Below are 72,089 nucleotides of genomic sequence, written 5' to 3'. Positions count from 1 at the left end.
CGTGACGTTTAATTTGATTTTTATTTTAATTAATGGAATATATAGCTTCGCTTTTATTAAAGATCTAGTTTATCTTACAACATATTTAATTTTAGTCTGGGTATATATATGGGCCAACTTAGTTGTTGCAGCCCAACGGACATAACAAGGCCTGTTACATCCTGATAAAAGGGTATGATTTTAATTTATGTTAGAATTAGATGATTGACAATTAACTAGATTTATAAGGCTAAAGGGTATGGGGAGCATGAGTTGGGTCATTAATGCCACATAGGATCATTAATGGATTGTTACACCATCCCCTTCCTTCATCCACCATGGTTGGCATGGATTAAACCATGACAACCATGAGCCTACTTTCCTTTTTCAATGATTCATTTTCCTTTTCTACAAAATAAATTAAAATAGGAAGATAGTGGTTTGGGTTATGACCACACCCTTAGGGTAATGGTTTTGAATGATGGATGAGAAGTGAATGACATGGTGCCGATGTGGAGGATCATGGTGACCATGAGGGTCATGACCACACCCTATAGCCTAAGACGAAGACAACATTGTTGACAAGCTTTAAACTCGTTTTTAATTCGAATAATTGATTATATTGAATATTTAAAAAAATTACCTTTGAGTAGTTATAGACAATGTTTTAAAATCCGGTTTTCATATCGTACCAAATTGAACTCAGAAATAGTTTAACAGTGTATCGGGCAGTTCAACCGGTACTATCTGCCAGTTTCAGCAGATTTTTAATCATTGGTTATAGATAGATATGAAACTAAAATTAGCTTTTACAAACTTTTTTTTATTAATTTATTAATTTATGTAAGATTCAGTGACATTTTATAAGCAAAAGTGTTTTAATTTCATAACCCTTTTTAGAAAGAAACAAAAAACATTTACAAATTTGATAAATTTATTGAGCGCTACAGATTTGTCCACCTTTAAAAAAAAGAGAATATTATATTGTTTCTACTGACTATATCCAGATCGTTGATACTTTGACATTATTCAGAGTCTGTGATAATTGATAGAATTGAACCCCATTAAAACTTGAGTAGCGGACTTAAATCACATTAAACCGAATAATAAAATATTAAAACCATAATCATGAATAATGAAGTCACAATCTAATTAATCTTTATTAAGAAAAATAATAATCGTATATGATGAGATGCGTAAAATGTAATAAACTGAAAAGGAGACAGCTTTATATTCAAACACAGGATTCTCATGCATCAAATATCATCATTTTACTTTACTAAATAAACATCATGACTCATTATGTCACCTGTATAACAAAAAGGATAGTGTTTGGTACACTTTTATGGTTGCATATATATATGAATATATATTACGCAAAGTTGCATATTATTGATTTAAAATTTCATGTTTGAATCCACAATTTCAGAAAGCGGGAAGATCTTTTTTCAGAAATATTTTGTCTCTTGAGAACATTTACAGAGGAATATGATGATTATGTTTCAATTACAGATTTTTTGTATAGTTTTTAACCATAATAATATTCTTTGTAATGATGACATGAATACAAGAAAATGAAAGTTAAAAAGATCAAGCTTACAAATCAATTTTTTCAGCCAAAAACTATGGGAGTCAATTTTTTTCTTATATGTCAACTTATTTTGTTAACCACAAAATTTTAGCCTTTTTTTTTAATATATAACTAAAATATTCATTAAAACAGAGACGATTATAAACTAATGGCAGGTAGACGGGCAACAAGTTGTGCCGCTACCCTTTCTGAATAGCAAACCTTACCCTGCTAAACACAAAATTCTGCCCCTTAACATGTGCGGTGTTACTGCTTACCACCTGCTGAACCCGCTTGAGGAACCGCACCGCGTCAGGGGCGAGAGCACCAAAGGTATCGAAAGCGAACGGGACGAACACGTGCTGATTCTCGATGCAAGCTTTTTCGTGCTTATCTACTTTGTCCGCCCCCGCCTTGGTTATCTTCTGGCCCGCCACAAACCGTGGTCCCTAAGCCCAACGAGGGGGGACACACGTGTCAAATCGACGCACGCGTGTTTCCCTCCTTCCCATCCAAAAACAAGAATGTCAGCAGGCTATAGGGTAGACCTCCCTTCTAATGGTTCAGTCAAGAAGTTCACCGGGGTTTCCTTTACAGATACCGTTACTGGAATCAACAAGATTATGTCATCTACTACAACAGCTCTTTCAATAAATAAATTTAGATATTTTACTTTCGATTGAACCCTAGTGAGAGATCCATGATCATATGTTTTATCATAAATCGTCGTATGTTCAATCTTCCGCTGCAAAATAAAATTTCAAAACGAACATACCGATCCCAATAATATATCCTATTGTGTGTAGCAGTTCTAGAATACTTTCCTCATTAGGAAGATAAGGAAAATCTACAAGCTAGTATAGGTAAGTGCAAGGTATGTATGTCTAAAGGTTTATGCTGATATGGAAATATGAATTGTACTACGAAGTAGAGCTTCACTGATTTTCTCATACTCATCACGAAACTGAGTGTTTTTTCAGAAAATTCGTTTAGGCTGAGTGATTAGGGCATAATGTAGGCAATTAGAAATTGGACCATTTGATTATATAAAATGCCAAAAAACAATACTCTCAAAGTTGCCACACAATTGCACTTTTTAATTGTTATTCCATCCGTAGTCATAAAGCCCCTTTGTGGGCGTTATGCGACACGTGTCGTGCCACGTCACACAGAGGCTTTATGGGCGTTATATCACTAGAGCCCGTAGTCATAAATCCCCTACCCATCATTACCTAATTATTAATTTTCAATTTTATTAATTAATTATAAAAACCCTTAATTACTTTTGATTGGTCAAAGTTTGAAAACCAAACATCAATAGCGTCGCGATGGTGATGGCGCTGCCATCTCTTTTTTGCCGGATAAAGCCCCTCGTCGCGGTGTTGAGGGAGCCATTGGGCGCTATGGGCGGCTTTTTGGGGCATATAACGCCCCACTACAGGGGACCTTATAGCACCCCTGATATAAAACTTTGGATTTTTGTGAAATGGAAAACAATGGTATAAGTTTGAGTTCTTGGAATGGGATCAAATACAAACACTTAAGTTTGTAAGAACCATAAGAACCAATACATAATTGACAAGTGTCCATCAATAAAAAATTAGTTTAGGGGTAATTTAGACTTTTTGACCATATTTATTTATAACTAATTAAAAATAATTACAAAAAATATAATCAGCACAACACTATATAATTAGCACAACATCATTAATCGTTCTTCATTATCAGCACATCGTACTCGAATCGTTCTCCATTATCAACATAAACGACATTAGCACAACATCTTCAATCGTTCTCCATTATCAGCACACCAGATGTGCTGATTATATCTACTTTTGGTGTTTGTTGGTATTATTTTGTAATTAACACATAATCAGCACCTTATTAGCACAAATATAAAACACCTTTTGTTAACTTTTTTTAAAAAACACTTTTATAAATACAAAAAGGTATAGCAATATGGTACTCATATTAAAGATAAAAAAATACTTGATTTTATGGTATATATTTTTTAAAAAAATAATGAAGTATATAAAAGTTATTTTAGTTTAAAAAACCTTGGTGGAATTTGTATTTAATAGAAAATGGTCAAATGACTAGCAATTTTACAAAATTACCCCTAATTTGTTAGTAGTAATTTTTAATTATAAAAGTTTTATTTATAATCAATATCAACCCTTGATTTAAATTAACAACGGTTCAGATCTGTTCTTACGGTTCTTATAATTAGCACTGTTTGTACAGGATCTCAACCCTTGAGTTCTTAAATACACTTGAAGAGTGAAACCAGATTTAATTCTGAATTAAAAATCAGTAAAAAAATCTCCATCATGAATTTAGTTATGTGGCACCCTTTTCTACGTGGATTTAATTCTGAATTAAAAATCAATAAACAATATTCTCTCTGTACTCTCTCTCTCTCTCTCGTTCTCTCTCTATATATATATATATATATACACAGACATTGTATAAATACAAACACATACCCATCTCTCTCCCAACACCCTCCCAAACTTATTCTTGTCCTCTGTCTCCAATTCGAACGACAATACCATCCCGGTCCCTTCTAATGCGTAAACTGTCACACCGATTCTGTAAAAAAGCACCGAAAACTCATCGAACGCTTTTAAAACCGGTCTACCATTCAAATATATCATCATTTCCTCCACCATAACAATCCCCGTACCCCCAATATCCACCACATTAACAAATATACTTAAAGGGGCTAAATGTGTCAATGTTGGAATTGAATTTAACCCTAACTGAAACAGAAAACATGCCCAAATGTAAAAACTTTTCGTTGATAACCCTAAAATTGTAGAATTAGGGTTAGGGTTTGGACTTATTGGATTCAAATTGAAGATGTTGACCAACGTATTGGGCACAAATATGAGATAACTAATACAAAACTCAGTCTATGACAACATCATGACATCAACAGACGATCTACCAACAGGACCGGTGACAACAAACCCTAGGTCACCGAACGAGTTGATTTTGGAGAAACCATTGATGGATTCGAGTTTGCGTCTGGTATAAACGAGGAGCATCATGCATTGGCAGGTGAAAAAGGCGACGACGAAGACGGTTAGGGTTCCAGTGAGGTGGTGGCAGTGGTTTTCAACGGTGGCTACAAGTGGGTGGTGGCGGTGGTGTATGTTGGTGGTGGAGAGAGATGGTATGTGTGTTTGTATTTATACAGATGTGTGTATGTGTGTGTATAGAGTGAGAGAGAAAGAACGAGAGAGGAGGTAAAGAGAGAATATTGTTTATTGATTTTTAATTCAGAACTAAATCCACGTAGGAAAAGGTGCCGCATAATTATATCAAAGTAGGAAAAAGGTTGACACATAGGCAAAAAACCTAACTGAGTTAGTGCTCAGTTAACAGTGTGGTGCCAGAACACACTAAATATTAAGTTGGGGGTGTCGGGCGACAAAATGTTAGTTGGGGGTGATAAAATCCAATGACCCTTTTTTTAAAATTCTCGGTATTTCTCAAATTTTATCTACACATTTATTTAAAACTATGGACCCGAACCAACAATCCCTTATGTGATTCTTAAATGAGGACAACCCAAACTCGAAAGAAAACCAGTTTCGAAACTTTAGGAACCCACTAATACAAGGATACCCCATCTAACCATTTTCGAATCTTGGCTTCACACAACTTTAAAATTGTGGGTGCTTTGGTTTTCAAAATCCTACATTCACTCAAGTTCAACAATCTTGGTTTCAAGCATTCTTCACTACCGATATAATCAAGAAGCATAATTGTTAATAAATCTTCTTCCCCGCAGCTTAAAACTGCTAGAAAAAAGAAGTGCAAAATAATTGCCTCATCGCCAAATGAACATATGAAGAGACAAAAATAGTCCGAAGCCGATGAGGTTTTGCTTGCTAAAGATTGGATTTATGTATCTCAATATCCAAATCGAGAACATTCAAAAGTATAATTCTTTTAGAAGGAGGTGGAGGAACAATCAAAACTTACGATCGTGAATCTAGCACGTAGGGAACATTTGATAGGCTACCTACGAGGCTGCATGGGCAGATACATAAGGGGAAGCAAGAGAGGTAGTTACTTACGAGGCTACAAGAGAGGCAGTTACTTATGAGGTTGCAAGTATAGGGTGGTGACTTACGGGGCAACCAATAGTTGTACAAAATATGATAGAAGTGATGATGATAGCTCATTGGTGAGTGTCACCTAAATGCTAAAGATAAAGGTTAAATTTTAATATATGTAATGTAAACATTTATTAAATAAATGTTTTGCTGGAATCATTAATTATTTTATTTAAATGAAAACTCACTCGATGTAACTGACTTTTAGTATGCACATCAACTTAAAGTTTTGATAATGGAGGGCTTTCGGTGATGGGAGTGGCCCTTGAGAGACTCTGGGGCGAGAGACTCGCATCCTATACTCTCTTGTTGTGTTTTCGTTTTGAGGCATTTTGACTATAGTTGTATTTGACTTGAATGTTTGGATTATATGGATTTATGTTTGCGTCAGTTTTAAGTTACTAGTTTAAGAACTGTTTGCTAAAGAGTAAATCCAATTGAGGAGACCCCCGGGTTTGGGGCATTTCAGATAGAAATTATAAAATAAGTGTCTGTGAAGGATTAATGTGGATTAGTATAAATTTAATGCAACAACTCACTTAACTTGTTTTTATGTGTTTTTAACCCTTATGGGTGGAGATAGTCTAAGATTAAAAGGTAAACAAAAAAAGTTAGTTTTATATTCTGAGTTAGGATGCTTGTTAAAAGATCTATATCATATGGAAATGGTGTTTCCATTGATGTCACAAGTTGTAAAAAGATGTTGCACCAAAAAAATTTGAAGGAACATTATTCTTTAAGAAAACCAACCAACTTAAACTTTGTTTAAATCTTTGTTATAAGAAAAAAAACTAATATATCAAAATGTTTTTGTATTTTTCATTAAACATGATTAAAAGCAGATAATATTTGTGCAATTTTATATTTTAAAATAGCTAAAAAAAATTAAAATTATTAGCATACGACATATCTCCAAAGATGAGTGTCAAATGGTATGAAAGATCAACAATATAATGTAAAGAATCAACAAAAAACAAAAAGAAGCTACAAAACTTGGAGAAAACTTTTATTAACCAAAATCAAAATAATTTCCCCCCAGAAACCTTTCGATCTTACAGCTTGTAAGATCAATAATGAACAGAAGTTCAATACAATCAACTGATAACAATCAGTTGATGAACATACAAAAGAAACCAGAATCACGCAGGATTCAATCAACGCAACAAACTCCAACGACTGAGAGAACAAAATGTAAGATACGATCAACAACAAATAACTTATCTGATCGCCAACAAAACGATACGGAGACAAGTGCAAGAAAGGATGAACAGCATAATAAAACCCTAGAAGTCTTCTAGTCTTCTGGAACGAACTGGAAGCTGTTATCTCTATTTCCATACTCTCTAACCTAACAAACAAGCTGCATCACTTCTTTTATATTGGCATAACTCTAATTCCCTTAAGCCCAGCCTTGTGTGTGAGCCCAAACTTTCAGCCCAAACGCTCCAAAGCCAACCCCATACAATAAAACAAAAACAAATATTAGTAAATATTAATGTGTTTGACATTGAATTGAAGATATATACCGTATATTTTCAACATTCCCCCTCAATTTAATAGGCAAACATAACCAAGAAGTCACGAGTTTTGCAGCAATTGAAAATAAGCAACTTTATTATCACAAGATACAAAAAAAACTTCAACCCTTTTTAACAAATTTAGAACCCAAAACAAACAAAAAAATGAGACAATAAAATCACAATTTCAATAGCACGTACAATCTTGGAATTGAACAACCCAAACCAATAATTCGAGCAAATCTTCATTTTTATTTAGATAAAATCACAAGTTTTCATGAAAACCTAAAATTACAAGTTTAGTAAAGGCAGAAGGTAAAACCAAAGAATTTAGGACAAAACAAACATTTTAAATCAATATTTTGATACGCCTCCAAGTTTTCCTTTTACCAAGACAAAGGATCTACAATTTCACAAGATATAACATATCTACAGAGAAATAAACCAAGAGGATAGGAATTCTATAGGCAAAATCCCAAATCAAACAATCTAAGTAATCAGACGAACATCAAGATCAGACAAGCGAGCTCTCGAATTAATAAAACAAATGCAAACAGACAAATAAAAGAACTTTCTATAACAGAAAGTAAACACATCAGATAACACAACACAATATGATTAACAAAGAATCAAAAGATTATATAACCATTTATCAATTCATATAAAACTGATCAAATAATGACTCACATAATCTAAGAAACTATCAGAAGTCAGAACAAAGTTAAAAAAACCTTCACGATTCAAAATCAGATCTGGTATGAACTAGAATAACATGATTCTACAACAATTCAAAACTGATATAACAAAGATCCTCATACGACAAGAGTTATATCAACCTGTAACATCCAATTGAATAATGGACTTTAAATTCACATCCAAAAGAATCAAATACTCAAACGACATATACCAGACTTAAGACACAGCCAAACACGTCAGACTAAACACAAAACCATACGATTTGCAATCAGAAAAATATGACTCACACGAGAAAACATATTAGACTATCAAATATTCAAGAACAACCTTGACAATACAAGTGGTTAGAAACACTCAAACCATAATCCATATGGTTCGACTAACCATACAATAAGACATATACGGATCATAGCCGAAATACATTTATACACTGTTCAAGACAAAAGTGAATGATCACTTGATTCTAAGACAAGGAAAACTATCTCTTACACAAGAGAAAAACACACAATTAACACATAAAAACACACCAGAGAGCACTCATATTTTGACCAGATAAAAAAAACAAGATTATTCAATGGTAGCAAAAATACAAGAACTAACGAAATAATAAGAACCACATGATTCTCAGATAATATCACAAACACATGTGCCAAAAAAAAACCAAAAAACAACCCAAGTAAACAAATCAGAACCTATCTTATAAAACAACAAAAAATCACCAGCTTTGTAACACTTTTAACATCACGGCATATTCGATAAACAAATAGCCACACAACTTTCGGACTCCAAAACTATGAACAATGTCTGGACAAAAACAGGATCCATGTCATACAACTTGTAAAGAACATAAAGACTAATTTGATTAAATCAAAAACTTTTACAACTTTACAAGAACACGAATCACACAAAACGAACCACACGTTTCAATTAAATCTAATAAAAAGAATCACACGACTCGTCATCAGATTACAACCTTACATGTACAGCAACACCAACACTAGATAAACACAAAAATTACATTTTTGCGACCAAAGACAAAACATATCTCACACAAGAGAACATACACGGCTGCTAGAATATCAAGAATATCTTGAAAATACAACTAGTTAAAACAAGTTAACCACACGGTTCAACTAACTAGAAAACAGAGTTTCAGACAAACATAATAATTTTTGGCCAAACAACACAATCCTACAGCAATATCATCAAGACATTAGGATTAAACAGAAGACAAACCAAAAATTACCATACGCATAGACTTATAAAATACACACATTCTTTACACCAAAGCAAAGTGAACATATACCAACAGTTGACATGAACAAAACAAGAAAAAACCCTAAAATACACAAAAAATGACTTAGGGAAGACAAATACAGACAAAGATGGTGAATTTTCATCATTGATCAGACGAGAGGATTCTAAAAAATAAAAAACCTCAAAACAAAAAAAAACCTGTGAGATCAACCAACTCATTAACAAGGATGATGGCATGACAAAAAAAAAAACAAATGCAAGATTAAATCTTACAAGTAAAACATTACAACCTCATGCAAAAGAAAACAAAACAAATGTCTAAAAAGACAAACCAAGACCCGATTTTTAGAAAAATCTTGAATTATAGTCACTTTGAAAGCATAAAGTGAACCAAGTAACAACCTTAGTGAACTCTTAAGAAAATTAACAGCCATAAAACCAATCCCAAGAATAGTTACTAACTAAGTAAAAAACATGATCAATATGAACTCACAAACGCTCACTACAGATAGAGCTTGGTACAAAACAAGGAGAATTGAACAGTCAATAATGCCTTTGAACACAACAAATATATACATAAGGATTAAATGGAAACCTATGTACAGAAAACAACCACAGCCAAAACTACTTCTCATTTTATATATAAATCACATGATATACTATCAAGAAAAACACATCTCATACAAGGGAAAATATACAAGTTTGTAAGACATTTTTGGCAATATAAGTGGTTACAAACAATTGAACCACACAGTTCGAGTAACCACACAACAAGATTATAAACCATAAGGCACACTGACCGCACCCGAAAGATGTTTTAACAGTGTTTATCACATAATTCAAAACAAATCTATTAAAAAACGAGAATCACGTGCTCTGTGCCAAAAACATACAATACACAAACTATACAATTTTCTCAAACAATTAAACACAAAACAATCTTCTAATTAATAATACAATATCACCACAATGGAAAACATAAAGACGCATATATGTAATGAGACCACACATCAACATCTCAATCAACAATTTCTCGAGTTAGTATCATGAAAATGCAAGAACACCAGAGCCATGATAGACATGCAAACTCAAGGATACAAAAAAAAAAAAAAAACCCTTAAAAAACATGCCTAAAGGGAGAAATAGCCGTCATAGTAAAATTCATCATTTTGGATAAAAAAAATAGCATGTGAGGCAAAACTAAGAACAAGCCATTAGGACCCCTCAAATGTTGAGATATTAAACAGATTTAAGACAAAGATAATCACATAATATGAATTAACAAGATAATCAACTGAAAACTCTGTGCAGTTTATCCATGTTTTTCAAAGAAACCAGCCTGTAGAATGTACTTGACTACTTGCTACGGTTGTGAAAGGTTAGAACAATTATAGTGATACGCTAAGCAGATAATCAGGACAAATTACCTTAATTGTAGAGCAGCGGAAAGGATCGACATTGAGTACCAATGAAAGCCACAAATTTTACGTAAAGCTCAAGAATAATGCCAAATTTTATTTATAGAAAACCCAAACCAACACAAAATGTTTAACTCAGAAAAATCACTATAACAATCAGTTCATAAACGAATACACATATAAGACTAATACAAAAAAGAAGCCTAGTCTCTCATAGATAGACAAGACGAAGAAGACTGTTGGACCGTTCTATGACCCGAAAAAGTCAGTTAAGGCAGTTCATCTTTGCGTACAAAGGCGGATCAGTGTAAACAAAGTAACAACAGCTTTTCCTTTCAATTTCCTTCTCTACTAATGCTTTCTGAGTAGATTTTGACAGAGTTTCGACACCTAGCACATGACCTGATTTCGCTCCAATGGTTACAAATGAAATTACAAGTCAAGTATTTATAGGCTGCTGATTTCGCTCCTATGGTGACCATATAAGCGAAATCACCAGGTTACCATGAGCGAAACCTCCACATCTGAACCTATGAGCGAAACCTCCTCTAATGTACATATGAGCGAAATCTTCATCAACTGATTTCGCTTTTAATGACACATATGTCATTATGAGCGAAATTAACATTCTAAAAACCCTAGTTTCTGATTTTCGACTCCGTACAACCTATCTAGACCTAAGACTCAATACAAACTTAGTCAACAGACATTCAGTGCACCAACAGACTCCCCCTTGGATGTTGACTAAGTCTTCGGCTCCGAGTCTTCAGTCTTGGTCTTTTCTCCAACTCTGTCTTTTCATCGTAAAAACACTATCTTCACAGGTTCAGAATCACTTCCTAGCTCCATCTTCAGACTCCCCTTTGACTGTTGATCCAGACTCCCCCTTTCACAGACTTCCCCTATCAATATGCTAGAATCTGAGGTCTTAATCTGGTTCAAGCTTTGACAATAAGCTCCTGTGGGAATGATGAAGTCCAAAACCTGCACATCCTCTACCTCAACATAAGTTTCACAAATTTATAACACTTAGATTTAAGAAACTTACTGGTAGAAACCATTCATTCATCAATCTGTATAGTTACATCAAGTTCAAATGAATGACCTTGATTAACTAAGCATACAATCTTACAAAACATTTGTATATAACATTCAAAGTTTTCAACATATTCTCCCAACCCAAGGTAGTTCATCATGTTTAGCACTCAGAATTTTGAATATCAGCTCTTCAACATCAGTTGTCGAAAATCTTTTTGTATTTTCAAAAATTTATGCTAAAACACTCCAAAAATCTTTTTGGATTTTTGTTTTTGAATGAAATATAGTAAAGAAATATATACAAACAATATTTTTGTGAGTTTGTGTAAGAGGATCATATCAGTTTATGAGACAAATCACTAGCACCGTTAAGCTTTAATCATTTTAAGTTCTAAACGATTCACATAGATTGACGATATAGTTGTCCTTTTAAACTCAATCTAAAAACTTTCGAAATGCTTACTGATACGTTTAGGTATATTAATTTTGCACTAAATTCTTATGGACCCCACGATCTCAGCATATCCCCTCATCATGCAAAACACTAACTCAAGTAATGCCTTTAAACTTTCATCAACTGTAATATGTGCGAAAATAAAGCAGAATGTTTAAACATTAACAATCAAGTTGATACTTCCGTATACGCAGAGAAAGTCCAATGTTTAAACAAAAAAAGAAAATAAAAACAAGTTGAAGTTGTTTAGGCTTTAACCACCAGGTCGATACTCCCGTATACGCAGAGGTGATCCAAAGCTTAAACGAAACACGAAGAAAAATAAAGCAGAACGTTTAGGCAATAAGATCCAAGTCGATACTCACGTATACGCAGAGGATGTCCAATGCTTAAACAAAATAAAGAAATAAAACAAGTTTAAATCTTTGCAAAATAAAATGCACAATCACAGCGACTTTTTCAGCAAGTTGTGAAAGTTCACAAACTGACCAGTTTTTATGGTCTTTTAGCATTTAGCGATTATTGAGTAGGTACACAATCACAAAGGACAAACTAAGTACTATGCTTTCAACCATGTTTCCCACTAGAACTAGGCTTTTTTATTTAGTTTGTATCGTTATCGCAAATCTACTAGTCTAGCTGAGTCTATCGTCATATCATTAGTGAGATCGTTTATCACAATCGTTTATCACATTTGACATTTCATATCTTTAGTATGCTGTGATAGTCCACTGATTTACTATCATTTCCTCTTATTCACAACAAAACTCATTTTTTATTTTTCAATGTTTTTTACTTTTTCAAATTTTCAAATTTTTTTATTTTTTTAAAATTTTTCTCCCCCTAAAATCAAAATATATTTCAATTTTGATTTTCTGGGAAAATTTGAAAAAACAAAGCAGTAAACTGTATAAAGTAAAGTGACAACTTGATGAGAATTGCTTCAATTCTCCATCCACTTGGCGTAAACAATCAGAACTCCCCCTGACAACAAACTATTTTCCCATTTAGATTTCAAAACACTTAAGTTTGTTTTAATCAAAATGGTTTTTCCGAAAAATTAGTTTTATATGTCATTTCACAAATTCGGGGTTTCATCACATTGTTTTCCTTTAATCACTTGTCAGAAAGATAAATCAAGTACAACTTAATGTCCTTGATTAGTCTTTTGTAATTCGAAATATCACAGTTACCAACCTGTGAATTTCTCAAGAAAAATGCCGATACCTGTTCCACACTTACCAACCTGGGAACTCCGGCAAGTCAGGTTTTTACTTAAAAAGATCCACCCAAGCCTGACCAGCCTTGGGTTTGACAGTTTTTACCTCAACAGATGGCTCTTCTGGTTTTGACGAACCAGAATCATTGCCTGAATGTGACTTGTCTGACTTTGATGAGCCAGATTCATCGCCAACCTTCATTGGTACCCAATTTTTACTTGATCTAGGTTTTCCAAACTTATTAGCTTGTGAAATGAATAATGTTTCACAGTCTCTTTTATACTCGAAAACCTTGATAATGATTTTGTCTGAAAAATTAACTTTCTTTGATTGTTTATCATGTTGCTTAGTTAATTTTTCTTTCTTTATCTTCTTTTTTGTCCTCAGATTTGCATCTGATGAATTCGTTTTGCTTGCCTTTTTAGTTGAGTAAAGCAATTCATCAGAACTTTTTCTCGGATTACCAGTTGTATCCGAGGACCAAATCCTTTCTAGATACTCTCTCGCCTTCTTCCTTTTCTTCCTCAGTTTGTCTTTCTGCCCTTGTGAAAGATTTACTTTCTTTTCTTCCACTTTCTGTTCTTTGGGCTTGACATTGACTGATTTCTTTTCCATTTTCTGAGATTTAGCCCTTGATCCTTTCTTTGATCTCATTGGGCAATCTCTTGCAATATGGCCTCTGATTTGACATTCATAACACCTTCTCGTTTCAAATCTCTGACTTTGACAGTTAACAGAAATGTTTCCCTGATAACCACATGAGTAACACACTCTGTTATCATACCTCTTCTCACTTTCATATCGTACACCATTTTCATACCACACACTTAGATCATAGCATTGAGTTGCCTTGTGGTAGTCATTTCTTTTCTTGTATCCTTGATTTGGCATTTGAGCACTGTGGTCAGACCTGCACCACTGGTTACCAACTATTTTAGAGTTTTGATTTTTCAATTTTTGTGATTTTTTATTGTGATTGGATGATTGATCTGATGAGCTTTTATTTTCTTTTTGAAAATTTTTCGATTTATTATCTTTTTGTTTCTGTTCCACATTCTTCTTTACAGGTTTTTGCGTTGAGCATTCACCTTTCTCAGTAGAATGTAAAACAGTATTTTTAAACATTTCATTTAATTTCAAAAATGTTTTTCTTTTTTCTTCTTTTTCTTTTTCGTCATCAGATTTGTCATCACAATCTTCAATTTTGACTTTGTCAAAATTTGTGACATTGTCACTTATTGGAACAGAATTGATTGGTTTTGGACATACAAGATCTGGTAATGATGATGAAGTCACAAAGCCTTTCAATTTCTTTTCAAGTTCTTCAATCTTGTTCCTTGAATTCTCAGCTTCTTTTTCAAGCTGAGAGATTCTCTCAAGATGAGAATTGATTGCCTTTTCATTAACACTTTTGTTTTTCTCAAAAATTGATTTTTCATTTTCTAAAATTTTTATTTGATTTTGAAATTCTGTTTCTTTTTCTTTCAAAACTTTGTTTTCCAGCTTTATCCAAGAAACATTTTCATTTTCACTTTTAATTTTTTCAAAATCTTTGTTTTCTAATGTCAAACTCTCAATATTTTTCGAAAGTTTGTCATTTTCAGATTTTAGTTTTTCACAGTTCAAGCGCAACTCCAGAATCTGTTCATCATCAGCTTTCTTCTCAATCTTCAAAGTTTTGTTTTCCAATGTCAAACTCTCCACTTCCTCCAAGAGTTTCACATTGTCTGCTTCTGATTTTTCACATTTCGAGCATTTTTCATTCATCTTTCTAACATCAGCTTCTTTCTTTGTTTCCATCTTGTATATTCCTGCACAGAAAATTTTAACAAAATCAAGAGGATTCATATACTCATCAATATAACAACCCCTCTTAATATCGTATTTCATAACATTTTTTGCTTCAAGACACACAGAGATTCTTTTTCTCATCTCAATGATTACATCCAAATTTATCTTTTCTAATTCTCCTCTTATTTCATCCATTAACTTCCTTTTTCTTGATTCTTCATTACACGTGTGATTTTTAATTGTATTGATAAAACTTCTTGAATCATAGAGTGAGAAATTAGAATCCCGTTTCAGTTTTTGAACAACTTTATCCCATTCCAAAGGTAATGCATCAACAAATTTTGAAATTCTTTCATCATTTGAAACCCATATCCCATGTTTTTCTATCCTGCTTATTAACTCATAAAACCGTTTTTCCAAATTCTCCAATGATTCATTCTTCATACACAAAAAAATTTCAAATCTTTTAACATAAACATTCTTATCACATCTCATCTCATACCAAGATTCACTAGGCCAATTATTTAAATTTTCAAGATTCTTGTTTTCTTGTTCATCAAACATTTTTACCAAGTTTTGTACAATCAAACAAACACTTAGAAAATTTTCTGAAATTTTGAAAAACAGTGATTTCTGAGCGAAATCACCTATGAGCGAAATCAGATGTACACTTGAGTGAAATCAGATGTACACTCGAGCGAAATCAGATGTACACTCGAGCGAAATCAGATGTACACTCGAGCGAAATCATCAACTTGTGTCCCTACGAGCGAAATTAGGAATTTTATGTCCTTATGAGCAAAATTAGGTATACTTTTGAGCGAAATCAAGCACTTATAAGCGAAATCTCTTCGATGTCCTTGAAAGCGAAACTAGGTTTTTAGCTAATTTTCACCATTTTTAGTCCGAATTTTAACCTGATTCTTTCTAGGGTTTGTTATTTGTATGTTTTACACGTTATATTCGAAATTCAGGCCATTTCAACCGTAGGAATCAGTTCAAATCAGAAAAGTATGAGAAGAAGTGAGTAGAAGTAAGAGAATCTGGTAGAATCAAGCTGTAGTAGTATGAACTCCTCGTCCTGAGCTCTGATACCACTTGTTGGACCGTTCTATGACCCGAAAAAGTCAGTTAAGGCAGTTCATCTTTGCGTACAAAGGCGGAATCAGTGTAAACAAAGTAACAACAGCTTTTCCTTTCAATTTCCTTCTCTATTAATGCTTTCTGAGTAGATTTTGACAGAGTTTCGACACCTAGCACATGACCTGATTTCGCTCCAATGGTTACAAATGAAATTACAAGTCAAGTATTTATAGGCTGCTGATTTTGCTCCTATGGTGACCATATAAGCGAAATCACCAGCTTACCATGAGCGAAACCTCCACATCTGACCCTATGAGTGAAACCTCCTCTAATGTACATATGAGCGAAATCTTCATCAACTGAATTCGCTTTTAATGACACATGTGTCATTATGAGCGAAATTAACATTCTAAAAACCCTAATTTCTGATTTTCGACTCCGTACAACCTATCCTGACCTAAGACTCAATACAAACGTAGTCAACAGACATTCAGTGCACCAACAAAGACGATTAATTATGATGAGTACACATTATTCATACCTATACACACAAGATTGACAAAAAAAATCAAAACCAAACAAAGAATTCGTGAAACCCTTATAATTGAATATCTGAGAGAATAACTAGATTTATTCAAGAATATAACTCTTTCAACAATGGATATCACCAAACATACAAATAATAACGCAAACTTATGATTCAGAATATGCACTCAAAACAGATATACACAAAAATCTAGCAATTCACACAAAAACAATATTATGGAATATAGACTTGACTAATAAAAAATTAACACTCACCCATGATGAAGACACCAATACATGTAGGAAAATAGAACAAACTAGAGAGCGAGAATGACTTACAGTGAGTTTTTGAAACATAACGCAAAATAAAAGAGTAAACCTTCACTTAGGGTTTCTCCAATATAAGCTGCTATCCAGACAGCCAGAAATCGTGGTTACAAGACTCTCCAAAGCAACTCTATCGTTTCAAACCAGACATAAGCCCTAATCAACGACCTTTTTTCCTCTCGACCAAAACAAGATCAGCGTACTTGAATCTAAGCAAATAGAAGACGATGAATCAAGAGCCAAGGCTCTGATACCATGTCAAATGGTATGAAAGATCAACAATATAATGTAAAGAATCAACAAAAAACAAAAAGAAGCGACAAAACGTGGAGAAAACTTTTATTAACCAAAATCAAAATAATTTCCCCCCAGAAACCTTTCGATCTTACAGCTTGTAAGATCAATAATGAACAGAAGTTCAATACAATCAACTGATAACAATATCAGTTGATGAACATACAAAAGAAACCAGAATCACGCAGGATTCAATCAACGCAACAAACCCTAACGACTGAGAGAACAAAATGTAAGATACGATCAACAACAAATAACTTATCTGGTCGCCAACAAAACGATACGGAGACAAGTGCAAGAAAGGATGAACAGCAGAATAAAACCCTAGAAGTCTTCTAGTCTTCTGGAACGAACTGGAAGCTGTTATCTCTATTTCCATACTCTCTAACTAACAAACAAGCTGCATCACTTCTTTTATATTGGCATAACTCTAATTCCCTTAAGCCCAACCTTGTGTGTGAGCCCAAACTTTCAGCCCAAACGCTCCAAAGCCAACCCCATACAATAAAACAAAAACAAATATTAGTAAATATTAATGTGTTTGACATTAAATTGAAGATATATACCGTATATTTTCAACAATGAGCTTCAAAGTCTCTCAATTTCAACTTGATCAAAAGTTTCATTTTACATAGATTCATGTTTGACTTATACTTTAATCTTGTTACTTAAAAATATTGTACATTTACAAAGCAAAGGTACTTAAGGGGAGGGGCATGCAGGTTGGATCTTGCGGGTTGTTTGTCACTAAGCATCACCGCTGCCACCCCTTAGGGTTGCACGGGTAGTTTGCCACTAGGCAAACCTTTGTCGCTTAAGGTGTGTGCGAGGAGGTGCAGTCCCTCTCTTTAAGGTGTGTGTTATTGATGGATGAAGTAAAAGGGTGGGGTCCATGGTTCTAGGGTACTCGTGGGTTGGTGCCGCCAGTTTTTTAGTGGTTCTAAGGTACTTGGGATGAAAATAACATGACATTGTATTATTGGTTAGCCCTACGATAGTATCTTAGGACGCCCCTTCCACCTTACCATAACCTTAATAATTCAAACATCCCCAACTCACGTAAGTAGTACTTTTAACCTAGTCTTATTGAGAGCCTTTATAAAAAATATCAACAAGCTGTTTGGTTGGAATGCATTTGTGGGTCATTCTGCCTATTGGCACATTGTCTTGAGAGCCTTTATAAAAAAATATCAACAAGCTGTTTAGTTGGAATGCATTTGTGGGTCATTCTGCCTATTGGCACATTGTCTATAATTAAGTGACATTGTATGTCAATATGCTTTGTTCATGAGTGTCGAAATGGATTATTAGCTATATCGTTTAGAGGATATGTCTGGCAAGGTTGCGAGCCCAATTTTTAGGAGAAGTGACCACTAATACCCAATGATCATGCTTATGGGTTTGGCATGCGTACTATAGTTCTGCTGGTTCGAGTAACGACATCAATGTTCCCAATCAATGTTCGTTGTTCAATAACGAAATGCATGGAACCATCCCGAGATGTCCCTTTTCAGGTTAACGCCCATCAATACAAACGTGACTACTGTCTTGCTGATGGGATTTACCCATCTTGGTTTACTTTTATGAAATCTTTTGTATACCCCATTGTACCGAAAGAAAAAAAATCAAGAAAGTACAAGATTAGGCAAGCAAAGGTATTGAACGAGAGTTTGGTGTGTTAAAATCTAGATGAGGTGTATTTAATCGAACGGTAATGGGCAATGAAGCGCGGTAAAAAAAACATAATTTGATATGCACATGTATCATATAGCACAATATGATTTTAAAGCATGACGAAAATTTATATCACTTGATTACGAGTTGGACCCTCCAAACGATGGAGTCGTTGGTGAAAATATACTTTATGAGTTGCGGGATGAGGATACAAACTTTAAACTTCGATGTGATCTTGTCGAACACATTGCTACCCGCATCAAACTAGAACGCCAATGAGTCGGATGACGATTTAATTAATTAAGTTTCTAGTTGTTTTTTTGGTTATTTTATTTTTTAGTTTCTATTCAATTTATATATTTTGTTTTTTTAATAAATAAAGATGTGTTTTTTTATTTGAATGTTTAGTTTTCGTAGTTCAAATTAGAAAAAAAAAGATAGTGAGTATTTATGGGTTATTGACTCCCTTCAAATTGAGTACTTTTGGGTATAATTGTGTTAGAGTTTCACAATGGATCCATTATATTTATGTAAGTGAGTTAGTTATATTATAAGAAATGGTTATGAGTGAATTTGAGTGTTTGTGAGTGGAGGAAAGAGAAAATATATGGAAATGTTAGTGTTCATATGTAAATATGTGAAAAACATTGTTCACCTCTTATAAATTTTTTAAATATTTTTAAGGTGGTTGTGAGTGGGGGAGAGAGAAAATATAATAATAAAGGTATAAAAATATTATTTAATTGAAAAGAAGAGAGAAAAGGTAGTGATTTTTAACATAATTATATGGATATAGATAAAGTATCCGATGTAAATAAAAAAGTTCTAGAGTAAATTACACTTTGTGTCCTTTATCTATTACACAAATTATGAAACGTGACCTTTAAAAATAATAATTACAGATTATGTCCAAAAACATCATGTTATGTAACATTTTATGTCCTTTTAACATAACCGAGTTAGTTGTCACACCCCAACCGGTGGCGGAATCATCGAGGAATGGCACTGAGCGAAACAGATTGTCTAGAAGTTTCCATAACAATTATTATCACTATTCAATTTATATAATTTGTCCCATACCGTACCTCAAATAGCAAACAAATGATTACAGATAACATCAAGTCAAATATCCTATTCCGACAACTCAGATTTTAAATATAAAAATTGTTCAAATGCTTTTAGAGACTCGATCTGCAAGATCTACAGACTACTATGCTCTAGACGCTTATTCTAAGCTCGCCTTCCTAGCTGATAAGCATCCTAATTGCCTGTCACATACGTTAAAATAAAGTCAATACATAAAATGTAAAGGTGAGCATACAAGTTTGATAATAGCGTAACAGAGTTCGAAATAGTTTACGCATAACCAGCACGTACGCAGAGGAAAACGAAGCATGTTAATTATCGACATGGATCTATCGATACCAATGACTGCGGGTTGACTGACCGAGGTAGTTCGCAATACATGATTACCACCGTAATCCATGCAAGTAATTGTCCTTAACAATCCCCGTGTGAACGGGTGCTGAGTCCAAACTATAGTACTATCGTCGTTAAGGCAGGTAGACAGCATTCCACGTGTAAACATAACAACAAGCATTCATTTAGTCACGTAATACATGCGGTATCGGTTAGCGCTTGAAATAATTGAGTAGTGTGTTCAATTGTGATTTAGAATAAGTAATGTATGTAACACCCAAAAGTGCGAAAGCAAAAAGGGTTCGAGTATACTCACAGTGATTGATGGATTGAAGGGAGCACTTGAGAGTAGGGTTAGCCTGAATAGTTCGATAGCATAACGATAAGCAACGCGTAAAATGGAAACAAATGTTGGAGGGTCGGACAGCCTGGTCGATCGGACGGTAGGTCCGATCGGACGGCTTGATCGTTCGGTTAACTAGTCCGGTCGGTCAGTAGGCCGATCGGATGGACTGGTCGAGTGGATTGTTTCTTCTTTTGAGAAGGATGTGTTTGTGTATGATGGTTTGACCTTTTGAGGTTTTCGTTGTAGTATTTGAAAATATTGATGTATCCTTACCTTTCAGGTCGATCGATCGAACGGACCGTTCGATCGGTCGGCTTAACCGATTGGTTAGGTACTTCAACAACAAGTTCTTATCAGGGTGTCACCTGGTCGGACGGCTCGACCGATCGGGTGGCACTCCAATACATTGAACAAGTTGAAAATCGTTTAAGTGTTGAAGCATAGTATCTCATGATCCGAATAGTAATTCAAATCAGACCGTAGTCCGATCGAACAGCACTTCGTTCAATACTAAACTTCATGAAATTGTTAAGTGTGGGGCCATGTGCTAGCCGATCGGTTGGCCTGGTCGATCGGCTGGCTTGTCCGATCGGCTGGGCTGTCCGTTCGGACAGTCAGCCCGATCGGTCAGCTTCCTGACCTTGTCGACTTGTTCGTCTAACACTTGGCTGTTTTGATTGTTTGACGTTATATCGAGGTACTTGACAACGAGATGAACCATAGAACCCTCGTTCTTACTTGTTCCTCCTGCTCGGACAGGAATCACCGAAATCCGGCCGGTGAATTATTCAGAACGGAGTTTTACATTTAACCCGAGGTCGGTGAACCTCGTGGATAGAATCCGGGTCTTGAGTCGTTCAACCATCGAATCGATTAGCAAGTCGGCACAAGCTTCGTTCCTATCGATTTGAAGGCATTGAGTGTAAAAGAGTTGAAAGAAAGTTGGAAAAACCATCTTTCAATCCTTTTCGCCGAGAAATGTTTAGATCTATGAAAGATCTTTGCTTGTTTATGTGGAAATCGGCTAAATCCAAGTGATTCTTGGTGGATTGAAGCCAAAACATGAAGTTCTTCAAGAACACCATGATGACATCATCCTAGAACACTTGAATCTTGATGATTTCACGGTTAGAAATCAAGATTTGAAAGACAGAAAGGTGTAGGAGTGTGTATAGATCAAGAAAGTACAAGATTTAGGATGAAATCTTACCGGAATCGGAAGGAATCTGAGAAAAGAAGGGGAGCACGAGCTTGTCGGTCAGAGCTTTCCAAAAATGGTAAGCATGACAATGACAGGGGTATTTATAGGCTTCCAAAAGAGGAAAGGGCTGGCCGATCGGTCAGGCACCCCGATTGGACAGCCTGTTTGATCGGACAGCAGTCCGATCGGCTGGGCTTGGCTGTTCGATCGGCTGAGAGCCTGATCGTTCTGCTGCCTGATTCGAGCGTTCAGTGCGACGATTTTCGATATTTCGATTTCGATTGCGATTGATGAGAATACGATAGAGTTTCCTATTCAAATTACTTTTAATCCCAACCACTATATCTAACATACAATCACCTATGTCTCGCGCTGTCTTTTCGCCACCAGTTATCATAATTCGATTTTGATTGAGTTCGATTGAATTTCGAGTTTCGATTGATTACCACACATAACGTAAAGTAAACATGCACAAGTAACACATAAGGCACACATACACGTATACTAACACCAGAATCCGCGTAATTCGAGTCTCGAGTTCGATGATGATTAGATTAGCTCGATTATTGATTAATTGACTTTATCGCATTATTACTTCCTATTATTCACAGTCGTTTAGCGTTTCGCATCGATTTGAACATTCGATTACTTTGATTAATAACACTTACTCCACATAATACAACTAACGTAATCACAAACATAAAATAGACTAACCATGGTCAAAGGAGTCAATCTTGACTTTGACTTTGACATTTGGTAACACGGGGTGTTACAGCCTCCCCTTGTTTAGGGAATTTCGTCTCGAAATTAGGCTGAAAGCTGTACATCACTGTGAATTACGTTTGAGAACATTCTCTCTCTAGACTTTCACTTGAACAACTGCGGGTACTTCGCCTTCATGTCGCTTTCGAGTTCCCAAGTGAACTCTGCGCCTCGTTTGCCTTCCCATCGGACTTTCACAATAGGAATGCGCGAGTGCCTGAGTTGCTTGGTTTGGCGATCCATGATTTCGACAGGCTTCTCCACAAAGTGTAGCGTTTCGTTTATTTGAAGGTCGCCGAGAGGTACAATTAGATCATGCTCTGCTAGGCACTTTCGGAGGTTATTAGGATCGGAGGCTGTCATGATTGTGTTTGTTTGTATAAATTGATTTAATCAAAAGATATGAATGAAGATTTAAGTGCAGCGGAAATGAAAACAAACTTTGTAAACACAATCAAAGAGGAGAAATAGAGTTGATAAACACATGCTTCAAATTGAGTCGAATGATTACAATACAAATCAAAAGATTACAAGCATGCTTACAATACTAAACTTCCCCTCAGCCTGATACCCCAAGGTTGGTTGCACAAGATGAAAGGATTGAATTGAGGAGAAGAACTCACCCAAAATGATCAAATGTAACTATACACAGTACTGCTCCATTCATAGGCAAACCAAACCACTGAGACATCTCAGCTGACGTCACCATGAAAGTGACATCTAACAAACTAACAAACTCTATCTACTGATCTAAACAACTACTGCTTTGCTAACTACTGATGTTACATTACAATACACAAGATAAGTGAAACTGCTGTTGCATCCTTCCACTGCTATGAACCCAGCAGTACTTGTCATGATCAGCAGTGCTTGACTCAAGGCAGTAGATTGGGCAGCAGGGCTTTAGTCTTCATCAGTCTTTGACTTGATCAACAGTTGTAGGTCAGCAGTTGTTGGTAAAGGCAGTACTTTGGAGTATGTCAGATGTTGGAGCCACAGTCAAGGGGAAAGTTTATAGTAAACAGTTGCTTATTGTGAATCCATTGTTGTGATCCGGTTTTGGCTTTCATTATCTGTTCCTCTGGTAGGGTTCAATCCCAACAATCTCCCCCTGGAACAGATAATGCCAAAACCCTTCATTATTCTGGATTTTTATTTCTCATCAAAAGCTCCCTAGCTTGTTTTTAAATTATGCTTCAAATTCCTTGGAACTCAAGTCATCTCATCCCTACACAGTGTAAGTTCAAGGAGATCCTGCAAATCTTCAACACTAAGGCCTAGTGCTTCTTTACTTGATATGTACTTCACTTCACCATTGGATCTGACCAAGGTCAATACGTGGGTCTTTTAATCATACGTCCACTTTAGTACTTTTAATCCTAATGGGTTTCTTGGGAGAGATTTATTTTTTGATGAGTTTGGAGATGTTGGCCTTGTGAAAATTTGCAGACTTTCAGACATTCGTTTGAAGGCCATTTCAAAGACATTGTTTGTTGCAGCTGTGTCTTCTGCAGTCTCTTTTTCTATCTGCTCCTGTCTCTTTTGTTGATCTGGCTCAAAGTCTGATAATTCTGAAGTATTTGGTGATGCAGGCTTAGTTAACACCTTCTTAAAAAGGTTTTGAAGTTTTGCTGAGTTCTCTTCTTTTAGACCCATTTTCATGATGGTTTCTGTGAAGTACTCAGCTTCCTTTTCCTTTACCTCTTCACAAGACAGCTGTTTTCCTTCTTCTTGGTTTGACACAAGAATAGGATTATCTGCTGATTTGAACAGTGTTTTGAGGTTTTCAATCTGTTGTTCAAGCTTCATCATTTGTTCACGCTTCTTTGAAGTGCCTGAGACAGTTATCTTTCTTTTCTTCAGCCTTTCATAGGCTTCATCAGTATGCTGCTTTGACCATTTTGATATGGCATTGGCAGTGTCCACCTTTGCATCCACCAGCTCCTGTTTCTTTCTCTTGTACTCAGATGTTAGGTCAGCTATGAGCTTTTTGTACTTGCTCCAATTTGGAGCAGTCTTCTTCTTTCTAGGATCGTTTTTGATTCTATCAATCCTATCTGCCTCATGCTTTAAAGCAACTATTGGCCATTCTTCAAACTGTTTTTCTTCAGCAGGATAGAATTTTTCTTTCATAATATAAGCAAGATATTCTTTTCTTAATTTATTTCGTTGATCAGCTTTTTCTTTGCTTAATTCCTGTGCAAAATCTTCCATCTGCTTAACTTTTGTGTGCAAGAATTCCAGTTTTTCAGAGACGGCTTCATCACTTTGACCTTCACATTCAATCTTGGCTCTTATCTTAGCCTGCCTTGCTTTGAGCTCAAGATATTCATCTATATCTTCTGGGACTATGAAGCCTATGAGTGAGGGGAATCTTCTGTTTGAAGGATCATCTTCAGTGTAAAATTATCTCATCTCATTTTTCACAGCTTCCAGTTCCATCGGATATTTTGCAGCATTTGGATCATATTTGTCCTCATTTGCCTGAGTAATTTTTCTCTTTCTGGTGTAAAGCTTTGTGGATGAAAGGAATTTTGGTTGTGATGTAGGAATGGTGAGAGCAGTGGTGGATGGTTGACTAACAGTGGTTGAAACAACTGGTGTTCCAACCGTTGTTGTCATTACAACTACTAATATGTCAGCAGATGTTTGCTGCTTTTGAGCAGGGGTTGTAATGGCAGTGGTTTAAGCAAGGGTTGTAATGGCAGTGGTTTGAGTGGTGATGAGTGATTGACTAACAGCAGTTGAAACAACTGGTGTTTCAACCACTGTTGTTATTACAGCAGATGTTGTAACATCTGCTGTCTTCTGCTTTTTGGCAGGAGGTGATGGTGGGGTGGCTGTTTTTGATGGTGAATTTGGTTTTGGTGCTGTAATCACAGATGATGATGATGATGATGATGATGTAGCAGTGGTGTGTGGTGGTGTGTGGTGATGTAGTGTGTGTTGATACTGCAGCTTTAGTTTGGCTGTTCTTTTCTGGCTCAATGTAAATGCCATCATCAATTCCTTTCTTCTTCCATTTGATCTTCTCCCCCTTTTTGGCATTATCTGGGAAGGGTTCATTCATGAAGAGGACAGTGGGAGGAATTTTTCCAGAGGCACTTTGGATATGAGCTTTGATAGCTTTGATGTCTGCCTGAGTATCTTTGAACCTTGATTCCACCATGTTTGTCTGCTTTTGTACATGTATAGCATGCTGCAGATCAGCCTCTGTTTTTGTCTTTCCAGCAGTGGTTGGAACATGTTCCATAGCTCATTTGCAGCAGGTCCAGGTTGTGCAGGTGCTTGAGCTGGAGCAGCAGTGGATTGTGCTTTTTGAGCCTTTAACAGCTGTTGCACCATATCCTTTATTTCAGCAACTGAAGTTTCAAGGTTTTCAACCCTGCCCGTCAATTCCTGATATTTTGAATCATCACCCAAGTTAATGGGATCATCTGAATCCCCACCAGTAGTGGTTGTACCAATGTGTGACTTAGGAACTGAGTCCCAAAAGTCATTCATTGATGCCCCTTGTTCTTGGTACTGGGGACTTCTTTCTTCAGTACTTGATAGCCTTTTGAGGGTACCAGTGGGCAGAACAATCTCACTGGTGGTTCTCACAGGTGCTATTGAAGAAATTGCCTTCAAGGGAGTCTTATGGATGAAACCACTGTCCAAATGTAAACCAGTGGGTTCAACATTTGTAGTGGCTGCTCCACTTGAACTACTGACAGGAATTACTTATAACTCCTGTAGTGTAATCTCCTCAGTTGTTGCTGGGATAGCAGAGATATCAGCATCAGACCCAGTCACTTGTGGGAGTATACTCTCAGTGATAGGTGATTGAGAGGAACTGGTTTGTGTCTGAGTAACATCAACTGCATGCAACAAGGGTATTATGGATGGTGGTAATGTGGGGGGTGAAGGTAAGGGAGTTGAAAGAGACATGTCCTTGGGATCAGGACTGTGGAAGATGGATCCGAGTGGGTCCAGAGCTTGATATTGTGGGGTCCTTGTGTTTACAACCTGATCCTTTTGTGAGGATGCAGGAGGAGTTTGAGGCAAGGGTGGAGATTTTTCATCCAACTGCTGTGAGGAAGTAGCAGCAGTGGTTATTGGTGACATTTGTGTTGTCACTGACAGTTGCTCTGGGATCTCATCTTCCAGATGTGCCTTTGTTTTGGGTTTGAGGGGCTTTCTGGATGTTTTCTTTTTGGTCTTTTTAGTGGTGGCAGGTGTGGGTTTCAAAACAGTGGGTGTGATGCTTTGATCACCAGGAGCAGTGGGCTCAGCAGCCGATACCTGAGGAGCAGTTTCATCTGCTAAATTCTGCTCAGGTACCTCTGCTTTTGTTTTTATAGGTGCCAACATTCTAGAGAATGTTTCAGGTGTTAAACAATTTATTTTGAAGTGAGCACCTTGTTTGGGCAATTCTGCATCTTCTTTTTCAAATTTTTGTTCAAAGTAATAGCTTAAAAACCTTGGAAAGAGCAGAAATGCTTTGCTATCAACATTTTTTACTAAATCATCAAAAATCTCCTGGGAATAATTAAAATTTTCATTATTTAAAATTGCATATCCCAGGCATTGAATTTTTGATGGTATTTCATTAAAAGAAGTTGTTTTATTAGAAACACACATCAACAGAGTGTGAAATAAAAACCTTGGTGCAGAAGGGAAGAAACCGTTTTGTAAGGTATCCCTTTTTGGTTGCTCTGCATAACCCCTATTCATGAAATCCCTTTTCAACTGGGTTTTAGAAAAAGAGGTTTTACCTTTCAGATAATTGAGTTTGAAGACTTCTGAAATGGATTGTGGAGAGATTTGAATCTTTTTACCCTGTATCGAGGAGTTGATGGCTGTGACAGTGTCTCCTTGTTTTTCAAGGGTAGCATTGTTCCAGAACTCTCTCTGGGTTTGTAGATAAATGGGAGCGTCTGCTGTTAACAAAGTTTTATACTTTGATGCAGATAAGGTGTCAATAATGGAGTCGAAAGTGTTTTCGGTTGTAGGTTTTGTGAGTATACCCAAATAGTTGTGAGGGGATTTGTAGCGAATTTCAGTGGGTTCAACGGCCATTTGAGTGGCGTCTGTGGGAGTAGAGGAAGAAGACGATTTTGATTTTGATTTCGATTTTGATTTCGTCATTTTTGATGAGAAGATCGAAGAATGTTTTGGGAGTTATGAGTGAGAAACTGCTTTGTGAAGAGAATGTTTGGAATTCAATTCGACAGTGAAACCCTGTTTGGGGTTTTGATCAGGGTTTTATTTAGGAAAAAGTAAATACTGACGTGGCAGCAGTTATAATGATCTGACGACTAAAAACTGACCACGTGCCAACCCCTGATGGAAGAGTAAATAATGGAGGACAGTTGTTTTGGGAGCCACTGATGGATCAACCATCAGTAGTTACAATGGTAATAAATGGATCAGTGGGTGATTTTAACTATCAGTTGATAGCACATCAGTGGATAGAACACTAATGTTATACAACAGTGCTTATCAAGAAATTAAAGGAGCAGGGGTTGACTTTCAGCAGTGGACAGACTTTTAGAGAACAGATGTTTGAGACACAACAGTAGTTAAGGGAAAACAGTGGTAGAAAACAAAATGAAGACCACTAGTATAACAACTGTTAGTGCAGCAGTGTTTTAACTTTTGACAAATAATTTTAGCATCTGCTTGTTCAGATGTGGGGATTGATTTTGTCTTGTGTAAGCTCAATATCATGTCCAACATCTGTTATTCTGCAGGAATGCTATACTTAGCTACATTTTAGATGTAGATTATCAAGTTTAATTTGTCAGCAGTTTTTCTAGGAAATTACATTCTAGGTTTACCACATGTACATTATTCCTGACAGTGGTTTAGCATCCCAGATGATGAAATCTTCTTTACTAAGGCTACACATTTTGTGTCTAATTATTTGAACTAGAACATGTGTATCTTAGTAGTTTGAAATCGATTTGCAATCAATTTTTGACAAACTTGAACATAATATGACCATAACATGTGCACCACTTCCTTTTGATCAATTTTAAGAAAAGTAATTTCACACAAGAATAAGGAAATTACATCCTGACCGGAGAGAAAACTTTTACTATAAAAAATGAGTAAAAGTACAAAATATATTATTTAAAAAAAATGAATAATATATCCGGTTTTATTTAAGAAAAACACCTTTCTAAAAATAAAGGTTATTTTGAAAACAACATCAAAAGGATCTGGTGACTTCCAAAAGGCTTATGATCACATCATTATGACCACTGATTAGGATCATTTTCTTGTTAATTGATTGCAAATTCATCTTTTAAAGTCAATCACTGGAGATACCATTGTTACCTGAACTTTTCATGAATTAATGAATGTACACAGTTGCATAATGACCATTGTTTTCCCAACTTTTGACTCATAGGTGTTTTATGTTTATACTCTTTTCTTTTGACTTCAGAAGTTTTGAGATAAACACACTTTTGAGTTTTATTCATTTTCTTCTTCCCTTTTTACCCTTCCCATTCATAAGTACAAAAATACTTACTGGGAGATTTTATTTTGGAAATACTTAATCCTGAATCATTTTGCAGTAATGTTTTGAGAGATCTGGCCGCATATGAACATGTTTTATTACCAAATCTCACATTACTTATGATTTGGACAGTTTTGACCCCTGATTTTCTTAATGTGTTTTGACAGGTTTGATTTAGTCCTTTTGAGGATTCTCAACCTGCCTTCTAACACATAAGATTTTATGACTAAAGTTTTATTTTCCTCTTTCTAAGCTAGCAAAACACTAATGTTTATATGAACATAGGTTTTGTTAATCTGAGGTTCATACTTTAGCATAAAACATGATAAAGTCATCACAAATTCCATAACAACAATTGAAATCAATTTTGAATGAAGATGGCCATACCATATTTTCAGATCTGAAAACTATGGGTGATTTGTGCATGACATCACTTGTTGTTTGAAATATGTGAATCTTATGACATCTTGGTTGTTTTACAGAGTATCTGATTCATCATTTTGAACATGATTTCTCGTTGCTCTGTTTTTCAATTAAATACAATCAACCTTAGCATCAATGAATTTTGAGCTGAACTGTTATGTCAAATTGATTGTTAGATCGAATTTGACTGCCCGGGCTCTGATACCAATTGTTAGGATCGGAGGCTGTCATGATTGTGTTTGTTTGTATAAATTGATTTAATCAAAAGATATGAATGAAGATTTAAGTGCAGCGGAAATGAAAACAAACTTTGTAAACACAATCAAAGAGGAGAAATAGAGTTGATAAACACATGCTTCAAATTGAGTCGAATGATTACAATACAAATCAAAAGATTACAAGCATGCTTACAATACTAAACTCCCCCTCAGCTGATACCCCAAGGTTGGTTGAACAAGATGAAAGGATTGAATTAAGGAGAAGAACTCTCCCAAAACGATCAAATGTAACAGTACACAGTACTGCTCCATTTATAGGCAAACCAAACCACTGAGACATCTCAGCTGACGTCACCATGAAAGTGACATCTAACAAACTAACAAACTCTATCTACTGATCTAAACAACTACTGCTTTGCTAACTACTGATGTTACATTACAATACACAAGATAAGTAAAACTGCTGTTGCATCCTTCCACTGCTGTGAACCCAGCAGTACTTGTCATGATCAGCAGTGCTTGACTCAAGGCAGTAGATTGGGCAGCAGGGCTTTAGTCTTCAACAGTCTTTGACTTGATCAGCAGTTGTAGGTCAGCAGTTGTTGGTAAAGGCAGTACTTTGGAGTGTGTCAGATGTTGGAGCCACAGTCAAGGGGAAAGTTTATAGTAAACAGCTGCTTATTGTGAATTCATTGATCCGGTTTTGGCTTTTATTATCTGTTCCTCTGGTAGGGTTCAATCCCAACAGAGGTTTAACACATGGAAAGTCGGGTGGACGTTACTGAGTTCCTCCGGTAGTTCTAGTCTGTAGGCGACTTTTCTGATCCTTTCCAGAATCTTAAAAGGTCCAACATATCGAGGCGCTAGTTTCCCTTTCTTGCCGAATCTGACCACACCCTTCCAAGGTGATACCTTTAGGAGTACGTAGTCGCCAACGTCAAATTCCAGAGGCTTGTGTCTTCTATCGGTGTAACTTTTCTGTCTATCCTGGGCTTTCGACAAGTTGTCTCGAATCTGGAGGACCTTGTCAGTCGTTTCTTGTAATAGCTCAGGACCGGTTAATTGCGAGTGACCGATCTCGTGCCATACAATAGGCGATCGACATCTCCTTCCATATAGGGCCTCGAATGTTGCCATCTGGATGCTGGTATGATAACTGTTATTGTACAAGAATTCGACTAACAGCAGGTATTTGTTCCAATTACCACCGAAGTCTATGACACACGCACGGAGCATGTCTTCAATAGTACGAATCGTTCTTTCAGTCTGTCCATCGGTTTGAGGATGGAATGCGGTACTTAGGTTAAGCGACGTACCGAGTGCTGCTTGAAACGTTTCCCACAATCGCGACGTAAACCGATCATCACGATCAGAGATGATGTCACGAGGCGTACCATGATTACAAATGATCTCGTCAGTGTAGATTCGGGCTAATCGTTCCACCTTGTAGTCTTCTCGTATTGGCAAAAAGTGGGCTGATTTGGTCAAGCGATCAACGACAACCCAAATGCTGTCGTGACCTGATGACGTGGGTGGAAGCTTGGTTATGAAATCCATAGCTATACTCTCCCACTTCCATATAGGGATTGGCGGTTGTTCGAGTAAGCCAGAGGGCGTTTGATGTTCAGCCTTGACCCTTGCACAAGTCAGGCGTCTTCCGACATAGAGAGCGATATCCCTTTTCATACCCGCCCACCAGTACTTGTAACGAAGATCTTGGTACATTTTATCGGCACTGGGATGAATAGAATACCGAGATTTGTGGGCTTCATCCATTAAAATCTTTCGTAATTCGGTCCGCTTAGGGATCCAAATTCGGTCCAGAAAATAGAAGATCCCATTCGATTTGCTTACAAGCTGAGCTCCATCGTGATAGATTCTCTCCTTCTTCAAGGTGCGTTCATTAAACAAGCATGTTGGGCTTCGCGGATGAGGGTTTTGAGATCGTGTTGGGCTTGGGTATTACGAATACTGTGCAAATAACTCCGACTGCTGAGCGCGTCGGCAACGACATTTGCCTTGCCTGGGTGATAACGAATCTCGCAGTCGTAATCGTTGAGGAGTTCTACCCATCGGCGTTGACGCATATTGAGTTCTCTCTGATTAAAGATGTGTTGTAAACTCCTGTGATCGGTGAAGATCATACACTTGGTACCATACAGATAGTGTCGCCATATCTTTAATGCAAAGACAACCGCGCCTAGCTCGAGATCATGGGTTGTGTAGTTCTTCTCGTGGATTTTGAGCTGTCGAGAAGCGTAAGCTATAACCTTGTCTCGTTGCATGAGGACATAACCAAGGCCAAGGTTGGAAGCATCACAGTAGACAATGAAATCGTCGTTCCCATCGGGCAATGAGAGAACAGGAGAATTGCAAAGCTTATGCTTGAGGGTTTGGAAAGCAGACTCTTGTTCGGTTCCCCAAACAAAAGACCTGTCTTTATGCGTAAGTACGGTAAGCGACACAGCGATCTTAGAGAATCCTTCGATAAATCGTCGATAATAGCCCACTAATCCGAGAAAAGAACGGACCTCAGACGGGTTCTTTGGCGTGATCCAACTCTTAACTGCTTCAATCTTCGCAGGGTCGACATGGATACCTTGACTATTCACGATGTGACCCAGAAACTGAACCTCTTCTAACCAGAATTCGCACTTGGAGAACTTGGCATATAGTTGGTTCCCCTGGAGTAACTCGAGAACCAAACGTAGATGTTGCGCGTGTTCGACTTTCGATTTGGAATAAATCAAGACATCGTCGATGAATACGATGACGAAACGGTCAAGATAAGGCTTACACATGCGATTCATCAGATCCATAAAAACTGCGGGTGCGTTGGTTAAACCAAAAGGCATAACAACAAACGCATAGTGGCTGTAGCGAGTGCGAAAAGCGGTTTTGGATATATCTTCTTCCTGAATACGCAGTTGATGATAACCTGAGCGTAGATCGATCTTCGAGAAACACGTAGCACCTTGCAGCTGGTCAAACAAATCGTCGATGTGAGGTAGGGGGTATCGGTTCTTGATGGTCAACTTATTCAATTCCCGATAGTCGATACACATCCTGAACGACCCATCCTTCTTTTTGACGAAAAGGACTGGTGCGCCCCAAGGAGAGGTGCTCGGGCGAATAAAGCCTTTCTCAAGTAACTCCTGGAGTTGGTTCGAGAGTTCCCGCATTTCGGATGGCGCGAGTCGATATGGGGCTTTGGCTACGGGGTTAGCTCCAGGAATGAGGTCGATGCGGAAGTCGATATCTCGGCTGGGCGGTAATCCAGGAAGATCATCAGGGAACACCTGAGGAAATTCACGGACCACTGGGACGTCTCTGATTTCTGTCTTCCTTTTCTTTTCCTTCTCCGCTACTACGATGTTGGCCAAGAAAGCTCTGTATTCCTTGTGGAGATACTTGCTAGCTTGGACACATGACATGAGCTTGAGACCTTTCGAAGCAGTTTCACCGTACACATATAATAAATCACCATTCGCGAGCGCAAATCGAATCATCTTGTCGAAGCACACAACTTCAACATGGTTTTTGCGAAGAAAATCCATGCCTACTATGACGTCAAAACTCCCGAGCTGCATCGGAATAAGGTCGATTGGGAAGATGTGATTATTGAGCTCGAGAGTACAATCACGAAGAATGGAATTAACGGCGACAGTTCTTCCAGTAGCGACTTCAACTTCGAATGACGAGGGAAGATAAGAACGCTTACGACTAGCTTCTCGAATTCAAACGACACAAAGCAGTTATCGGCTCCAGCATCAAAAAAACACGATGCATAAATACCATTCACAAGGAACGTACCATTAACCACGTTGTTATCAGCCTGGGCTTGGCGAGCATTGATATTGAAGGTTCTGGCGCGTGCTGCTTGTTGCTGCTGCTGCTGCTGGGGCTGCTGCAGCTGTTGCTGGGGTTCTTGCTTCACAACCCTGTTCGGGCACATGTTTGCAAAATGGTTAGGGTCACCACATGCAAAGCAGACTCGAGCATTGATCGCAGACGCTTGAGCTGCGGGTTGGCCTTGCGGGGCTGGAAGTAGAGCTTGATGAGCAGTGGCTTGAACTGGGGCTTGACGAGGACCATAACGACAATTGGCAGTAAAATGGCCGTACAAATTGCAATGCACGCAGAAACGACAGGCAAGACCCACCGGATGATGATATGAGCATGTCGGGCAGAGCGGGTGGGGACCTGTGTAAGCACGCTTTGCTGGCGGCGCTTGAGTAATTGGTGCTGGTCGATGATGAGACTGCTGCTGAGCCGGTAAGGCTTGCAGAGGAGCAGCAGTGGTAGTGACAGCACAGTTTTTGTTGTTGGAGCTGTTCTTCTTCTTCTTCTTCTTGCGGCATGATGACTTGGATGGTTGAGCAGTGGCGGTGTCGGCGGTCGATGCTGTGGTAGCTTGATGCAGAGACTTGGAGGGCTTATCCCAGAAACCAGCTTTTACTCGCTTGTCATTGATCTCGGCGGCAAGCAAGTAAGTCTCCTCAATTGATGATGTCTTGGCGGCATGAACAAAGTCGGCAACACAATCGTGTAGAGCTCGAATGTACTTCTTGATGGCCATGTCTGATGTCTTGATTTGATCGGGACAAATGATGCTGAGCTGTTTAAAGCGAGCAGTCAAGGCAGCGTTATCTCCGTCCTTCTGCTTAATGTTCCAAAACTCATCCTCCAGCTTTTGGCGTTCATGGGGAGGGCATAATTCATCCATCATGATGGCTTTCAGCTCCTTCCATGTCAGCTCATAAGCTGCATCATTCCCGCGTTTGTTTCGTTCGGCCGTCCACCAGTCTAGAGCTCGGGACTGGAAGACGCCGGTTGCATTTAGGGTACAGAGATTTTCTGGACAGCCGCTTTGGCGCAGAGTGACTTCGATAGAATCGAAACTTTGAAACATAGCTGTTGGGCCATCTTCTCCGGTGAATTCCTTTGGTCCGCATGCCTTGAATTGTTTAAAGCTGAAAACAGTCTTGGTAGCGTCTTTGGGAGCTTCAGTTCTCGACTCCTCAGAATATTTGCTGACATTTTCATAGACATCGCTCACAGCTTTTGCTACTTGCTTGGCGATGATAGCAGCAAGACGTCTCTCTCTCTTCTCTTGGCGGGTAAGTGGGGTTCGGTGTCCGGATGACGACATGGTCTGCAATAGACATCATCATAGGTCTCAGACACATCAAAATAGAATCTCACCTCACACGTCTACTACTTACTAAAGCTCAGGAACACGTCGAAACACGTATCGCAAAAACACATAAGCACATAATCACAAATTCACGTAGTCACAAAAGCACATAAGCACGTAGAGCACAGAGACACATAAACACAGAAGCACATTCCTATTTAATCACAGAGGCAGTCAGAATACAGAAACCTATCATTCAAGTTCGTGTGTCGTTCGTGTATAGCGATCGCGTATAGCATATCGAGTAGTATAGTAAAATCGTATATCATATCATAATGTCGTCTAGATTTGCAGCGACTTGTTAGCGTATTGAGATAGAAGAGCAATGCGAGTCGTGTGTGTTGAATCGAAGTGATAGCAAAAATCGAATAATCCTCCAAAAATTTAAACATATAAACAGGTAATTACACATAAAACACATAAAATCGACGAATCGTCAGAGTCGGCAGTTGCGGGCTCAGAATCGAAACACATAAAATCGAGAGATAGATTGTCTGCGGCTATTAGACATCGACTACCCAAAGCGATTCGACTATTCTCAATGGACTTCTCGTCACTTTTCGACTTTCGGGATCGTGTTTCTGCCTCGATTCTTGGGCATTCAGCACGTATTCCCTAGGTCATACTCGTGAGTTCAGGTCGTTGGAGTCCGTCGAGGCTTTGGTGAGATGAGCAAAAGTCAGAATAAGTTGCCAAGGTTAGGGTTTCACCCCTGGCTTAGCAACTTCTTCCTTGTTTTAGTGAAATTGAGGAGATTATTCATTAAAATACGGATTTCACTCCTAATTTGGTATAATTCTCCTTGTTAAACAAGCGTTCGTTACGGAAAAGAATGAAGAAATTATTGATAAAACATCATTAACCCAGCAACGTAGTCGAGAGTTTGCGGTTTTCACACCTAATCCCGACTGAGTCACTTGTCGTTTGTCTGGAAATTCGAGTGCGGTGATGATGAGAATTAGTAGGATGTTTAGCACATAAGCTTGGTCTGTTGGTTCCTAACTATAGTCTAGGTCTCTAAGACTTCGACCCGGACTAGGTCGAGTCTAGCCTAATTCCCTATAGTTATGGCTCTGATACCAATCTGTCACACCCCAACCGATGGCGGAATCATCGGGGCATGGCACTGAGCGAAACAGATTATCCAGAAGTTTCCATAACAATTATTATCACTATTCAATTTATATAATATGTCCCATACCGTACCTCAAATAGCAAACAAATTATTACAGATAACATCAAGTCAAATATTCTGTTCCGACAACTCAGATTTTAAATATAAAAATTGTTCAAATGCTTTTAGAGACTCAATCTGCAAGATCTACAGACAACTATGCTCTAGACGCTTATTCTAAGCTCGCCTTCCTAGCAGATAAGCATCCTAATTGCCTGTCACATACGTTAAAATAAAGTCAATACATTAAATGTAAAGGTGAGCATACAAGTTTGATAATAGCATAATAGAGTTCGAAATAGTTTATGCATAACCAGCACGTACGCAGAGGAAAACGAAGCATGTTAATTATCGACATGGATCTATCGATACCAATGACTGCGGGTTGACTGACCGAGGTAGTTCGCAATACATGATTACCACCGTAATCCATGCAAGTAATTGTCCTTAACAACCCCCGTGTGAACGGGTGCTGAGTCCAAACTATAGTACTATCGTCGTTAAGGCAGGTAGACAGCATTCCACGTGTAAATATAACAACAAGCATTCATTTAGTCACGTAATACATGCGGTATCGGTTAGCGCTTGAAATAATTGAGTAGTGTGTTCGATTGTGATTTAGAATAAGTAACGTATGTAACACCCAAAAGTGCGAAAGCAAAAAGGGTTCGAGTATACTCACAGTGATTGATGGATTGAAGGGAGCACTTGAGAGTAGGGTTAGCCTGAATAGTTCGATAGCATAACGATAAGCAACGCGTAAAATGGAAACAAATGTTGGAGGGTCGGACAGCCTGGTCGATCGGACGGTAGGTCCGATCGGACGGCTTGATCGTTCGGTTAACCAGTCCGTTCGGACAGTCTGTCCGGTCGGTCAGTAGGCCGATCGGATGGACTGTTCGAGTGGATTGTTTCTTCCTTTGAGAAGGATGTGTTTGTATATGATGGTTTGACCTTTTGAGGTTTTCGTTGTAGTATTTGAAAATATTGAAGTATCCTTAGCTTTCAGGTCGATCGATCGAACGGACCGTTCGATCGGTCGGCTTAACAGATCGGTTAGGTACTTCAACAACAAGTTCTTATCAGGGTGTCACTTGGTCGGACGGCTCGACCGATCGGGTGGCACTCCAACGCATTGAACAAGTTGAAAATCATTTAAGTGTTGAAGCATAGTATCTCATGATCCGAATAGTAATTCAAATCAGACTGTAGTCCGATCGAACAGCACTTCGTTCAATACTAGACTTCATGAAATTGTTAAGTGTGGGGCCATGTGCTAGCCGATCGGTTGGCCTGGTCGATCGGCTGGCTTGTCCGATCGGCTGGGCTGTCCGTTCGGACAGTCAGCCCGATCGGTCAGCTTCCTGACCTGGTCGACTTGTTCGTCTAACACTTGGCTGTTTTGATTGTTTGACGTTATATCGAGGTACTTTGACAACGAGTTGAACCATAGAACCCTCGTTCTTTCTTGTTCCTCCTGCTCGGACAGGAATCACCCAAATCCGGCCGGTGAATTATTCAGAACGGAGTTTATCGTTTAACCCGAGGTCGTTGAACCTCGTGGATAGAATCCGGGTCTTGAGTCGTGCAACCATCGAATCGATTAGCAAGTCGGCACAAGCTCCGTTCCTATCGATTTGAGGGCATTGAGTGTAAAAGAGTTGAAAGAAAGTTGGAAAAACCATCTTTCAATCCTTTTCGCCGAGAAATGTTTAGATCTATGAAAGATCTTTGCTTGTTTATGTGGAAATCGGATAGATCCAAGTGATTCTTGGTGGACTGAAGCCAAAACATGAAGTTCTTCAAGAACACCAAGATGACATCATCCTAGAACACTTGAATCTTGATGATTTCACGGTTAGAAATCAAGATTTGAAAGATAGAAAGGTGTAGGAGTATGTATAGATCAAGAAAGTACAAGATTTAGGATGAAATCTTACCGGAATCGGAAGAAATCTGAGAAAAGAAGGGGAGCACGAGCTGGTCGGTCAGAGCTTTCCAAAAATGGTAAGCATGACAATGACAGGGGTATTTATAGGCTTCTAAAAGAGGAAAGGGTTGGCCGATCGGTCAGGCACCCCGATCGGACAGCCTGTCCGATCGGACAGCAATCCGATCGGCTGGGCTGTTTGATCGGCTGAGAGCCTGATCGTTCAGCTGCCTGATTCAAGCGTTCGGTGCGACGATTTTCGATATTTCGATTTCTATTGCGATTGATGAGAATACGATAGAGTTTCCTATTCAAATTACTTTTAATCCCAACCACTATATCTAACTATGTCTCGCGCTGTCTTTTCGCCACCAGTTATCATAATTCGATTTTGATTGAGTTCGACTGAGTTTCGAGTTTCGATTGATTACCACACATAACATAAAGTAAACATGCACAAGTAACACATTAGGCACACACACACGTATACTAACACCAGAATCCGCGTAATTCGAGTCTTGAGTTCGATGATGATTAGATTAGCTCGATTATTGATTAATTGACTTTATCGCATTGTTACTTCCTATTATTCATAGTCGTTTAGCGTTTCGCATCGATTTGAACATTCGATTACTTTGATTAATAACACTTACTCCACATAATACAACTAACGTAATCGCAAACATAAAATAGACTAACCATGGTCAAAGGAGTCAATCGTGACTTTGACTTTGACTTTGACATTCGGTAACACGGGGTGTTACAATAGTTATCTTAGTTAGGTTAAATCAAGGTAAAGACAATATTGTTCTTTCACATACCATTAAGGACACAAAGTGTAATTTACTCTTAAAAGCATTTTTCCCTTTTAGTAATATAAAAAGTAAAAAACTAAAAATTTAATTATTTATTATTAATATATATATATATATATATATATATATATATATATATAGGATTAGGATCATGAGTGAACAACTTTTTGAGAGTGAACTAAGTGAACTAATCTTGACCCTTGATCATTTTTTAGATTAAAAGGGTAAGATTGACATTAGCCAATTACTTTTAATTAGAATCCCTTAATTTTCTCCTCTCTTAACTCTCTCTCTCACATTTTTAATTATTTCTCTATTATTTTAATTATTTATTATAAGAGATTGAATGGCTAATTTTTTTATATAAATTGTTATGTTCCTTTTAAAATTAAATATTAAACCTAATTAAATTGATTTTTAACATATGTGTATACAAGTCAGTATATACAAGACTTATACACTTGTGTATTATTACATCTTGTTTCCACGGGTCGCTATAAACCAGATTTATACACTTGTGTATTATTCAAGTATATATGTGTATACGGGTTGGTATATACCAGACGTATACACCTATGTATTATTCAAGTACATAGTGTATACATGTCGAAGTATAGTAGACTTATACACTTGTGTATTACTACATATTGTTTCCACTATACATCTTTTCATCAAACATTGATCTAATACATATATGTATAGAGAATGTAATTAAATATTTTTAGTTGTGTTCTAGATGGAACAATATTTGATAATGTTTGTATTTTTTTTTAAATTATGTAATATTAAGTTAGGTAATATGTGAGAGAAAAAAAATAAAGAATGTAACTAACTATTCTTTTAATTGGAAAGAGAAATCAGGAGAGAGAAAAAATTAATTAATTAAATGAAGATATAAATGTACAATTATACCCTTGTGTATATTAAAATACATGTAAGTTACAAAAGATAATTACAATCTTGCCACTAAAGAAAAAATCTAGATCTACAAAATCAATGGTCAGGATAAGTTCATTTTGTTCACAAATAAATCATTGTTCACTCATGAACCCTACCCTATATATATATATATATATATATATATATATATATATATATATATATATATATATATAGGTAAAAGATCCTGTAAAAAGTCCTACTTTTGTAAGAAGTGTGAGAAATAATTTGGGGATGACAAGTGTCCTTTATCTTAATTAATTAAAAAGGGTACGTTAGTAATTTACCTTTCTTATCAATTAATTGTGTGTAACGGTTTTGGAGTTATTTTAGGAGATACATATCTTTATAATTGATGAACGTAAGGATACAAACAAAGAAAATATTGACCTGCAATTATATATGTGGCAACCTCGAAGAAGCACAGATTTTACATCATTCATGGAGATTTCTTGCATATGATATCCTACCTAACAAACAATTTGTTTTCATTGTAGATGGCGGCTGATCCCATTATAAAGATCAATAATGCAAGGTGAATGCAAACCATAGATATAATATTGAAATAAAATAAAGAAAGGACATAAAGTATTTTTGTCCAAATGTTTAAAACACCACGCCATGAACAATGTCTCTAGATAAAACACCATGACTTGAATCATAATCAATTTATCCAGTTGTTTTAGAACACCACGCCATGAATATGATTATACAATGTCTCCATATAAAACACCATGACTTGAATCATAGATGTCTAAAACACCACACCATGAACAATGTCTTCAGATAAAACACCATGACTTGAATCATAGTCATGGTGTTTTAAAATCTGAGAATGTTTTGTATTGATAAAACACCACGCCATGAACAATGTCTCCAGATAAAACACCATGACTTGAATCATAGATGTTTAAAACACCACGACATGAACAATGTCTCCGGATAAAACACCATGACTTGAATCATAGATGTTTAAAACACCACGACATAAACAATGTCTCCAGATAAAACACCATGACTTGAATCATAGTCAATTTATCCAGTTGTTTTAAAATACCACGCCATAAATCTGATTATAGATCTCTTTATGATAACATATGAAGAATATGCAACCAAAGATCTTCTACAATTAAGGTGAATCATTAATTCCTATATTTAAGAAAAAAGGAGTGAATGTAGGTATTTTTGGTTATGTAGGTTACGGTTACCATATTTCAAACATTGAAAAAGACACTATTGCCCTTCAATTTTACATAAGTTCCTCTAATTAAAACACAATTTACATTTTTATACCCTATTGATCTCAACCATTAGATCAAATATCTAATGGTTTAAAATACTTCTTACCCTTCTCACATTTTAAACACTTTTTACCATATCCCTACCCTATATATATATGTGTGTGTGTGTGTGTGTGTGTATCTAGGATCAACATCAAGAGAAAACTCCTTCGAGTTATGAGAACTTAGAGAACTCGCCTTTTCGTGCGAGTTTTGCCCCCACTTTTTTCATACCCCTAGATTTTAATGTTTTGAAAGACTGCCATAAAAAAAATCGAAGTGGTGTTTTCCGACCCCTTACAGCAGCTGTAAAAAGCTAATGACATAAGCATGACATCACTTTTTATAGCATTTACGGTTGCCGTAAATTGAAAAGCACTAGTCTTTTTTTTTTAAAAGTTGATTTTTTTAGGATTTGTGGTAAAAAAAATTGAAAAACATTTTGTAAGGCAAGTTCTCTAAATTCTCATAACTCATATAAGTTTTCATTTTACCATAATTTTTTTTGTTATTTTATTTAGTTTCTATTCAATTTATATATTTTTATTTTTTAATTAATAACGGTGTGTTTTTTTATTTGAATTTTTGTTTTTTGTAGTTTAAATTAGAAAAAAAGTAGTGCCTATCTATGGGTTACTAGTTTTTTTTGACGTCGCGCATTGCGGCGAAACCGAATAATAATGTAAAAGAAACGTGATTTGAAAATATAACATGTTGTTTAGAAAGTCAAACCATTAGAACAATTTAGTTTATCATCGTATCGTTTTAGGATACCAAATAAATATTTTAATTTAAGTACAACTTCGCTTTTAACAAAACTTATAACAGAATGTTAGGGAAAAAATTAAGCACAACTACGTACTTAAGTTTTTAGAAAAAAGTTATAACGTAAATTAGTAAAGAAGAATCAAATTAATCGATAAATTAACATATGTTTTAAAAAAAGAAAAAAAACAATTATTAAAAAATGGTAAAGGAAATATATATTTTTTTTAAAAAGAAAAAAAATGAAAATATGTTATTAAAAGTAAATATAATAATAAACTATTATCATATATGAAATAATAAAATAATAAAATAATGAAAAGCTATATATTATTATAAAAATAAAATTACTATTCATATCTCTCGTCAACTATATATATATAATATAATATAATATAATATAATATAATATAATATAATATAATATAATATAATTGAGACCCCTTCAAAATGAGTACTTTTGGTTATAATTGGGTTAGAGCATTCATAATGGATCCATTATATTTATGTGAGTGAGTTAGTTGGTTATATTATATAAAATGGTTGTGAGTGGATTTGAGTGTTTGTGAGTGAAGGAAAGAGAAAATATATTGAAATATTAATGTTCATATGTAAATATATGGAACACATTGTTCACCTCTTATAAATTTTTTAAATATTTTTAAAGGTGATTGTGAGTGGAGTAGAGAGAAAATATAATAATAAAGGTATAAAATTATTATTTAATTGAAAAGAAGAGAGAAAAGGTAGTGATTTTATGGATATGGATAAAGTATCAAATGTGAATAAAAAAAATTCTATTAACTAGTTCATTGAATGAGGGCTAACCCATTTGGTAGAGACACATGCATCTTAGGCTATAGGTTGTGGTCATGACCTTCCACGTTAGCTTTATGTCACCCACATCTAATCCACCATTCAAAACCACTACCCTAAGGGCGTGGTCATGACCCAAACTACATTCCCCTTATTTATGTTAATCTATTTTGTTTAAGAAAAAGGAAAGGAAATCTTGGAAAATAAAAAAGAGGACCATGATTGTCATAGTTTAATCCATGCGAGCCATGATGGATCAGGCAAGTGGATGGTTTAGCTTTCTATATGTTTCTACATGACGAATTTTGTCTCAACCATGACCTTCACACCTTTCAGTCTTATAGAAGAGGTCAAAACTTCAAATTGATGTAACCTAAGGAAAAAAACAAACTTTGTTTAAAAAACGCTAGTTCATTGAGTTTGTTGTGTTAATAGCACCTCCACCCTAATGCCTAATCCCTAATTCTATTCTGATCATGTTTATAGATGAGAAATGAAATAGGTAATTATTTGTTTCAACTGATCATATAGAATATAATTAACCCTTGTATAACACGTATAACTTTAATAATAGCTATACATTCATCGATTTTTTACTACTTAATGAAGTCTAAACTCTTTTCCCTTTCTTTCTTCTTGAACTCTAATAATATCTCATATGTCATAACTTGTTTTTACCATAAATAAATCCTAGTATGAATACATCCCTCCAGTTCTTAAAATTAACAAGCAGCCAAAAAGCAAACGATTTTATAGAGATAAATGTAAATAAGAAGCCGTTTTATTCTTGATCAAAATCATAAACTTATAAGGTTTACTATTGTTTTATTATAGTTACTTCATGTTTTCTAACACGTCGAGTGGTCTAGGAGAGGTAGCTAAGAAGGCGCTTTAAGGGATCTTCATTGTTACGATTTGGTGTATGTGAAAAGCTAGAGACAAGAAAAGGTGGAGCTTATAATAGAAGAGATCAAAAGTTTGAGTTTCTTTTGATTTCATCATATGTCTACGTCTAAGTCCATTTTATGAATTGATTGGTGTAAATTTTTGTTTGTAAGTTTGTAGTGTGGTTCGGCTTGGCTTTGTTTCGGGGTGTTTTGAATAAAATTTACCTTTAAAAAAATACTCACTCAAGTAGGGAAGAAGGTAGTGTAGAAACAGGGTTAGCACGGGCTATCTCTCAACTTCGTTTTCATAGTGCAAAAATATTCCCCAACTCTATTTCTTAGTGTAAAAGTACCCCTCAACTCCGTCTACGTAACGTGATTTTTTACTTTTTTACAAAAGATACATCTGATAAAAAAAATTGAATACCTCTGAATTTTAGACTACAAACTACTTTAGCTTAAAATAAATAAAAGCTACTAAAAAATAAACTTAATAATAGTTTGTTGTAAAGAAAGTTATATCGCAATAATAAACATAGTAAACCATAATGATTCCATGGGTAATAAAATGATAAAACTTAATCACTCACTTAAAAGTTAAAATCCCAAAATGACCCGTTACTCCATACACTCGTCCGATCATCATCCAATGGCCAAAATTTAAAGAAACAAAACTCGTCATTTCAAATATTATTATTTCTCTCTCACATATCAAAACACCAGACCGCATTCTCCCAACACACACACTCTTTCTCCCCTTGCATCATCAATGGCGGTGCTTCCATGGCTTCTTCTCACCTTCACCTTCTTCCTCACCACCACCACCACCACCACCCACTCTACCTCTACCCCTTCCGACGACGTCGTTTTACTCCTCACCAAAATCAAACCCTCACTCCAAGGCCCCACCCAAAACCGCATCTTATCCTCATGGAACACCTCTGTTCCACTCTGCCAATGGCAAGGCCTCAAATGGGTTTTCACTAACGGAACCCAACTCATCTGCACACCTATTTCATCCCCAAATTGGTCAGACCTTTCTCTCTCTAAAAACCCAGCTCTCCATCTTCTCTCTCTTCAACTCCCGTCGGCGAATCTCTCCGGCAACCTCCCGCCGGAGCTCGGAGACCTGTCAAACCTCCAAAGTTTGTATCTTTCTTTCAATTCAATCATGGGTTCTATACCTCTTGAACTTGGGTACAGTTCTTCTCTTCAAGATATTGATTTTAGTTACAATTTGTTAAACGGGTCGGTTCCTGTATCCGTTTGGAATTTGTGTGATAATAATAAACTTGTTTCTTTTCGGGTTCATGGTAATTTGTTATCCGGGTCTATTCCTAAACCCGGGTTACCTAATGCTAGTTGTGGTAACTTAACTGTTCTTGATTTTGGGCGTAATCTTTTTACTGGGGCTGTTCCTGATTTTATTACTGGGTTTACTGGGTTAAAAGAGTTTGATGTTAGTGATAATAAGTTGTTTGGGTTGGTACCTGAGGGGTTAAGTAGATTAGGGTTGGAAAAATTGAATCTTTCTCATAATAATTTTAGTGGGGTTTTACCTGATTTTGGTGGGTCAAGATTTGGGGTGGATGTGTTTGAAGGGAATGATGATAGTTTATGTGGGCCCCCTTTGAAGAGGTGTGAAGGAAGGAGGTCTGGTTTGAGGGCTGGTGTGGTTGCTGGTGTTGTGATTAGTATGATGACTGGGGTGGTGGTGGTTGCGTCGTTGTTGATCGGGTATTTTCAAGGGAAGAAAAAGAACGAGTTCGAGGAGGGGTATGAGGAGTTTGAAGACGGAGAAGATGGTGACGATGGTGGTGGTGAAGGGAAGTTGGTTTTGTTTCAAGGAGGTGAGCATTTGACGTCGGAGGATGTGTTGAATGCGACGGGTCAGGTTATGGAGAAAACGAGCTATGGGACGGTGTACAAAGCGAAGCTTTCGGATGGAGGGACGATTGCTTTGAGGTTGATAAGGGAAGGGAGTTGTAGCGATTTGGGTTCGTGTATGATGGTGATCAAACAATTGGGGAGAGTTAGGCATGATAATTTGATTCCGTTGAGGGCTTTTTATCAAGGGAAAAGAGGGGAAAAGCTTCTTATTTATGATTATCTCCCGAATAAAACTCTCCATGAACTTTTACATGGTATGCACATTGGTATTTCTATTTCTATTTCTTTTTTTATTGGATGTTTATTAGGGTGTCCGCCATGTTGAAGGTGGTTGATCGGTTGAACAACAACATGGCTCGTATATATATATTATATGTGTGTCAAAAACATCGAGCCCGAACCCAGACACACTTAAAATCGTGTTGTGTTTTGGGCCAACCATTGTTCATTTGCGTGTATAAATAGTACCTTGTGACTTGGTAACAACTAAGGACTTCAGCGCAAATGATTTTTTTTGTAGTCGGTGTCCTTTTTATATTAAATGTCACCATTAATTAAATAATCTGGTATAAAATCTAATTAGGATTTTTCTTAAAAACCCTTAAACTTAAACGTGCAAAGGTTTAACCCTTTTATTGAATGAGCCGTGTTTGAGTTAACCCAGTTATATTAGCCAACCCCAAAACCTAACTATTTTCATGTCATGTTCATGTTTTGGGTCATGTCAGAAATTGACACCCCTAGTATTTATAACTGTATATAAACTGTCCGTATACCAGTTTAGTTGATTGATCCGTTATAATCGTCTACAGAACCAAGGCCTGGGAAACCCGTCTTGAATTGGGCAAAGCGACACAAGATTGCATTGGCTATAGCCAAGGGACTTGCACATCTGCACACAGGCATCGAACCACCCATTACTCATGGCAACATACGGTCAAGAAACGTGCTAGTGGACGACTTTTTTGTGGCTCGCCTCACTGACTTCGGACTCTACAAACTAATGATCCCATCAGTAGCTGATGAAATAGTTTCACTCGCAAAAGTTGACGGCTACAAGGCTCCAGATCTCCATAAGATGAAGAACTGCAATTCAAGAACCGACGTGTACGCTTTTGGGATCTTGTTGTTGGAGATTTTGTTAGGAAAGAAACCTGGGAAGAATGAGGGTAGGGGCGATTATGTCGACTTGCCTTCAGTGGTAAAAGCAGCTGTTTTAGAGGAAACGACCATGGAGGTTTTTGATGTGGAGTTGTTGAAGGGGATCAGGAGTCCAATGGAAGAAGGTGTGGTGCAAGCATTGAAACTTGCAATGGGGTGTTGTGCACCGGTTGCATCGGTTAGACCTTCGATGGATGAGGTTGTGAAGCAGTTGGAAGAAAATAGACCGCGTAACAGGTCAGCTTTGTATAGCCCTACTGAAACAAGAAGCGGGATTGATACACCCTTTTGAATTTTCCCCTTTTTACTTCATATATTTGTACCGATTTCTATTTGTTTGGAAAATGATAAATTGGATTAAAATGGTTTTTATCTTTAAACTTGACATAGTTTGTGATAATCTGTATTTGTTTCAGTCGTGTTCGGGTTCGGACCGTGTTCGAGTCTGTCTAAGCTTTTCGGGTTCGGGTCGGGTTGAACCCGCCAACCCGAAAAGCACCCTATTCTGATTATTTAAGGTTTATTTTAGACGCAAGTCCTTACATAATCAGAATTTGTCAAACAACATTAACACGTACAAACACTATGGCGTGCTTAATTTCATATCAAATAATCAATCACTTTAATGAAATAATTATTGGCTAAACAATCTTAAATGCTGATTACCTGCTGTCTATCAAGAGAATTACATGTAAACTACATAAGTGTACAGACTCGTGATAGGCTTTATCGTAACGAATACGATTTTAAGTGAGAACAACGCTTCCGGCCTTGCTCAGCAACACCGAGGTTGAACTTTTAGCAATGGGACCAACAATTGTATAAAAACTAATGATTATTTCCTTTCGTGTTTCGTTTCAAAATAATCAATTTAACACCGTCTTCCTCGGCGGCAAGGAAGTGCACCAGCACCGGAGGTAAGAGTGGGCACTACTGAAGACAGTTGTGCACTTAGGCTCGAAGCCTTTGCATAGCTGGCTCCTGCGCCTGCACCCGTTGGTGTGAAGTATGCACCGTTTTACATCAGGTCTCCTTCGGATCTCCAATTCTAATGCTTCCATTTCCCGGTTGTTATCACCCTCTTTGTCACCTACCAAACGCATAACGGTTGACTGGTTAGATATTGTGAAGCTAATCAGAGAAAAGATTCCGGGTTTGTATATGAATCCTCTTTTGCGTTCGGGTTAGATGGTGCAACGTATCCGTTGCCTTCGCTGTTAATAGTGGGGTTTGCACTGCCACCAATAGCGTGCATGTCCCAGTGCGTGTAGTCGTTATTTACATGGAAATACCCATGCCTACACCTGCATATACAATTATACAAACAAGATAGCAACATGAGCGGATCCGGTCAAGGTCGGTCAGTTTGGTTTCGGATCATAACGGGTAATTTGTTACGTACCTTGGCATTCGCTGAACAAGACCCTCTCCGAAATGGTTGTAAGCAACCGTCACTTGCATAACCTTGTCTCGCTTGTACGAATCGCTATGACCCAATAACATCACCTATGAACCCAAACAGAAGTCATTATGTGATTTTGATTTCCAGTTCATGCAACAGGTAGAATTGGTTAAATTTAATACCTCATTATGATGGGTGAATAAGTTATTCGAAATGGTAATAGCTCCGAAGATTGAAATACCATCACCATCAGCCATGGTTCTCCAACTAAAGTGCAAAGGCGAGCTTCTAACCATGGCATTACCAGTCCGCTTGCAGTTGTGAATACGCAACCCATGTATGATAATGTTTGTAACGTATTGGATCGTGATGCAAGCCCCGTTTGCGATATGAACGTTAACTCCGCGAGCATCAATTGTTTTGAAACTGTTCATGATCAAGAGTATTAGTAATAGTAATTAGTAATGACCATGTCTCTTTTAAAGACAATCCATAAAGGTTTGTCTTGGATGACCGCCTGTCTTAGGGTTCCGGGTCGTCATCGTTGGGGTTGGTTACAACATAGTACCTACCGTCACGGCCACCAATTGAGCTCCGTCCAAAACCGATTGCACATTCTGCCAGTCGCTTGCGGTGGCGTTGCCAGTTTTTGTCGCATCGCCAACAATCATCAATCGGGTTTCGGTGCCGCATGAAAAGAAACCTACAGTAGTTTTCTTCTCTCTGTGCTGTTACGAATGCTCCTATATGTTATTCAAGTTTAATCGGTTTAAAAATCAGTCATGGCTAATCCAGTGTGAACTAAAGATCGATTCGTTGAAAGTTTGAATTGCGTCAATCATAAATGGGTTCGAACTTGGGCTCGAGTCTAAATTGAAGCCTGAGTCTTCTATGATGAGGTTAACTAGACGCCTAAATGATCTTTTCTTGAGAGCATGTCCAAGTGACAAAAGAAAAGCTGATGTGTCAGCTTGAGAGCATGTCCAACAAGGCTTTTCTTATGTCATTATTACATCATAAAGCCTAATATTTAAAGACTTTAAAATTCAAAGTTGGCCCACATTCATATTTCAAAGGCCTGCCATCAAACCACTGCCTCAAATCCAGTTCAAAATTCTGTTCCCAATTCAAACATCTGTTCATAGTTCAAAATTCTGCCATCTAACATCTGTTCCCAGTTCAAAATTCTAGCTCCACATTCAAATCTCTCTCGCTGATATCTGCGAGCGTCTCTCTCTCTCTCTCTCTCTCTCTTAAATGCATCTTTCTCGTGATTCAGCCGCTATTCTCCGATTACACTTCTTTGTTTGAATGTTTGATGATGCTGTTTACATGTTATCGTTCCAGTATCATTGTTCCAACATCGTCGTTTCAATGAAGTTTTCCATCACACATCAACCTTTCAATATCGAAGTTGCAGTATAATTGTTGCAACATCGTGAAAGGTTGCATGTGTTACCTTCTTTGATTAACTGTTAATGATGTTCAGAGTTTTTATTTACACTGACATTTTAGAATATGTTAAGATGCATGTTTATATTATTAAAATGAACTACTACATAGAAAAATACAAATTTAATGAAATATTTTTAAAGTATTACACGCTAGGGTTAACACTTGCTAACATTTCGTAGACTCTAGCCTTTCTCCATGTGATTTCATTCTCTCTTTTGAATTTCAGGTCAGTTAGCATGTTGCAGATTTTCTGATCCTGTTCTAGAAGTTGTGTCAGAAACTCTTCTGCATTCTTCTGGAACTCTGATGGAGGAGAGTGGAGGACTTCATCGAGCAATGATATGCTGTTCCAGGTTTTGTTGTAATTAGTGTCATTGATTATGTCGACTTTCCTGTTTAATTCTTGGTCTGTTCTTTGTTCTTTGAGTGACCACATCGAGAATTGTGTTTTAACATCGCTGGTGTCTGACCAGTGGTAGAAGCTGAAGTTTGCCATGTAGATTTTTTGTTGGTTTTCTGATTTGGAACAATTTTTGACAGAAAGTGATTTGTAGGACAGTTTGTTGATGTTTTGAATCAAAAGTAATCATCGGTCTTTTATAGCGTTTAAAAACGCGTCTACATGGTAAATGAAGAGGTTAATTGTAATTGTGACAATCTGCTTTTGTTCTTTGAATTTCGATATTTTGTCCATTGGATTTCTTGGTATTTAATTTTACAGTTTTTCCATAAGACTTGGGGTTTGAAAAGGTTTTTGCATTAAAAGACTGCTGTTTTTTAAATATACATTAATATATTTATATTAAATGTACACGTTTTGACAATTACAAATTTCAGTATATAAACTCATAGTCACTTCACCTGTTTTTCAGAAAATCTTCCTACAAAGATATCATACTTTCAGAAAATCTTCCTACAAAGATATCATACTTTCAGGAAAGTTGAGCCAGCTAACCAGTGCATGTGAAACACGAGTAGTGATGAAATCATGGTTATAACTGAACATATACTACATGATGTTATGGATTGTACTATACGTTGTTTTGTATAAATTGTAATACGGTGAATGTTTGTTTATATGCCACTTGTGTAATATGCACGGATAATGTGTAATGAATGAGCATATAAGAACTGACTGTCTTTGGTAAACATCATAGGCTTTGGTTGAACAACTGTATACACATAACTAATTCTACCGAGCAAACCAAAGCTGAGTTCACTACTCTTGAGCATGCGTCCCGGTGGTTGGGACAGTCAGTGGGTATCCCGGGGAGGGATAAGTCTTTTGGGTAAAAACTGGTATATATTGGATAATATTCTCATCCTATCATTCTTAAGTCCCATCTTTTGTTACCGGGGAGGTAACGGGGTATTAGTCGATAGCGCTACTTAGGTTTGGCACCCTCACGCCGTACCGGGGAGGACGGTTGTGAACTAATTACCCAGTCGGGCCCAGTGCTTTGATAGGAGCACTGGGGAAAGGGCAAAACATACATCAGGAGCCGTCTTGTTCAGTATCGAGATATTATCAATATTACTTGCTTTTGTTAATGAACTGAATAATCATTTGGCAACCAACGTTTACATAAACTGTGAACTCGCCAGCTTTGTCTGATACACTTGTTGCATGCTCCCAGGTCGTTAGGTATTCTGGATTGAGGAACTTGCTGTCTGAGGAAGCTGGAGTAGTCATGGGTCGACTGAAGAGACTCATGTGATTATTTGTTTACTATTACACATTGGTTTTTGAACAATTTAGTTATGGTTTAATACTTGCTTCCGCTGAACGTATTGGTTTTCGTATAAACTTATGATGGGATTTTATTTTTAATTTGAGAACTTTATTTTGAAACTTGTGGGTTAGATGTAATTAGTGGCTCATTGTCAGTTCATCACATGCCTAACAGGGACACTCCCTAGGTGGTATTTTTGGGGGTTTGACAGTTTGGTATCAGAGCCACTAGTTATAGTGAATTTGCTTTTAAAACGATTTCTATAAAACCAGACTATAACCGAACTGATCCGAAATCGACCATGACACTCAGCTCCAGACTGCAAGGTTCGTCTCTTGTTTACTATCGCATAGTATCTCTAATGTTTGCTTATAGACAACATCACACATGAATGCACACTTAGCACAACAGTATGAACTTATATGTTAACATCCCATGTTATGTGTGATATTCCTTGAACTTTCATGATCTATCTTGTGATGTCATCTGTCTTGTTATTTGAATTCGGGGAAACCTTTTAACGCGAGTTGGGAGGAAATGAGATAAACATGCAAACTGGGTTATTATTATGGGTGCACACATAATAATAATGTGGGGTGCATGTGAGTCCCAGTGAAACTTGACAAGTGTGAAAAGGGTTCCACTCTGTTAGTTGGTGATATATTAGAACTCGGAAATCTGTGGATATCATAGTAATGCTTGCCTCCTACTTGTACTTGCATGTTGAATCCTTCCTTTTCTTATATATAGAGTCATGAACGGACGTGGCGGACGTAATGGTGGACGTGGTGGAGGCCGCGGTGCTGGACGTGGCCATATTGCTATGACTCAAGCTGAGTTAACCGATCTCATCAACACTCGCGTGGCTGAAGCCTTAGCGGCTTATCAGGCTGGTACGATATGTGCCAACCACTCTTATCCCTTGTGTCGTATGCTTGAGTCTTACTTGTTTATTTTATGTCCTTTCGTTGATAGGTCAACCGGTGCAGTAGAATCCGCACCATCCACCTGTTTGTACGTTCAAAACCTTTATGGATTGTAAGCCGCAGACCTTCAGTGGGACTGAAGGGGCTGTAGGACTCCTACGTTGGTTCGAGAAGGCAGAGTCCGTATTCGCGATGTGCAACTGTCCTGTTGGGGACAGAGTGAAGTATGCTACGGGCACACTAGAGGATGGTGCCCTGACATGGTGGAATGCCTAGGTTCAACTGTTGGGCATCGAGGCGGCGAACGCCACTACTTGGGACGACTTTAAGGAGTTGATCAGGGAGGAGTATTGTCCTCGCGATGAAATACAGAAACTGGAAAATGAATATTATGATCTGAAGATGGTGGGATCCGAGATTGAAGCCTACGTGAAGTGGTCTCATGAGTTGGCTATCATGTGCCCGAATTTATCCCGACCTCCGCATCGAAGAATTGAATTGTTTATCAAGGGATTACCATCACGAGTGAAGGGTTTGGTTACTGCAACAAACCTCAACGACTTGACTCAGATTGTTCGTTTGGCTCGCAAGATCACCGATCAGGAGGTGGAGAGCGGGTCGCTACCACCGCGTGTTTCCGCTACTGCTACCACTGCCACTACTACGACTACTACTCCTGCCACTGACAGCAAGCGTAAGTGGAGCGATGTGGACAAGGCGTCCAATTCAGTGCGGTCACAGAAAAGGCCAGACACTGGCAGCAATCGTAGTTTCAGCCAGTCTTCTTCAGTAAATCAGAATCAGGGTAACAGTTCAGGTCAGGGTTCTTATGTGGGAAAACTACCAAAGTGCAGTAAGTGCAACTATCATCATTGGGGGCAGTGTACTCAGGTATATCACAGGTGCAACAGGGCAGGGCACCTGGCCAGGGATTGTAGGGTTTCACTCCCGAACCCACAGCAGCAGGGTAGACAGCAGCTTCAGCAGAATCAAGGTTTTCGTAAGGGTTATTTTCAATGTGGAGCTGAGGGCCACATCAAGCGAGACTGCCCTCAGCTGAATCAGAATACAGGTGGTAATAATAATGGGAATAACAACAATGCTGGGAACAACGGGGGAAACGGTGCACGTGGGCGCGTGTTTACTATTGGAGCTGGGGAGGCTCGGAATGATGGCAATGTAGTGACTGGTACGTTTTTAGTAAATGGTATATTTGCTTCTATTCTATTTGACTCTGGTGCCGATTGGAGTTATGTATCATTGGAATTCAGTCGCCAGTTAGGGTTGAGTCCTACACCACTTGTAACTAAACACATAGTAGAGATAGCTGATGGTAAAACAATTGAAGCTTCCCCGTTCTTGTTGGGTGCAAACTCGACCTCATGGGACAAGTGTTCGACGTTGATCTACTCCCTATTACTCTCGGAAGCTTTGATGTGGTTATCGGCATGGACTGGTTGTCCAAGCGTCAGGCGGAAATTCTCTGCAAGGAGAAAATCGTGCGTGTTCCTCTCCCTAGTGGAGAATCTCTATCGGTTCAGGGTCATCGTAGTGGTGCCACGGTTAGCATTATTTCAGCAATGAAGGCCCAGAAGTGTCTGCGTAAGGGTTATCCTGCTATCTTAGCTCTTGTTACTGATTCGCGGTCTGATGAGAGGAGGATTGAGGATTTTCCAGTAGTTCGTGAGTTTCCTGATGTGTTTCCTGAAGAACTCCCTGGTTTACCTCCACACCGTCAGGTGGAATTTCAGATTGACCTCGTGCCCGGAGCAGCCCCAATTTCTCATGCTCCTTACCGTCTTGCGCCAGGGGAGTTACAGGAGTTGTCAAATCAACTCCAAGAGCTGTTGGATAGGGGTTTTATCCGACCTAGCTCTTCGCCTTGGGGAGCCCCTGTGTTGTTTGTGAAGAAGAAGGATGGGTCCTTTCGGATGTGTATAGATTATCGCGAGCTCAACAAGGTGATGGTCAAGAACCGTTATCCTTTGCCACGTATCGACGACCTATTTGACCAGCTGCAAGGGTCGAGTTTCTATTCCAAGATCGACTTAAGGTCGGGTTACCATCAGGTACGAGTTAGAGAGGAGGATGTTCCCAGAACGGCTTTTCGGATGCGGTATGGTCACTATGAGTTTTTGGTTGTGCCGTTTGGGTTGACCAACGCACCAGCGGTCTTCATGGATCTCATGAACCGTGTGTGCAAACCGTATCTTGACGATTTTGTTATTGTCTTTATCGACAATATATTGATTTACTCCAAGAACAAGGAAGACCACGAGCGACATCTATGTCTTATCTTGGAGCTCTTGAGGAAGGAGCAGCTTTATGCGAAGTTTTCCAAGTGTGATTTCTGGATTCGAGAAGTACACTTTCTTGGGCATATTGTCAACGAGTTGGGGATACATGTGGATCCTGCTAAGATCGATGCTATTAGGAATTGGGCGGCACCAAAGAATCCTTCGGAGGTGCGGCAATTTCTTGGTCTTGCAGGGTACTATCATCGGTTTATTCAGGATTTCTCAAAAATCGCTTAACCTCTCACCTCCTTGACACAGAAGAATGTTGTTTATTTTTGGGCAACGAAACAGGAGGACGCTTTCCAACTTTTGAAACAGAAATTATGCAGCGCGCCGATTCTATCTCTACCAGAGGGTACCGAGGATTTTGTGGTTTATTGTGATGCTTCGATTCAGGGTCTCGGTTGCGTGTTGATGCAACGCGAGAAGGTGATAGCTTATGCTTCTCGTCAACTAAAGGTACACGAGAGGAACTATACGACTCATGACTTGGAGTTAGGGGCTGTGGTTTTTGCGTTGAAGATCTGGAGGCATTATCTGTACGGTAACAAATGCACCATCTACACCGATCACAGAAGCCTTCAGCATATCTTCGACCAGAAAGAATTGAATATGCGGCAACGGCGATGGATAGAGCTTTTGAATGATTATGAGTGTGCTATCAAGTATCATCCGGGTAGAGCTAATGTAGTAGCTGATGCACTTAGCCGAAAGGAGACGAAGCCTAAACGGGTTCGCGCATTGCAACTCACTATTCATTCGAACCTTCCTAATAAGATTCGTACGGCTTAGACCGAGGCATTAAAGGAAGAAAACATTGAAGCTGAGGGTTTGCGTGGTATGAAAAAGCAGCTTGAGTAGAGGTCTGATGGCATCTATTATATTATGGAAAGAGTATGGATTCCTCTGTTTGGTGATCTCAGAGAACTTGTGATGGATGAAGCGCACAAGTCACTATACTCTATTCATCCGGGATCGGATAAGATGTATAAGGATCTCAAAGTTTTGTATTGGTGGCCGAATATGAAAGCTATCATTGCCACATACGTGAGTAAATGCTTGACTTGTGCTAAAGTCAAAGCAGAGCAACAGAAGCCCTCGGGTCTACTTCAGCAGCCAGAGATACCCACGTGGAAGTGGGAACAGATCGCTATGGATTTCGTTACAGGGTTACCGAGGACTCAGGCTGGAAATGATACTATATGGGTGATTGTTGACCGTCTCACAAAGTCAGCGCATTTTCTAGCAATCAAGGAAATAGATAAGTTTTCGCAGCTTGCAACGGTTTATCTTAAGGAGGTGGTTTCTAGGCACGGGGTGCCAACTTCTATCATCTCAGATCGAGATCCGCGTTTCACTTCTGAATTGTGGCAGTCAATGCATAAGTCGTTCGGTTCACAACTCGATATGAGTACTGCTTATCACCCATAGACGGATGGCCAGAGCGAGCGCACCATTCAGACACTTGAAGATATGCTGCGGGCGTGTGTGATTGATTTTGGGAAGGGATGGGAGAAACACTTGCCGTTGATCGAGTTCTCCTACAACAACAACTACCACACTAGTATTCAGGCAGCTCCGTTCGAAGCATTGTACGGGCGGAAATGCCGTTCTCCTCTCTGTTGGGCTGAAGTGGGTGACAGTCAGATCACATGTCCTGAACTTGTTCTTGAAACTTCAGAAAGGATTGTTCAAATCAGGAATCGGATGGCAGCAACGCGTGATCATCAGAAAAGCTACGCCGACAAGCATAGAAAACCCTTGGAGTTCGAGGTTAATGATCGTGTTATGTTGAAAGTTTCGCCATGGAAGGGTGTCGTACGCTTTGGGAAGCGCGGGAAGCTCAATCCGCGTTATGTTGGGCTGTTTAGAATTTTGGAACGTATCAGTAAAGTCGCCTACAAGCTTGAGTTACCTGCGGAGTTGGGTAATGTTCACGATGTTTTCCATGTCTCGCAGTTGAAGAAGTGTTTGTCTGATGGAACACTGGTTGTGTCGTTTCAAGAATTAAAGATCGACGACAAGTTACAGTTTGTAGAGGAACCTATTGAGATCATGGACCGGGAGGTCAAAGTTCGTAAACATAGTCGTATTCCGATTGTGAGAGTTCGTTGGAACTCAAAACGCGGACCGGAGTTCACGTGGGAGCGTGAGGATCAGATGAAGCTTAAATATCCTTAACTTTTTCCAAAAGACAAGTCTAAATCGGGTAAAGCTGGCAAATTTCGGGACGAAATTCCTCTTCAAGTTGGGGATGATGTGACACCTGAGCAAAACCCGCAACAATCTTGATTTCCTCACTTCACTCTTTTGTGCTTACTTGTCAAATTTCGGGACGAAATTTCTTTCAAGTTGGGGATGATGTCACAACCCGGATATTTAAGGTTAGCATTGCTTGAAATTCCACAATTTCTTGCGTGTGTCTCTATACAACTAAATGATTACGTATGCATAACTGGTTGACTATACGGGAAATTGCTAAACATCTTGTGAGTCGTTCGACTGATTTAGTAAAACCGAATGAATTGGGCCACATATTCACACTTTGTATAACTGCTTGATGGAAACTCACACATTTTTGTTTACTTGAACTCACACATTTTCGTTTATGTATAACTATCATCGGCCCAAATATGTGATCACGGGCCCACTATAGTTGTTTGCATGTTATTAGATATTAAATAGGTGATCACCGGCCCACTTTAGATTATTAGCATCACACTATATTTACGTAACTTCCTTTTTATTTTTTTCAACTCACAATAAACCCTACCCTCCCCTAGAGCTTGACAGCAACAGGAAACTACCCCTTCCCCCTATCGAATTAGCCCCTGATTTGTGAGACATCACTTGTTTATATCAATTGATCGGTATGTGCGCTGCCACTTCACATATTATATATGTTAATTATTATCGGTTTGATCTTGTTATGCAAGAATTTTGAATAAATCTTTTTGTCACGCATAATTAGTCTTATCGATTCGTGATTTTGGTTACTGATTATGTGTGTTTGATAGTTAATGTGTTACTTGTTTGCATGATAATTGAGGCATAGAAGTGTAGGCTATTGATGTATATTTATGGGGTATGTTACGGCTCACTAGTAATGATATTGTTATGTGTAATTCCTGACTAATAGAAGTAGTGATATGTGCATTAAAAAGACATAAAGAGGGGCTGTGATCATATGAGTGTACGAACAGGGGGGGGGGGAATTGGTTATTATAATATGTGGCAGTGAATGTTTGATAAATTTTGATATTGTTTTATGGGCCAAGGTGCATGGAATAGGTTATAATGGCTATGATTGACAAGTGTGGTTATTGCATAATGGATTGTTGATTTTATACTACTGAATTGTATAGTGGTTCTGTAAGAATAAGGTGTGGGTTCGGTTGGGTTGGTCTTGACTTTTGGGCCACCATTTGATGTGAAATTATGTTGGGTTATTGGGCCGTGCCATTTTCTGAATTGATAATTCCTGGTTTGACATGATATTGTTATTGTACATGTATAGTAGGTTATGATTAACATGTTCCAGCATATAACTCCGTGAGGTTCTGTAATCGGTTGGGGGTGAAGGTCTAGTGGGCCGCATGCATAAGTGAATGTTACATTGTTTGGGTTGCATGTCACGTATGAGCCATGTGTCTGTTCTGGGCCGAGTCAAACAATGGACCCCACACAATTAGGATTAATCACACACTCACTTGTATGAATATTGAGCCAGCTAACCAGTGCATGTGAAACACGAGTAGTGATGAAATCATGGTTATAACTGAACATATACTACATGATGTTATGGATTGTACTATACGTTGTTTTGTATAAATTGTAATACGATGAATGTTTGTTTATACGCCACTTGTGTAATATGCACGGATAATGTGTAATGAATGAGCATATAAGAACTGATTGTCTTTGGTAAACATCATAGGCTTTGGTTGAACAACTGTAAACACGTAACTAATTCTACCGAGCAAACCAAAGGTGAGTTCACTACTCTTGAGCATGCGTCCCGGTGGTTGGGAGAGTCAGTGGGTATCCCGGGGAGGGATAAGTTTTTTGGGTAAAAACTAGTATATATTGGATAATATTCTCATCCTATCATTCTGAAGTCCCATCTTTGAGTGACCACATCGAGAATTGTGTTTTAACATCGCTGGTGTCTGACCAGTGGTAGAAGCTGAAGTTTGCCATGTAGATTTTTTGTTGGTTTTCTGATTTGGAACAATTTTTGACAGAAAGTGATTTGTAGGACAGTTTGTTGATGTTTTGAATCAAAAGTAATCATCGGTCTTTTATAGCGTTTAAAAACGCGTCTACATGGTAAATGAAGAGGTTAATTGTAATTGTGACAATCTGCTTTTGTTCTTTGAATTTCGATATTTTGTCCATTGGATTTCTTGGTATTTAATTTTACAGTTTTTCCATAAGACTTGGGGTTTGAAAAGGTTTTTGCATTAAAAGACTGCTGTTTTTTAAAATATACATTAATATATTTATATTAAATGTACACGTTTTGACAATTACAAATTTCAGTATATAAACTCATAGTCACTTCACCTGTTTTTCAGAAAATCTTCCTACAAAGATATCATACTTTCAGAAAATCTTCCTACAAAGATATCATACTTTCAGGAAAGTTGAGCCAGCTAACCAGTGCATGTGAAACACGAGTAGTGATGAAATCATGGTTATAACTGAACATATACTACATGATGTTATGGATTGTACTATACGTTGTTTTGTATAAATTGTAATACGGTGAATGTTTGTTTATACGCCACTTGTGTAATATGCACGGATAATGTGTAATGAATGAGCATATAAGAACTGACTGTCTTTGGTAAACATCATAGGCTTTGGTTGAACAACTGTATACACGTAACTAATTCTACCGAGCAAACCAAAGGTGAGTTCACTACTCTTGAGCATGCGTCCCGGTGGTTGGGACAGTCAGTGGGTATCCCGGGGAGGGATAAGTCTTTTGGGTAAAAACTGGTATATATTGGATATTATTCTCATCCTATCATTCTTAAGTCCCATCTTTTGTTACCGGGGAGGTAACGGGGTATTAGTCGATAGCGCTACTTAGGTTTGGCACCCTCACGCCGTACCGGGGAGGACGGTTGTGAACTAATTACCCAGTCGGGCCCAGTGCTTTGATAGGAGCACTGGGGAAAGGGCAAAACATACATCAGGAGCCGTCTTGTTCAGTATCGAGATATTATCAATATTACTTGCTTTTGTTAATGAACTGAATAATCATTTGGCAACCAACGTTTACATAAACTGTGAACTCGCCAGCTTTGTCTGATACACTTGTTGCATGCTCCCAGGTCGTTAGGTATTCTGGATTGAGGAACTTGCTGTCTGAGGAAGCTGGAGTGGTCATGGGTCGACTGAAGAGACTCATGTGATTATTTGTTTACTATTACACATTGGTTTTTGAACAATTTAGTTATGGTTTAATACTTGCTTCCGCTGAACGTATTGGTTTTTGTATAAACTTATGATGGGATTTTATTTTTAATTTGAGAACTTTATTTTGAAACTTGTGGGTTCGATGTAATTAGTGGCTCATTGTCAGTTCGTCACACGCCTAACAGGGACACTCCCTAGGTGGTATTTTTGGGGGGTGTGACGTTATGCGTATGCCTTCAACTTCCGTTCGTGAGCTTTGTGTTGTCAGTAATATAGAGTGCGGTGATAGAGACGTGGAGTTCATGACGATGCTGATGGATATACATCGAGAGGTTCAGCAATCGATGGAGTTGAAGCTAAAGTTTCTTAATTCTTGCTGTTATTGTTAGATTTGAACTTTAATGTTGTTCAGTATGTGATGTAATTGTTGGAATTTTAATGTCATGAATAAATTTTAATCTTATGAATCTATGTTGCATTTTAGTTTTACTTATTTAGTGTTTGAGTTTGATTTAGATTATGTTGATGTTTAATTGTGTTTGAACATCTGTTTGGTAAGTCAACAGAGGTCAATATTTGGAGTTTTCAAAGTTCTGTTGTAGTTAAACTTTCGTAAAAGAGAACATCTGCTGATGATGAAACAACTGTGTAGGCTATCGACTGTTTGATTTACCACTGTTGACTAAATGAATAAATTTTAATAGTATTAATATTTGTTGTTGCATCTTCATTTTAATTATTTCAGTCATTCCTATTGGTCAACAGATGTTAACGAACAACAGATGATATTCAATCTTAAAATGCTTAACAGAAGAGTTGATACTAACAGTGGTTGGACTAATGATGAATAAGTATTATGATATAGGGTCTGCTATAAGTATTATTATATAATTTTGTATGTCAATAACAGTTTTTTGGAAGAATTTACGGTATATTTTGCTGTTATAAAAGGTGTGTTGTAGCTAAAGTCTGACAAAAGTGAGCATCTGCTGTTATAAAAGGCCTGTTTTCAATCTTAAAATGTTTAACAGAGGATTTGATACTAACAGTGGTTGGGCTAATAGCAGATGTTAGACTTACGACTGTTGAGTTACACAGATTGAAAACAACTGTTTTTGAAACTTATCCTTGCCTAAAAATACATCCACTGCTAAATGGTACCGTCTGTTGTCATAATTTCTGTTTAACCTAATGACTGTTGATTTACTATACTGCTGACTGTCATCCATTATGACAACAGAGGTTCTGACGTGGACAGATGTTAGCTAAAAATAAAACAACTGCTGAAAATTATCATCTGTTCTTATAACTTCTGTTTATCTAACGACTGTTTGACTCATACTGTTCCAAACGACCAACAGAGGTTTCCAATGTAAATGTAAATAACAACTTCAATAAGGGGTGTATGTGTAAATATTTTTGATATGTTTGAAAATATGGGAAAACGAAAACACAACCATCATTATTTCTTTAGCATCATTACACATCAAACATCTATCATCTGACTTCTTTCAAAAATCTCTTCTTCCCAGTCATTTTCTAGGGTTTCAACTTTCTTATTCTCCGTCTTCTACACTTCAATTACTGGAGGTTTTATTGTTTTTTCTTCAGCAACTGGTATGTACATTCATATTGTAATGAACTTTATATTGTTTAACCGATTTTAATTTAAATCCTATCTTGCTACAAATACGATTTTAAACATTTATTGCTATACATTCAAGAAGGGTTTAGTTAGGTGTTTGAATCATTTGTTGAGAACATATTAAAATAGTAAAATTTTAACTCATACTCTCTTTCTATGATTAATTTTAGTAGATACTCTGTTAATACAAAAAGTTAATGTTCATCTTCGAAGCCAACATTTTAATTTCAATCTTCTAACATCTTTATTGATTCAGGTTTTATCGTGTATACTACATTTGTCAAGTTTCTTGATAACCCAGAATCTTTGAAACTGGTATGACATGTTTTTATATACATAATTTATTTTTATTGAGATATATATTTAACAGTTGTTATGGTTTATATTTTCTAACACTACTTAAAATTTTTATACAGGATGTACCTATAGCCTTTGCTAATCAAAAGTGGAGAGATTGTTGGCAAAAAAATAAGTTGCGAATCTATCATGCGTCTGGTAAAAAATGGGTTGTGAGGGTCAGAACAGAAAATTCAACACCAATAATAACTGACGGTTGGGACAATGTTGTTAAAGATCTCAATCTGCCGAGGGATACTTTGTTGGTTTTCAAAGCGTTAGGTGATTTTGGGGTTGAACTTTCATGTTTTGTTGATGGCATGTGTGGTGAATCTTATTCCACGTTAAATCGTTATGAAAGATTTGGTTTTACGGTATGACTATTGATCTTAATTTCAATCGTTTTGCATCTTAAACGTGTCAACACTTATTCTCATAAGTTACATACTTCACGTATAGTATTCATTATTTTTAATTTTATGCAGGTAATCGAAGACTGCTTCATTAAACAATCTTACGTAAACAGCCCACCAAGTGGCCAATTTCAAATCTGTTTTAAGGGTTCCTATTGGAATGTTGAGGTGTCTAAGGTTGATACAAACTTTGTATTTGCTAGAGGATGGCCAGAAATGTGCAATACTTGAGGATGATTTGCTTGTATTTAGCAGAATTGATGATGTTGTTTTTGAGGTAGTAGTTTATAGAGATGAGACTGACATTTGCTATTCGAAGAAACCTGAATCTGACGATGATAGTGTACTTGAGATATCGAAGGCTGATTATGTTGAGAATTTATTGAAGGTACGTATGTATTTAGCATTAGTAGTAAAAGTTTTAATTATTTTAGCATTATATTAATTATTTCATTAATGTTGACCAGGACATCTATAAGGATGAAGAAGTTGTGTCTATAGGTGAAGGAAGAACCATTACTCAGGTACTTACTAAATTATTAAAATTATTTATATTTATTTTTAATTTAACACATATAAGAATTTAATGTTTTTACAACTATTAGTAATGTTGTTTACTAATGTTACATTTATCTAATAATGTATTATTTAGAAGAAGTTACCAACCAATGCCGAATGCAAGTCGAAGACACGCATGTCTTCACGATTGAATAAAACACAAGATGTAAGTTTACCATCTTAAAGATTGTTATATTACTATGGTTATTAAAGTGACTCTATGACAATAGGTTAAGAAGAAAGGTAAAGTTACTTCTGAGAGGAAGGAGACGGTCAAGAATAGGACTAAGGGAAATGCTGACAAAGCTGTCGACACAAGTGATCATATTGGATGTTCTTCATCTGCTCACAAAGTTAAGGTATCTATACTCGCCACTTAATTAATATATCTTATATAAACTGTTTTTTTGTGCATATATTCAACATTCCTTTAATTCACATGTATATGTTTACTTTTTCATCAAGGGGAAGAGAGCCGCCAACGTTCAGAAAAAGCTTAACTGTAGAAATAAGATTACGAAGACTGCAAAAAAAACATTCTGGACATCTTCTCGACCCTGAGTTCTTTCATTTTGATCACAAAGGAGACTATAGGCTGGTATACCATTTTTTATAACAAACTAATGATTTATGTTTATTTGTCTGACTTTATTTTTTTCTACACAATATATGTAGCGTCTTCCTGTTGAAGTTGTCAGACGAGCAGGTCTTTCTGTTGATCTTCATCCTTTGAAAGTTCAAAACATGGTTGGAGTTGTGGAGGTTTATGATGTTAAGTCGGAGTTAAATGAATTGAAGCCACGTTATGCGTTGGATGGTTGGCGAAAGTTTATGACTGAGAATAACTTGAGGTTTTGTGATATGTTGCACTTCACATATGTGTCTTTGCAACAGAAGATCATATTAAATCAAGTTACCTCACTTTAACAACGACATTTAAGTATGTTCTGATATCAGATATTATAACTATGAATTTTTTGATGGTGATGTTGTATGTTTTTTTTTTTAAATTATTAACTTGATGTTTTGTTGCTATATATAGCTAACATGATAAAACAATGTTATTAGCTCTTTAGGTTTTATATATAGATGATATCATGCTTCTTTTTGCTAATAGTAACTGCAATTAGTAGAAACTTGGTTTATTAATCGCAAATGTGACATTCTTCTGCATTTATGGGTTTATGAATTCAGAATAATGGATGGATATATATGACTGTATTTGGCATGATGATGTTGTGTTTCATGTTGTAAAAAACCAGGGAATTGTTAGATTATGTGTTAAATTATAGTTCTTTAAGTCATTGTTTCGTTTTCTTGAATTTTATGTAATTTTGTAAAGAAGTACAATAACAAACAGTGGTTTGAACCCATATTTGCCTTTTGGTCAATAGTTAATGGAAACCCATGTTAGGTTCAACAGTGTTTTGAAGAGGAAGACAGTGTGAGAAGACAGTAGATCTGATTAAGTTAAACATCTGTTCAGACTTAAACAGATGTTTGGCCTTAAACAGATGTTTGGCCTTTTATATCAGAGGTTTGGACTTAAACAGTTGTTTGACCTTAAACAGATTTTTGGCCATAAACAAATGTTTCAGCTTAAACACATGTTTTGCCTTAAACAGATGTTTAGCCTTCTATATCAGATATTTGGACTTAAACAGATGTTTCACCTTAAACAGATGTTTTGCCATAAACAGATGTTTGGCCTTAAATTAAACATCTGTTTAAGGTTAACATCTGTTTGACTATTTGTCACACCCTGGCTTTTGCGGAAGCGTGGGTTTATTTGGTGTGACTTCTTAATACCATAGCAACAATCATAACAATGCTATATGAAAATAAAACACATGATGATCATCCATTCATTGAATTTAAAGTTACCACAACATCATTGTTTAAAATGTCGACACATAAAACAAGTTACAACATGACATGATTAAAACGTGTTCACATGACACCACAAAAGACGTGAATACAAACATGGTTTAAGGATATGTAACCCGTCCAGGTAAGGGTTACACCTCCTAAACCTGGATGACATCATTATTCCCTACGCAGCTTGACACGATTGCACACTTCGCCAGATCCATTAATTTCCTGAAATACATGTAGTTTGAAAAATCAACAAAAGTTGAGCGAGTTCATGTAAAAGTGAGTATGTATAAACCTTTCATGTATGAATAAAAGTCCCTTGTATGTAGCAATAAGGAAAAAGAGATCACCAATGGGTTGCAAAGCCACTGGCATGTGTGAAAAGGTGCAGGAAGACTCAAACCTAGCAAATTTGTTACCGGGCTTCGGCTATAAGACACAGTCACCTCTATGGGCCGCCCCGGCCTCATGGGTGTGGGCTCGCTACACCCAAATAGATCTATCACTCTTGTGTCCCTCGGTCCTAACAACGAGGATTGATGGCCTTAAGTGTTGTACCCACCCCTCACATGATCTAGTAGTAAACCCTCCCTACGCTAACCATACCATGTAAATAAATGTTTGTAATAATTGTCACATGTATTTCACCCCCGAGTATAAAACTGAAAACAGTAAAGAGAAAAGGGGGACATGAACTCACAGAAGTGCGTCTCTGATGCGTGTGTAGTGTAATATATTTTTGATGTATATTTTAAGCCCTTTTTACACTTTTAGCCAAGTTTTAAATTTATAAAACACGATATTTACTAACACTAAACACACATATGAGCAAGTGCACCCATCGTGGACGTAGTATAGTGTTGGTAAGATACCGAGGTCGTCCAAGGACACAAGAGCTTTTAGTACCAGTTTATCCTCAACGTCTAATCAAATCAAAAAGTTAGAAAAGGTTTTTTAAACTAAGAAAATAAAAACAAACTAAATGCTGAAAAATAAAAATAAAATAAAAACAGATAGACAAGATGAATCACTTGGATCCGACTCGTGTATTAGTATAACCTTTGATTATTTTCGCACTTTTGCACTTGTTTAAGAGATTATCTTAGTTATTGTAGTAGGCCCCTCTTTTGAAGGCGACGTTACCCTCAACCCAGTAGTTTGAGTCAGCAAGGATACAATCCTAAAGGGTTGGATTATTGGAAGATAATGAATTAAGTTATTAATGCAAATTATGGTAGGCTCCGCTTTTGGCGGTGACGTTACCCTCGGCTAAGTAGTCTGAGTCAGCAGGGATACAGTCCTAAATAGCCGGGTTATAGTATTAATAGTAGTTAACTTATGAGGGGGTCAAAGAGTTTGGATCCCCGCCATCCAATACCTATGGGCATTGAAGGAGATCCTACTAAATTTGACCAGGTCCCTTGCAGGACCTCTAAACGCTGAACAAGGGCAAGACCCTTACCAAACCGTTCCCTTAACCCCCGACCAGGTAGCCAACATACCTCCATATAGACCGTGGGGATATGAATGGTGAAAATCTTTTATTTTATATAGACAGTAAAATAATGCCAAGACACCACAGACAAACGATAAGGAAAGATCACCTTCAACATAAGCAACTAGTTATTAAAGTCATTAATACAAAACCAAATAAAAAGTGCAAAAGATTAAAAATAAAAAATATTATACTAAACACTTGTCTTCACCAAGTGATGTAAGAGACTTAGGCAAACATGGCCTTGATTGTCAAGAACTCTTACGATCAATCTTGGATCCCGAGACGACTCATACACTCTATGATGGACAATGGATTATGGTGGTGGATGATGGTGTTATGGTGGTGGTGGGTGGTGGATGAAGTGTGAGAGAGGTGGTGTGCCAAGGGATGAGTTGAAATGAAACCAAGCACTCCTATTTATAGGCTGAACAGAAGGCTGGGCACGGCCCCGTGTCCGCTGGACACACCCCCGTGCCCATCTGACACTCTCTCTCTTCATTAATTGTAATTCGCAATTATAATTAATGCGCCTGCTGTACTTTCGCCACGCCCCCGTGCTCACTGGACACGGCCCCGTGGTGGGCTATAGAAGCTTCTATAGGTTTGTCTTTTCTGCTGCTTCTTGGGCACGGCCCCGTGCTGGCTGAGCACGGGGTGTGTTCAGTCTTCTGACTTCTCTTTTCTGCTTGGGAGGATGCTGTTGAGGGGTCGGGCAATCCACTTTTGTTCCTTTTCTTGTATTTATGTTAGATTTAGCTGTCTTTTTGCTTCTTTTGTGAATTTGAGCTCATTTCATCCAGAAAATACAAAAGGAAGACAAAGACACTCTTTTTCCAACATTAGTACTTAAAAAGGGTTAGTTTTATGCCTTAATTGATGTAATTTATATGTTGCATTTTACACACATCAAATACCCCCACACTTGAACTTTTGCTTGTCCTCAAGCAAAACTCTTTAATATGTGGCTTACACTCCCAAATGGAATGGGTAGAAGAGAAGGCTTTTGGTTTGTCATAGAGTGTCGGGAATCCAAGATCTTTTTGGTTTTATTTTTATTTATTTACAATCCTATTCGTTATGATTTATTTAGAACGCTTCATAAGAGAAATTACTTATTTGGGCATAGCATGCCTTTTTAAAATTTCATTTATATACAAGTTCACATACCTCACGGGGGATCACTCAACACTCGGCCGAAGGTGTATTTTTAGTGAATCACTCGAGAGCGGCATGGAACTTATTCCTACCATAAGCTTGCCAAGCAATCAATCCTCCTCCTTTTTAACTATATACCTTTGTAAATATCAAGAGGGCTTTTTGGGTGAAGGGTTAAGCTTGGGCTAAAGGTGGGTGGTTGGGTTAGTGGTTAGTAAAAGGGCGAAAAAGCGTAAAAAGCGTCGGTTTTCGTAAAACACTTTGTTTTAGTGACTTTTTATTTCGAAGTATTTCTCCAAACAAGCTTTTGTTTTAATAGCTTTGTTTGTTTATTTCTTACTTCATCTCTTTTTTTTTTAGTCACACGAAAAACCGAGCTTGTTACTAAAATAAAGGGTGAAAATAAAAAGGGTTTTTTGGTGGGTGAAAATGTTTTAGGGTAAAGAAATGAAAGGTTTAGGCTCAAAGGGGTTAACTAGGGGGATTTTGGGTAGGTGATAAAAAAAAATTGAAAAATAATGGTGTAGAAAGAAAAATGGTTAGTCCTAATACCTCCATCATTTACTTACTTGGGTTTAAGTTGGTAAGGACCGGGAATGAATCGTCGTGGCAAGTTCTAGAGTCGTAAGAACCAAGCGGCTATTCACACAAGAAACGAAAAATGAGCATTTAGTCTAAAGATGTGAATTTGTATGCTCAATAAAGGCTCAAAACTCACTTTTGTGGGAATGGGTTTTTATGTGATCAAGTATATATAATCAAATTTTAACTAAGCTTGTCATGCCGTTTCATAATTTTCTTATGTTGGTTCTTGTTATCACGACGCTCTCGGTTGTAAATTTGTAAAAATATAACCTTATTAATCTTAGGATTCCAAACTTAAACTTTAGACAAGTAAAAAAAAAATGAAATTTTTTTTGAAAAAAATTTGGGGTGTTTAGCGGTTCCAATAGAGTTTTGTGTAAGGCTTGTTATTAGGACTTGCAAAATTTCAAGGTTTTAGCTTCCCCCCAGACTTAAATTACACATTGTCCTCAATGTGTCCCAAAAATAAATTTTTAGGTTGATTGGATGTGTAATGTGGTGTTAAAAAGCAAAGATTTATGTTACTGGCAGTCTGGACACGGCCCCGTGGGGACCGGACACGGCCCCGTGTTCAGGTGCGAGTAACAAAAATTAAGGAAATGAGACAGAAGCCTGGACACGGGGGCGTGTCTGGTGAACACGGCCCGTGTCCAGTTACCTGAACTGGGCGTTTTTCTGCAGGGGGTTCAGCACGGGGCCGTGTTGGTTGGACACGGCCCGTGTTGAGCCTTCTGTAATGGAGAAATTTATGTCGGGTTGCCTTGTTCTTGTGCATGGGGCCATTTTTCTCGTTCCCCTTTTCATCCTTTACCACCATGAGTGTGTTTTATTTATTATGAACCATCAAACTTTAAAAACCATCATTCCATTTAATCAATAGAGAAATACATATAAATCCTAAATAAAATAAAATTAAAACTTAACTAACTAGGTCAAGAGGTACACGAGGTCATCATAAAGGGTTCTACTTTTTAAGAAAATTTCGAGAATAGTCTTCTGATATAGTAGGACCTTCGGCCGATGGTTCCCTAGATGTCGTTTAAAGCCATTCTTCTATCTCCCTTGGAAGGAAGAAGGCGGCTTCATTTTCCTCAGCAACTTGTGGCTGAGGGGGCACATTCACCGGGACTCCTTGCACCACCCTTTGCGGAGGTTCAGGGTGCATGGCGTACCATTCGGCCGGAATGATGACTTCGGGCACCACGTTCTACGCCCTTTGGGTTATCACAGGTACAAAGGGCGGGGAGGCAAGAAGGTTTAACCTCTGGTGCAAGAGGTTCACCTCTCGGAGACAACCCTCCAGTCCCACCGTCAGATGGTTGATACGGTCCACTAGCGCTTCCTCCACTCCCGTCATTTCATCAATAGCCTCCCTTAGGGCGTAAACATAGTTTACAAGAGAGTCTTCTGCTGTTGATGACCTCCTCCCGTGTCGGTTACCTCTTGAAGATGATCCGCTTGTTCTGCTGGCCATTTTCTGTGAAAGAAACCGAAGAAAGCTAAATTTTTTCAAAACAGTACCTCGGACACGGCCCCTGCTCGCTGAGCACGGCCCCGTGTCCATTTGTCTGCAGGATTTTAGGCTAAGGAGTCTTGGAGTTTTAAATTATTTTCATGATTTTTAACTGTGTTTTAAGCTTAGATAATTTAAAACAAAGTTATACAACTAACTTTAAACAAGAATCCTTAGCAAATAATCTTACAAACTTCACATAGAGGGTTGGAATCATGGAGTTTCCAAGCTTCCATGGAGGAAATGTTGAAAAATTTTGAAAGAAGAGGAAATGAATAAAAGTGGAAGGGACAAGATGGTCCTTGGGAACCTTCTTTTAGCACTTACCTAGGAAGGTATGAGTGAAGATCCCAGGAATCTCTGTCTAGTGAAGTGGTAAAAAATGAGCAGGAATCAGGCTGTATTTAAAGAAAATGACAGCGCACTTGACACGGCCCCGTGTTCGCTGGACACGGCCCCGGGTGCAGAGGAAATCCTGACACATTTTGTCCGTATTCTGACAAAATCAACAGAGAATCTTTTAGGTGAGCACGGGGGCGTGTTGACCTGGACACGGCCCCGTGTCTGAAGGCTGTCTTATGGAGTTTTGTTACTCCTAAGGATCTCGTTGATATCGGGTGGTTCCTTACTGGATGGAACAACCCCAAAGTGCCTAAGATATCTTAATTGTCCTAGACTAAGGCGAGAACGCAAGAGGTTGTCGGTGAGGGTAATTCCTATTTTCATTCTAGGTGGACAAGTCCAACCCTTTCCCGGGCTCTCGTTAAAGAAGGTGTATGCCGAATCGCTCAGGTCTATGTATGCATCGAACGAAGTCAATGGAGAGTCCTTCACGGCACAATCGGCACAGGGACGACTATCGTCCAAGTCTTCGCTAGGTATGAAGGTATTTTTGGGAGCAACGAGGTTGTCGGAATGCGGTTCCAACATTTCTTCATGGTCATCGTCTTGGGGCGGATCGATAAAATCCTTCCTAAGTTCTTTTGACCAATTTAGAATTAGCTCTTCTAGTTGAAATAACTCGTCAAGGAGCATTTCCCCTAGAATATCTGGCTGGGCGCATTCGAGGGAGAAATAGTGCTTATTTTTACTTTCGCCCCTCTTAAGGTTATAAGGAATTGGTGGGTCTATGTAGTGGGGCCTATAATTTAGAAAGTAACATTTTAATTCTTCATGTTCGCCTCCACACAATTGACACCACATACCATAAGAGTGCCGAAAGTAAAAAGAATTACTATCACTCATGTTTATGTCAGAAATTACCAACCGCCGGGATCTAACGGTTCTGTTTTCAGTAAGTGAATCTTGGGCACGGGGGCGTGTTGAGTGAGCACGGCCCCGTGTTCAGCTTACTGTCTGACTTAAAACAGGATTGCCAGTTCCAATGATTGAGCACGGGGGCGTGTTCAGCGGGCACGGCCCGTGCTGAGCTCTGCAGAAGCTGAAAAACTAAGAAAATCCTAAAAAATTAAAAAGAAAAATAAAAATATGATTAGGCTGTTGATTCCTAACTTTCTTAAAATCCTTGTGTCCCCGGCAACGGCGCCAAAAACTTGATGCGTGTGTAGTGTAATATATTTTTGATGTATATTTTAAGCCCTTTTTACACTTTTAGCCAAGTTTTAAATTTATAAAACACGATATTTACTAACACTAAACACACATATGGGCAAGCGCACCCATCGTGGACGTAGTATAGTGTTGGTAAGATACCGAGGTCGTCCAAGGACACAAGAGCTTTTAGTACCAGTTTATCCTCAACGTCTAATCAAATCAAAGAGTTAGAAAAGGTTTTTTAAACTAAGAAAATAAAAACAAACTAAATGCTGAAAAATAAAAATAAAATAAAAACAGATAGACAAGATGAATCACTTGGATCCGACTCGTGTATTAGTATAACCTTTGATTATTTTCGCACTTTCGCACTTGTTTAAGAGATTATCTTAGTTATTGTAGTAGGCCCCTCTTTTGAAGGCGACGTTACCCTCAACCCAGTAGTTTGAGTCAGCAAGGATACAATCCTAAAGGGTTGGATTATTGGAAGATAATGAATTAAGTTATTAATGCAAATTATGGTAGGCTCCGCTTTTGGCGGTGACGTTACCCTCGGCTAAGTAGTCTGAGTCAGCAGGGATACAGTCCTAAATAGCCGGGTTATAGTATTAATAGTAGTTAACTTATGAGGGGGTCAAAGAGTTTGGATCCCCGCCATCCAATACCTATGGGCATTGAAGGAGATCCTACTAAATTTGACCAGGTCCCTTGCAGGACCTCTAAACGCTGAACAAGGGCAAGACCCTTACCAAACCGTTCCCTTAACCCCCGACCAGGTAGCCAACATACCTCCATATAGACCGTGGGGATATGAATGGTGAAAATCTTTTATTTTATATAGACAGTAAAATAATGCCAAGACACCACAGACAAACGATAAGGAAAGATCACCTTCAACATAAGCAACTAGTTATTAAAGTCATTAATACAAAACCAAATAAAAAGTGCAAAAGATTAAAAATAAAAAATATTATACTAAACACCTGTCTTCACCAAGTGATGTAAGAGACTTAGGC

The 72,089-nt window shown here is 37.7% G+C and overlaps 1 protein-coding gene and 2 pseudogenes across 1 annotated transcript; 1 reads left to right on the top strand and 2 right to left on the bottom strand.

The window, feature by feature from the left end:
• Window positions 1-2,084: 2,084 nt before the first annotated feature.
• LOC110901528 lies at window positions 2,085-4,641 on the bottom strand (annotated as a pseudogene).
• A 39,705-nt stretch (window positions 4,642-44,346) lies between these two features.
• LOC110899066 (putative kinase-like protein TMKL1) lies at window positions 44,347-47,101 on the top strand. Its single transcript, XM_022145944.1, has 2 exons — window positions 44,347-45,794; window positions 46,353-47,101. Exons 1-2 carry the CDS (start codon window positions 44,420-44,422, stop codon window positions 46,991-46,993), a joined length of 2,016 nt encoding a protein of 671 aa, XP_022001636.1. The 5' UTR covers window positions 44,347-44,419; the 3' UTR covers window positions 46,994-47,101.
• A 299-nt stretch (window positions 47,102-47,400) lies between these two features.
• Window positions 47,401-48,681, bottom strand: LOC110901529 (annotated as a pseudogene).
• Window positions 48,682-72,089: the final 23,408 nt, after the last annotated feature.

This window comes from Helianthus annuus, chromosome 4, assembly GCF_002127325.2.
Source record: "Helianthus annuus cultivar XRQ/B chromosome 4, HanXRQr2.0-SUNRISE, whole genome shotgun sequence".
NCBI classification, from domain to species: Eukaryota; Viridiplantae; Streptophyta; class Magnoliopsida; order Asterales; family Asteraceae; genus Helianthus; species Helianthus annuus.
The sequence above is the reverse complement of the archived record's forward strand: the minus strand, read 5'-3'. Positions and strand labels throughout refer to the sequence as shown.

Bases quoted from the DNA above. Each gene is read 5' to 3' on its own strand.
- LOC110899066 (XM_022145944.1), top strand. From the start codon at position 44,420: ATGGCGGTGCTTCCATGGCTTCTTCTCACCTTCACCTTCTTCCTCACC. The intron at 45,795-46,352 runs GTATGCACATTG...AATCGTCTACAG, and splicing joins TCTCCATGAACTTTTACATG to AACCAAGGCCTGGGAAACCC.